This window comes from Gossypium hirsutum, chromosome D03 (genome assembly GCF_007990345.1).
Source record: "Gossypium hirsutum isolate 1008001.06 chromosome D03, Gossypium_hirsutum_v2.1, whole genome shotgun sequence".
Classification (NCBI taxonomy): domain Eukaryota; kingdom Viridiplantae; phylum Streptophyta; class Magnoliopsida; order Malvales; family Malvaceae; genus Gossypium; species Gossypium hirsutum.
Window position 1 is genome coordinate 5521776 of NC_053439.1, and position 72089 is coordinate 5593864.

A 72089-nucleotide genomic window follows, 5' to 3' on the forward strand; every position below is an offset into this window, starting at 1 on the left:
AATATTGATGACTTTAGCAGTCAGAGGAATAATGTTAAAATTGCAAAGATATCTGAATGCAGCTGTTATAGTTGGGCATCTTGCAGCGATCTCTTATGGGTATTGTAACACCCTTAACCCGTATCCGTCACCAGATTAGGGTTACGAGACATTACAGAATAAGACACAATTCAACACAAACATTTATTTTTTTTAGCCAAAGAATAAAGATACATTTATAACATTACTACAAATACATTATAATTACAGTAGCCGAAACTTGTGGCTATATAGAGTAAAACATTTGGTCATTTATGTAAACATCAATCATATGCCACTTCCATAAACACAACTTACATCAATACATCTATTAAATAAAACTTACTCACTTATCCATGTTTACACCACCACATCTCATGTCATTTTATATCACTAACTAATGTCAATATAAATTATTTATAAGCCTTATACAAGTACATATTAATTTAATTTGAATTATACCACATGTCAAATAGGCTAAATTATACAAATACATATATATATAATTACAATTTCTGCACATGGGTACATTAAAGCTAATAAATCGTATTACACTACTTAATATGTCTTTAAATATGCAACATTATATTGTTACAGTACAGCCTAACATCCCTTAAAAGTTATTCTATTATGCGCGCTTTACCCAACAAAAAAAAAGCCAATTCAATGCACAAACACCACATTAATACTGTCCTATTCCATTTACTAAGTACTAAATATACCATTCCCTGCTATCCACCATAGTATATTGACCTAAATCAAACTACCCACACGGCTTCAAAGGTAAAAATAATATAACATTAAACATGTTTTACCATATGACCGAATTTCAATAATATATATGACTAATTCATACATTACTTATTTGACTATCATTATTCATTTTCTCAATATCAATGCTGAATCAAACATAATAATTTCCATATCCTATGCGTCATACCGAATTTGTCATTTACAAAGGCAATTTAATTATCATCTATTCGACTAGTAAAATAATTATATAAGAAGAAATATATATTAATTTCATAGCCAAATAGTCATAGTAGCTAAACTCATTATACTTGACTATATATTCGACAATTCAACAATGAAACATGATCATTCTTGTCTCCAAAACCACACCAAAAAATTCAATTACACAAGTAAAGGTATATTTATAACTTAGCTCATCAACACATCCACAACCGAAAATACATTCATCAAATGCAACAACATTAACTCAACCGATTTATAAGTCTATAAATCACATAAAATAAACCATAGAACACACTTCCAAAATAAATTCAAAGCCAAACCAAATTCACAGAAGCATTAACATCATCTTAAGTCATTTTCGCATGGCTAAATATATACACACTTCATGACTCAACAAGACAAGTGTTAGTTTATACATGCCATATCGAGCTTTCAAAAAAATATTGAGATAATGATCGACAGTGTGACAGACTTCCTTGTCGATCTCTGAGCTCGTAACTAACCTCTAAAATCTATAAAACAATGAATGAACAAACACACAATAAGCTTAACTAGCTTAGTAAGTTGTAAGCAAATAGTTTTCAAAGAACACATATAAATTATACAAGTAGAACGAATTCTACTAAACTTGTACACATACATATATACTCGTATTTAAATGATTAAATCATCTTTTCATGTTATATATAATACTTACCTTTAATTTCGATTTCGTATAACTCAAACATACCTGAATTTCTTAATTCAAACTCACATTCGGTTTTGCCATACAATTTCCCGTTATACTATTCGAATTCAAAGAAAGGATACTCGAACGGCTCAAAAGTTCATACAATGCCAACGTCCCAGACATGGTCTTTCATGTAATCAAATAACGATGTCACTGTCCCAGATAGGGTCTTACACGTAATCATATACAACGCCAATGTCCTAGACATGGTCTTACATGTAAATCTCAAATCGATGCCAACGTCCCGGACATGGTCTTACACGATATCACATTTCAGCATTCCTGTGGTTCGTATGTCTTTCGGATGTCATAAAATTAATCGAATTAAACTAAAAGTTAATTGTCCTATGTTAAATACAATTCGACATTGTAGTATACATACATACATTTCGATTCAGCCATGTATAAAATAAATACATTAATTTTAACATCAATTATTCACTTACAAACTTACCTCGGACGAAGACGAACAGATGAAATCGACTACTCGACCACTTTAGACTTCCCTCAATTTAATTTCGGTTTCTTTTGTTTTTGATCTAAATAAATTCAAATGTAGCTATTTAATAACACATTTTATTCAATTCAAACCATAAACACATAATTAGGGTAATTTACACTTTAGCCCCTAAAATTCACAATTTTTACAATTTTAGCCCCTATTTCACAAAACACAAAATACACATAATTTAACAATATCCTAGATTGGCCGAATATTCCTTTAGCTCATATAAGCCCACAAATTTCATTTATTTCTCATTTTAGCCCCTCAATTTTTTTCATTTTCAATTCAACCTAAAATACTCAAATTCATCAAAAATCTCAATACAAAACATATTAATCCAACACCTACCTTTCATAATTCATCAATGGCTTAACTCATAATCTTCATCAAAATCAAAAATTGAGGCATGAGCTTAATAAAATGCTAAACAACAATCACAAAAATATAGAAATTATAAAAAATGGATCAAAACACATACCTTAATCACCAAAAATCAAAGCCGAACCCTAACTTAGTCTTTTTCTTTTCTTTTCTTGTTAATATCGGCCAAAGATGAACATAATGACCTATTTTCATACTTTTATTTTATTATTTCATTATTTATTTATCAATTTCCATTTTTAACCTTTATAATTTCATTTAAAATTCACTAACCTTAGGCTTTTATGTCCATCCATAATTTCAATGGAATAATTTCAACATAAGGCCCCACATAATGAAAGCCATAGCAATATAATACTTTAACAATTAGCAAGTCACTTTTTCATTTTATGCGATTACGTCTTTTTCACAAATTAAGCACACAAACAGATAAATTAAATCACGAAAATTTCACACATGTCAATTCACATACTATAAGCACGGAAAATATTAAAATATTTTTTTAACTCAAATATGTGGTCTTGAAACCACTGTCTGACTAGGGTCTAAACCGGGTTATTACAGGTATTCTATATTATTTTATATTTAGAGGTATATGCAATTGTTCATTCTCAGATGTGATTCTTATCATTGGAAAGGCTAGCTAATCATAACATTGGACAGAAGTATTGTTAGTCTCATTGATTTATGATTGGTATTGCTCTATCTTTCTTTGGCTTTTTATTATATTATATTTGGTAGAATATTTAATGATAAAACAAATATAATGTTATTTTATTTCTTCTACTGGTTGATGCTCTGAAATATATATTTGTAATTTATGGTGTCTCTGTCACAACTGATTTCAGTGCATATGAGCGATATTCTTCTTCTGGATTTTCTCTGGAATATCATCGATCTTTTTATTATTCAATGTGGTTTATATTCTCGAAAATTCAGTATAGCTTCACATTTGAGATTTTATTATCTCGGTTTTCTTATCATTCTTATGGTTTAATTTTATTTATTAAACATGGTTCATCTGTAAAAGATATTTATGGGCCAGAGATAATTACATATATTACTATTATAAATCCTGGTTTGAACATGGAAGCATATAAATACAGATCTCAGAGTATAAATATCGTATTATTATACTGATTATCATTGGGACTACTTTTGATTTTCCTTTTCTATTATGAAGTGCATTTTTGATATTGAGGTATTATTCTATCTATATGGTTGAAATGTTGGTCTTATTATAACATTGCGGTTTGTAATCTATCTGATGGTTGTGCTTTCGGTATAGTTCAAAGTTTCGATGTTAATAATTGAAATAGCCTTATAATATATAATCCCTCTCTAGTTTTCTTGACAAGGGTAGACATCGGCAAAAGTGTAGATGGTGGAAGATTGAGCTCAAAGTTGTACATTGGTTTTCATTCCTCAGGTAATCTTGAATTATGTCAACAAGTCAATAACAGGATGTCATAATTCGTTTGAGTTAATACAGTTTGTGGTAATTTTCGGTTGGTATTCCGAGACAATTATGATATATGGTATATTTGGATTGTCTTGACAACAAGAAGAAAGGATTTATATTCTAGTAGACATGATACAGAAATCTATCTATCAGATCAATTCTAATCAGGAAATGATATTATGGATTAAAGTCATTTCGATAGTTGAAACTATTGTGCTTGTTTTAAACAATACTACTTAACACTTTCCATATAAGAAGAAATAAATATAAGTTGAGAGTTACAAATGCAGACATGCTAGAAGCATTAGTCAGAGTTTGATAACTAGGGTTTCTTGGTTATGTTTCGTTAGACGATTATTGGGAGTTTCTCGATAATCGTGTTACTGATGATACAGATATGATAGGAGAAGATCATAGATGTTTAGTTAAGTTTTGACATAATTTTGATGTGATAAATTTCAAGGACAAAATTTGCTAAAGGGGGAGAGTTGTAACAACCCGATTTTCAATGATGTCGGAAACAGTGGTTCAAGGCCACCAAATCCGGCGAGTAATGTAATGGACTAAATTCAAGGTTATCGAAACAGTGGTTTCGTAACCACAAATCTAATTTAAAGAGAAGTTTATTTTAATATTTTTGCATGAATATTGATATGATAGGAAAATCGTATGAAAATATCGATAGAAAAATTTTACAGATTTAGTGGTTAGTTATAAAAAGAAATTATTGAATAAATTGTGTAAAAAAAAGGTATTGAGACCTCGATCTCGTAAAACTGAGTCAAAAATATTTTTATAAATATTTATGAAATGTTAGTAATGTGGTATTAAAATTTCGTTAGAAAATTTTAATGTTTGGGTAGTCAATTAAATAAAAAGGGCTAAATTGGAAAAGGTGTAAAAGTGGCTGGAATGATTAAATAGCTTAAGTGTCTAATGAGAAAGGATTTAAAAGGCAATTAAACCAAAAATTTATTTGGGCTGGACAACAAGGGCATGAAATCAACAAGAAAATAGATGATTTAAGGGCAAAATTGGAATATTGCATAATTAACTAAATAAAATTAGGACTAATGTGGAAATATCTAGATTTCTTGTGATTTCTCTTCATTCTCATCAGCCAAAACACCATAGGAGGGGTTCTTTAAGCTGGTATTTCATAATTTTTGCACCAAATCCAGAAAATTCAAATACGAAGCAAGATCGAGGAATGAAAAAAGTTCAGGATTAGTAGATTTTTGTATACAAACAGGTATCGAGGTAAGTTCGTATGAACTATATTCTGTATAATTTTAATTAAAGTGAATGTTATTTGGTGATGAATATTATATAAATATGTGTTTTATTGTTGGAATTGAATTATTATTGAAAATATATTATCGAATTTAATACTCAGTTTGGTTTGAACGCAAGATTGAGTACAATTGTTATGTGGCAAAGGATGAATTAACAGATATGACCATAACTGGTTTATGGCACTATGAATGTAAGACCATGGTTGGGCCATGGTAGTGTTTATATGTAAGACCATAGCTGGGCTATGGCATTCTGATGATAAGACCATAACTGGGTTATGGCACTATGAACGTAAGATCATGGTTGGACCATGGCAATATTTATATATAAGACCATAGTTGGGCTATGACATTCTGATGATAAGACCATAACTGGGTTATGGCACTATGAATGTAAAGGATGAATTGACGGAAAATGTAAAGGATGAATTGACGGCAAATTTCCCAAGTAAACCGAGGTTCAGCATTTGTTGCGGATTTTCGTGTTTACTATCTATTTAGCTCTCATGAGCTTTTGTTCAGCCTTTGAGGTTCTGAAAACGATGTACTAATATCCATTAGTCGTTCTTCGAAAGGTAAAATATCGGGAGTTGTCTTGAACGATATATATATATATGTATATGAAGAAGTGGTAAGAGAATGATATGTATTATGATATGTATTTATATCAATATCTTGATATGTTGATATATGGAAATTATGTAAGTGGAGACAAGTAACAAACTCAAGTGTAACATGTTGAGATAGTAAGATTATCGATGTTGAAATTATATGAAATATGTTTAAGTATGCTAACAAGTGTTGTTGTTTGATGCTTGGGCAAATGCCAATCTATTGGTTGAATTGTAATATGTTTAATTACAAGATGCATTGAAATGGTAAGTGCTCAAATGAAAATATGCTTGTGTTCATGAAAGAGAGGTAAGTTTAAGGTTATGTAATTTCTTAAGAAAAGACTTACTATATGATTAATTCAAAAAATGTTATGTTTAAATGCATTATCTTGTGGCTATGGTTGAATGATATGGTTATGACTGGTGAGTTATGCATACGGAATAAGTGTAGAGAGTAAAGAAATACAAATGAAAATAAAGAAATTCGGAAGAGTATAAAACTATTTAAAATCCTATATTGCTAGGGATAATATGTACAAGTGATGATGTGGATTTATTTACCTTGTGAGTTGATGAATATAGCCACATGAGCATTGTGGTATCAATATTAAATTATTCTTGATATTTATAAATTTCATATTTGAAATGAATGGACTTGATTAAAGTTTATACAAGCTTACTAAGCATTTATTGCTTACGTACTTGTTTTTCTTTACTTTTCAGATTATCAGAAGCTCGATTGGGTTGAAAGCTTGTCGGAGTTTTATCACACTATCCATTGGTTCTATCAGTAATTTTAAATAATTTGATTCTGGTTATAATGGCATGTATAAGTTAATTTGGCCAAAATTGTCCCATTAATGTTTTGATTTTGATTGGTTTCAAATATGAATGCTAGATGAAATGAAATGTTTGATAATTAATTTGTAAACTTCGGTAATGCTCCGTAACCCTGTTTCGACGACGGATTTGGGTTAGGGGCGTTACAAATGAAGAATACAAAATTCGAACTATCTTTTTATGGGCTATTTGGTACAATTGGAACAAAATTTATCATGAGGGGAAAAGGGACCGAGTGCATGAAATTGTGGGATTTATCAACGCATATTGTAGAGAAATACAGCATATGGGTGAGGTGCTAAAGACCAAAATTGAGACTAACATAATGTGTGGCAACCACCTAGGGAAAATGTTATAAAAATTAACTTTGATACGTCATTTAATCAGAACTATTACATATCAATTTCAAGAATTCAATGCGCGAAATAAAGAAGGATTACTGATGGCATCATGCACTTACCTATAGGAGAATACTTCAAATCCAACAATGGCCGAGGCGAGGGCGTGCTTACAGGCTATGGCAGAAGAAATGGGTTTCCAAGACATATGTGTTGAGGGAGATGCGTTGACTATTATTAGGAAACTAATCTCTGTAGTTGAAGATAGATCATGCATTAGAAGTTTGATCCAAGAAATCAATGGGAGAACCTCTAAATTTAGAAGTTTGCAGTTCACACACGTAACAAGGGAAGCCAATAAAGCGACACATGGATTGGCATTGGAATGACGGAAGTATGATGGACCACGATACTGGATAGAAGAGGTACCACGCGAGGTGGAAGAACTGGTAAACCATGACAGAAATCGCAATGGTGATGGAAGATAAATGATATTGACGAGTCTGGACTTGGTAACGATGGATTGGTCCGATGAACTAGCGAAAAATAACAGAAACTAGAGATTGAAAAGTCAGAAGCTATTTGTTTCATGGGTGGAAGGTCTCTGTAGCGGCTGATGCAAATGGGATTTTGTTTACAGCATTAAGGAATATGGGATTTCCGACCTAGGTTGTTCATTTCTATTAGTTTTAAGTTCTTTTGTTCCATTTTACAAGTTTTAATTTCCTGTTTTCTTTCATTATTTTTACCTTTCGTTTTCCAATGCACCTTTTTGGGTGCCAATTAGAGTAGGGCAGTTGCAGGTTCATTTGATTGTTGCGTCTGTATTTGGGTCAAGTTTCTCATAAAATAAAAGCATAAGTTGATATTAAAAAAACCTCTACTAGGAACTTTATAGTAATTATAGTTATAGATTATAAATTTATATGAAAAAAAATTATTTTTAAATAATTTACTTTAAGTAATTAATTTGCACGTAGATTTGTGGGTTGATTTAAGATTTGCATCTAAGTTATTAGTTTAAAATGTTAAAAATTATTTTAATTAATTTTATTTTTAAATGGTATGTTTAAATGATTTGGTTTGCCCTATCAACTTGAAGTGTATTTAAATTCATATTCGATTTTTTGTAAATTTTTAAATGATTTTATTTTTATTTAATTTTAAATAATATATATGAAAGAGTTTATTCATAAGTTTACTCACGTCCATTTACTTATCAAATATTCTTCTTCTTTTTTACTTTTAAAATAATAATTTATATCAAATAATTCCTATACATATTGACTTTTAAGTTAATTCAATATTCATATTATAAATTTAATTTTAACAATTAGCAAAATATAATATAATATACTAATACTAATATTCTTAGTTTAATTGTAATGATATATTTGATGTGTAACGAAACTAACTAAAAATACGATAAAGGTAAGTGCACCTATCGATAAATAGTATAGCTACGATGAGTAGAGATATCGTATCCACAAGGACTAAAAGTACTAGTGATTATCGTTTTCCTATTATTTAACCGAAAAATTGGAGTGATTGGTTTAAAGCTAAAATCTTCTAAATTAATTAACTAAAGAACTTAGTAGAGAATAAATCAGGAAAATAATTGAATAATAACCAAGAAGCTAAATAATACCTAGAAAAGAATCCGCCTAGACTTCATCTATCATTATGAATCTAAATTAAGCGATTTATTCACTTGTCATCTTGATCCGTAGAAATCTCTAAATTATGCTAATATCCCTTTCAAGACTAAGAGCAACTGACTCTAGGTTGATTAATTGAAATTTCTTTCTAATTAAAATCTCTATTATCGCATTAACTCGATCTATGGTTTCCTCTATTAGATTTGACTCTAATCTGGTAGATTTATGTCATCCTATTTCTAGGATTACATGCAACTCCACTCAATTATGCTAGACCTACTCTTAAACAAAGACTTTTCCTCCTCTGATTTAAGCATATTAAACATGAATTAATATCTCGGAAATATTAAAACAAGAGATAAGTATACATAGCTGAGAACAAGATTCAAGTTTTTATCGCATAAAACAGAAATCAAATAACAAAATTCATCATAAGGTTCATCTTCCAAAGGTATCTAGAGAATTAGTTCATAATTGTAAATAAAAACATCTCAAAGTCAGTATAACCACAAGGGATAAAGAAACTCATAAAAACTTCAAAGAAATTAAAAGGAGATATTCAACCTTGATAGAAATCTACTTCGAAGTCGGCTTCAATGGTGTTCTTCGAGTTGTTTCCTTCAATACTCTCTAATCGCTCCCTATTATCTTCTTCTATTTGGAATTTATAGGCTTTAGAATCCGTAGAAAGCCTACAAAATATGTTTTTCTACGTGTTTGGAATGCTACTTGTGAAATCGACACAGTCTAGCACATGGCCGTGTGCCAGCCCGTGTAGCTCACACGACCATGTGGGAAAACCCAGCTCGTGTGGCTCCTGAAACCTGCTCTATTTTTTCTGATTTTTGCTCGTTTTTCACTCATTTTCCTCCCAAATGCTCTCCTAAGTATAGAAACATGAATTTAAAATATTAGGAGCATAAAATTCACCAATTTGCATAAATAATCATCAAAAAATGCATTAAGAATGAGATTAAAATATGTTATTTTTATCACTTATCAATATTTAAAAATGTTTACTTGAATTAATTTAGATTTATGCTTGTAACACCTCATATTTTTCCCAATTTTCGGTACTGTAACAGCTCGTTTTTAGTGAAATCAGAACAGTGGTTTCGGGACCACAAATCTAAGGCCGAAAAAAAATTATTTTATTATTATTTTATGGTCTATAGTATGATAGAAATATCATATGAAAATTTCGTTAAGAAATTTTAACAATTACATGTTTAATTTGATGAAAAGGACAAAATTGCATAAAATGAAAAAGTTGAATTTTAGTAGCTAAAGGTACTAAATAGCTATGGAATTCAAAATTTGAGGTCTTTATATGGAAAATAGACCATTTAGTGGAGTTAGTGGATAAGAATGATTATTCATCATTGGAAATTAGTAAATTATTAAGGTTAATTTTGGAAAGATGATTAAATAAAATATGATAAATGAATTAAATAATAAAAATATCATCATTTTCATCATATTTCCTAAGATAATACATGGAAACCCTAGCCATGATAGTTGAGCTCAAGCAAGCTTATTTTGCTTAATTAGGTAAGTATTTTGGTCCTATTTTTTATGATTTTTATGTTCCCGATATCGTAATAACTTAATCTAGCTATTTCGGGGATTAATTTGAAAAAATATTAAAGTATTAGGGTTTTTCCATGGATGAATATAGTTGAATTATGAAGTTTTATGGTAGAAAATGAAAGATTGTTGATATATAAACAACTTTTGAAAAGAGAATTTTGATGAAATTATAATTTAGGGACTAAATTGAAAAGATGGAAAATTCATGGAAAAATTCTGAAGTTTATGAAATACATGGGCTGTAATTGTGATACATGAAAATTGGCTAAGCTTGGAATAATGATTAAATTGTATGAATTTCATTTTCCGAGCCTAAGGACAAAATCATAATTAATTAAAAGTATAGGGAAAATAGTAATTTTTCCAAAGATGTGTATTGGATTGAATTGAATAAGAATTGTATTAAATTGAGTTAAATTCATTCGTTTAGATTCAAATAGACACAGTAGAGAGTTATATCGAGGAAAAGAGAAAGTATTGGATTAGTAGCTTTTGTGTTTACGAACATTTGTCGAGGTAAGTTCGTGTAACTAAATTGTACATTTATATGTTTTAAAATTGAATATTATTGTGTTTGATTTGCATAATTTCCATGCATAAATATTGATCACATATCCGAATATATCTAACAAGTACTAAATCTCGTTTGAACCTAAGAAATTCTATAGATGCAAATGACATTGTCATTATGGGTTCCCGAATTGGTTGTGGTCCTTAATGTGTTGCGAACACACCATAGCTCGTAAGAGCATCCCGTTATTTAGCTCTTATGAGCATCCCGATATATGGCTCTCTTGAGCTTCCTGCTATTTGGCTTTCACGAGCTTCTCGATAATTGGTTCTCATGAGCTTCCCGATTAATGACTCTCTGAAGCTTCCCGATATTGGCTCGCATGAGCTTCCTAATTATGGCTTTTATGAGCTTTCCGTTACATGGCTCACATGAGCTTCCCATTTCATGGCTCGAAAAAGCTTCCCGATTATATGCTCGTATGGGCATACATGTATATGAATTGACGAATTACAGATTTGTACACTTCGTGTGTACTACTCGTGTATCCAACGATATTTAAATGGTTCAACGAGCAAAGTTATGATATAAGACAATTTGAATTCGAGATGAATTATTACAAAAATATTTTTGAAATACATGGATATGATTTGTACATGTTATATGGGCACATGATGTGGAAAGTATATGTATATAGAAATTTGATTATTGTTGAGCTCATACATAATTCTTGATATTCATATGAACTACATTACTAATATGGTTGATTAGGATATGTGTAAGGGCTTTTGACCAATTTGATTTGAATATACTTGGAATGCTTACCTTTAATGCAATTAAATGGTAAGTTAAATTTCATGTTATAGGAATTTAGTTAAATTTCATGTTATAGGAATTTACTAAGCATTAAATGCTTACTCTGTTTTATTTTCCCTGTTATGTAGTAACTCGGAAGCTTGTTAAGGTTGGAAGTTGGTTGGAGCCACATCACACTATCCATCATCCCATTTCGGTATATACATAGTAAATTATTTTGATTATAGTGGCATGTATAGCTAAATTGGCCAATGTTGGCATATAAATATTTTGTTAAGATTAGCCATTTGTTTGGCTTTTATATGGTATGTATATATATGGCCTTGTTATGGTTTATATGTGTTGATAAGGTTAAATGATGGTAAAATTATAGGTATGTGATGATATGTTATATTTAGGACACGATTATCGCTTGTTTTGATTGCTTTGTTGTGGCTTGTTGATGTGTTAAAGTGTTAATGTAGGTGAAAGACAAATTGGGTGAGAAATGTGGCTAGAAAAATGACCTATTTCGTTCACACGGGCAGAGACACAGGCGTGTGTCTCAACCGTATGTGACACACGGCTAGGTAACACAGCTATGTGTCCCCTCTATTTTAAAAATTTGTACAAGTTAGAATAATCAAATTGATCACACGGCCTAGCACATGGGCGTGTGGCTTGGCCGTGTGACCCCTGCACCATATTAATGCAAGTCAGTATGCTCACACGGCCTAGCATACGAGCGTGTGACTTGGCTGTGTGACCCAAGTTAGAGAGCTCCTAAGTTTGGACACGAGCTGGGACACGGCCGTGTGTCCCTATTTCAAATGCCCACACGGCCTGGCCACACAGGCATGTGTCCCCTGCACCTTTGAAAAATTTTAATATTTTTTGAAAAATTTTCTAAGTACCCGGTTTAGTCTCCACTTGTTTCTAACATGTATTTTGAGCTTCGAGGGCTCACATAAGGGACAATATGATGAATTTGGATTAAGATTTGATATGAATGCTAGATGATATGAAATGTTTGTTATTTGATCTGTAAATTCTGGTAATGCTCTGTAACCCTGTTCCGACGATGGATTTGGGTTAGGGGTGTTACAGGTACAGATAGGAGATGCTATTGGAAAATATTCATAAAGAAAAGCTCAAAAAAAATTAGAAATTTAAAACTTAAACAATTAAATAAAATCGTTAAAATATGTTCAAAGTCACTTAAAAATTTTGAAATATTGTTAAAATCATTTTGAATCATTCTAAGGAGTTTTGAACTTGCCCAAATCATAAATCCAGATCATAAGGACTCAAAACAGTAAAAAAATAAAGTTGAGCAGGTGTAAGGGCTACAAGTCTTGAGACTTGACTGCTTTAACGTAGCTTTTTCACTTCGATGTATGCAAGTCTTGAGACCTTGAACCCCTGGAGTGAAAACAGAATTCAAAAATATGCATGTCTCAAAACTTAAGGTAGGAAACCCTAAGAACAAGATGCAAATACACCAAATGTAACATCCCGAAATAGGGCCTAAACGGAACAGTGGTTGTGAAACCACGAATCCAAGATAGAAAAGTTTATTGTGATTAATTTTTATGATTTACCGATTGATTGGATGCATGTGCTAGAAAACCGATAAGAAATTTCAGCGATTGCATATCTGAATTGCATATTAGGGTTTAATTGCAAAAGTGGGTAAATATGAGCTTTAGATGATAAAGGATTTAATTGAAGTGCATAATTGAAGTAGAGGTCCTTAAATGGTAATTAGACCATTAGATTTTCATGGACAAAAATGGGCATGCATAGATAAAAATAACTAAAGTTTTAATGAAGGGCATGTTAGTCATTTGGTAATAAAAAGAATTAAAAGGGAAAAAGATGGCAAAATGTGCTCATCTTCTTCCATAAGGGCCAAAACTTCAAGGGGCTCCATAGCTAGGATTTCTTCACTTTCTCAAGCTCATAGTAAGTGCATCCAAGCCCCATTTTTAATGTTTTTTTACGTTTTTGGAGTCCTCGTAGCTCGGTTTAGCTTATTCTACCATTAATTCATGTTAGGGTTCATATTTGGAAAAAAACCCATAGGTGAAATGTATTTATTTTGATGTTTTATGGTAGAATATAAATTTTGAAATTATGTTAAATAACTTTTGCTAGGCGATTTTAAGTGAAAACGAGTAAAACGACACAATTGGCAAAAATACCTAATGTTCATAAGTAAATGTTAGAGTAGGAATTTGATGTTGCCATGGAAGGGAAAGATGTTCAGCATATCATAAAACATAAGAATAAGGGATGAAGTTTAATTTTCGAGCTTTGGGGCAAAAGTGTAAATATGCAAAAGTTTAGGCGCAAAATTGTAATTTTTCCAAAGTTTGAATCAAGGAATGTTTTGATGAATGTGAGTATAAAATAAGCTAAATTTTCTATTATAGATCAGGAGGAACAAAATTCAGAATTAGACTGGGGAAAGAAAAAGGTTGAGGACTAAGTTGCTAGATTTGATTGTATTTTGTACCGAGGTAAGTTTACGGTAAATAAATATAATATTTTAATAATTATTATTAATGTTGTTATTTTCCAGCAATAGTGTACTTATTTCATGAAATTATTTAATGTTGACTCAAATATGAGATGATAGAGAATCAATGTTAAAAAGTCCTGTTGAAACATTAGGAATGTATCAGATACAAATGTCATGACATTAGGGAGATGAGATCCCATGTAAGACCAGGTCTGGGGACATGGCATTGGCATTATTGAGGTTATGAGAGGTCCCACGTAAGACCATGTCTAGGACATGACGTTGGTACTGAGATGAGAGGTCCCCCGTAAGACCATGTCTGGGACATGGCATGGGCACCGATATGAGAACTCTCATGTAAGACCATATTTGGGATATGACATTTGTAGTACAGGAAACATCCCATGTAAGACAATGTCTGGGACATGGCTTTGGCATGTTATTATCAGACAGGAGACCTGAGTATCCTTAGTATTCCAAGTGGCTCAAAGGGATAGTAAATAGACTGTGTTACACGAAAGTTCAGGCAAAAGCATAATAAATAGATTCAGGTGACTTATAAGGGTTAAGAATATCTCAGTTATCAGTTGAGAAAAGAAATTCAGCAAGGGAGGAGTAAGTTATAATCATGTGTTGTTTAAGTAAGCAAGTAAGTAAACAAGTAAGAGAGTAAGTAAAGAAGAAAGTAAAGATCATGATAATTTATGAGTATAATTATTTATGATAAATGTTGTTATTTATTTGCTTGTAAACTTACTAAGCTTTATGCTTACCCTTCTATTTTTCTTCTTTTTTATAGTATCGCCAAGCCAATTCGGGGATCGTAAGGGCGTCGGAGATCGTTTCACACTATTAACAGACCATCTCGGTATTTTGTGATTCGAAACTATTGGAAATCATCCATATTTATAGAAAGTCAAAGATATGGGTATCAGAAAGATATGGGTATCAAAATCTGAGATTTAAGACTCCAAAATTGGGATTGAGATTTGGCATAAGATAATTGCAATTTTGATCCCTAAACCTCAACTATAAATAGGCCTAACCATTTCTCTTTTTAATCATCCCAAATTTGCCATTCTCTACTTAAGGCATTATTTTCTCTCTCTCTCTTTGTAAATTCTCGCTTGTTTTTTGGAGTGAAATATATTTTGTAGTGCCCGAGGACGTAGGCAAAATTTGCTGAACCTCGTTAAATTCTTGCGTTCTTTATTGTATTATTCTGCATGAATTGTGAGTGTGATTGTAGTGATTTATTGTGCTATTAAATTACGATTGAGGGATAATTTGGCTAGGAAAGACTTGGTACTTAAGCTATCCTTGTGATTCACCTCTCTTTCCTGGGAATTAAACTTAGTGTGATTTTTTAGTACAATAATTTTACTCTTTTACACGCTTCTGCACAACAATTAGTATCAGAGCTAGATTCATACTTGGGGAATACGATCGTTCACGATACTATTCACATACAGTAGTTGGGATTGAGGAGAAAAATGGAAAAAGCACCGTCATTAGCAAAGACTACTGTGACCAATGCAAAATTTGAAGTAGAGAAATTTGATGGTACCAATAATTTTGGTATATGGCAATGTGAGATCCTGGATGTCTTATGCCAGCAAGAGCTGGATATAGCCCTTGAAGAAAAACCTGACAAGATGGATGACAAGGAGTGGGCTAAGGTCAATAGACAGGCATGTGGAACAATTTGCCTATGTTTGGCCAAAGAGCAGAAGTACTCTGTCATGAGGGAGACATCAGCGAAGAAGTTGTGGGATACACTAGAAGAAAAGTTTCTAACAAAAAGTCTTGAAAATAGGCTTTATATGAAAAAAAACTTTATCGATTCACGTATGCACCCGGTATGTCGATGAATGACCATGTGAACTCATTCAATAAAATTTTAGCAGACTTGCTAAATTTGGATGATAAATTTGAATATGAAGACAATGCACTACTGTTGTTGAATTCTCTTCCTGATGAATATGATCATCTTACCACCACATTGCTTCATGGGAAGGATACGATCATATTTGATGCAGTCTGTAGTGCGTTGTATAGATCTGAGACTCGAAAGAAAGATAAAAAAGATCACAGAGATACAACTACAGAAGTCTTAACAGTAAGAGGTCGTTCGCACAGCAACAAATCTGGTAGAAGGAGTAAGTCCAAAAGGAGACCTGCCAAAGATGAATGTGCTTTTTGTCGTGAGAAAGGGCATTGGAAAAAGAATTATCCTAAGTTACAAAATGGCAAGGCTATTTCTGATGCATGTGTAGCGGAGCATAATGAGGAGTCAGACTTTAGCTTGGTTGGCATAGCAATGGCATGTCATATAGATGAGTGGATTTTGGATTCGGGATGTACTTACCATATGTGTCCTAATAAAGACTGGTTTTCTAGTCTTAAAGAACTAGAAGGTGGAGTTGTTTTTATGGGCAATGACAACACTTGTAAGACAATGGGAGTAGGTACAACCCAATTGAAGAATCACGACGGCTCAATTCAAGTCTTGACAGATGTTTGCTACATACCTAGCTTGAAGAGAAATCTTATCTCATTAGGGTCCTAGAATCTAAAGGGCTCACAATCACTTTGAGAGATGGATTACTAAATGTAGTAGCTGGTGTATTGATGGTGATGAAGGGCACAAGAATGAATAACCTGTACTATTTAAATGGAAGTGTAGTTATTGGATCAACATCAACAGCTTCTGCGAAAGATGCAGATTCAAAGGCTACTAGGTTGTGGCATATGCGATTAGGACATGCTGGTGAAAAAGATTTGCAGAGTTTGGTGAAGCAAGGCTTGTTGAAAGGTGAAAATTCTTGCAAATTGGAATTCTATGAACATTGTGTTCTGGGCAAGCAGACGAGGATAAAATTTGGTTCAGCAATTCACAATACAAAAAGAACTCTAGACTATGTTCAAAGTGATGTGTGGGGACCTACTAAAGTGGCTTCTTTGGGAGGTATGCACTATTTTTGTTACTTTTGTTGATGAGTATTCAAGAAAAGTGTGGGTGTATCTAATAAAAATAAAAAATGAAGTTTTCGATGCATTTCTGAAATGGAAAAAGATGGTGGAGACCCAGACTGGTCGAAAGGTCAAATGACTTTGATCAGACAATGGTACTGAGTACAAGAATGATCCATTTCTACAAGTATGTCAATATGAGGGCATTGTGCGACACTTCACTGTTCGAGATACACCACAACAGAATGGGGTGGCAAAACGTATGAATCGGACTATACTGGAGAAAGTTCAATGTATGTTGTCCAATGCTGGATTGGGCAAGGAATTTTGGGCTGAGGCAGTTACATATGCGTGCCATCTAATTAACCGGTTGCCATCAGCTGCAATAAATGGAAAAACTCCTATGGAGAGGTGGGCTGGTAAACTTGCTACTGATTATGATTTTTTACATGTTTTTGGTTCCACTGCATATTATCATGTAAAATAATCTAAGTTAGACCCAAGAGCAAAGAAATCATTATTCATGGGTATAACTAGTGGAGTAAAAGGATATCGTCTTTGGTGTCCTGATACAAGGAAGATTGTTGTCAGTAGAGATGTGACTTTTGATGAATCAACCATGATGAAGAACAATGATTCACAAAAGGATAACAAAACCAGTGGCACTTTGCAGCAGTTGGAGCTTGAAAAGGTTAATGATGATCCAGCTAATATTGAAGGAACAAATGATGAAGAAGTTTCAACCCAAGAACTTCTACAGCAACATGATTCAATTGCATATAGGAGGCCAAGAAGAGAGATTCGTATGCCTGCTCGCTTTGATGATATGGTGGCCTATGCACTTCTAATTGCAGATGATGATATTCCTTCTACTTACATAGAAGCAAGAAGTAACCCTGATGGTGTAAAGTGGAAGCAAGCTATGAATAAAGAAATGCAATCTCTTCATAAAAATAGGACTTGGGAGTTGGTGACACTACCCAAAGGAAAGAAGGCAATTGGATGCAAATGGGTATATGCAAAGAAGGAAGGATTTCCTGGTAAAAATGAAGTTCGATACAAGGCTAGATTGGTAGCAAAGGGTTACGCTCAGAAAGAAGGAATAGACTACAATGAAGTGTTTTCTCCAGTTGTGAAGCATTCGTCTATTCGGATTTTGCTAGCCTTGGTTGCACAATATGATCTTGAACTAGTTCAGCTTGATGTGAAGACCGCATTTTTACATGATGATTTGGAAGAGGAAATCTATATGACTCAGCCAGATGGATTCAATGTTGCTGATAAAGAAAATTAGGTTTGCAAACTGACAAAGTAACTTTATGGATTGAAACAATCCCCGAGGCAATGGTACAAGCAATTTGATCAGTTCATGAAAGGGCAAAGGTACACAAGAAGTAAATTTGATCATTGCGTGTATTTTCAGAAGCTATAAGAAGGTTTTTTCATATACTTGCTCTTATATGTTGATGATATGTTGATAGCATCTAAGAGTAAAGTTGAAATTGAGAGATTGAAGACTCAACTCAACCTTGAGTTTGAGATGAAAGACCTAGGTGAAGCTAAGAAGATTATTGGCATGGAAATATGTAGGGATAGAGCTCATGGCAGAGTTAGTTTGTCTCAGAAGCAATATTTGAAGAAGGTACTATAGAAGTTTGGCATGAACGAGTAGACAAAAGCTGTAAGTACCCCGTTGGCAACTATCCCTTTCGACGAATACGGAACAAGAATACATGTTACAAGTTTCATATTCTAATGCAGTAGGTAGCTTGATGTATGAAATGGTGTGTACAAGACCCGACATTTCACAGGCAGTTAGTATAGTGAGCAGGTATATGCATAATCCTGAAAAAAGACATTGACAAGCTGTGAAATGGATTCTACGGTATATTCAGAATACTATGGATATTGGATTACTGTTCAAGCAGGATACTACACTTGGTAAAGGTGTTATTGGGTACGTTGATTCTGATTATACCGGTGATTTGGATAAACGAAGATCAACCACTGGTTATGTGTTTACACTTGCTGAAGGACCAATAAGTTGGAAGTCTACACTGCAGTCTACAGTTGCGTTGTCAACCACAAAAGCTGAATAAATGGCTGTAACAGAGGCTGTAAAGGAAGCTATTTGGTTACAAGGTATGGTTAAAACCTTAGGATTGGTTCAGGAGCATATTAACGTGTATTGTGATAGTCAAAGTGCTATTCATTTAGCAACGAATCAAGTCTATCATGCACGTACAAAGCATATCGACGTACGTTTCCATTTTGTGTGGGAAATTATTGATGAGGGGAAAATTCACCTTCAGAAGATTAAGACTGCAGATAATCCCGCAGATATGATGACCAAGGTGGTAAAAACAATCAAGTTCGAACATTGTTTGAACTTGATCAATATTCTGCATGTTTAACAGTTGAAGAAGGCACTATCAAGTGTTGTTGACAAAGACAGAGAGAATTGTGTGAATATAAGATTATTCGAATCAAATCTTCAAGGTGGAGATTATTGGAAATCATCCATATTTATAGAAAGTCAAAGATATGGGTATCAGAAAGATATGGGTATCAGAAAGATATGAGAATCAAAATCTGAGATTTAAGGCACCAAAAGTGAGATTGAGATTTGGCATAAGATACTTGCAATTTTGATCCCTAAACCTCAACTATAAATAGGCCTAACCATTTCTCTTCTTAATCATCCCAAATTTGTCATTCTCTACTTAAGGCATTGTTTTCTCTCTCTCTCTTTGTAAATTCTCACTTGTATTTTAGAGTGAAATATATTTGGTAGTGCCCGAGGACGTAGGCAAAATTTGTTGAACCTCGTTAAATTATTGTGTTCTTTATTGTATTATTCTGCATGAATTGTGAGTGTGATTGTAGTGATTTATTGTGCTATTAAATTACGATTGACGAATGTTCTAGCCTGGAAAGACTTGGTACTTAATCGATCCTTGTGATCCACCTCTCTTTCCTGGGAATTGAACTTAGTGTGATTTTTTAGTACAATAATTTTACTCTTTTACACGCTTCCGCACAACAGAAACGTTTTAAGTTATGAAATGTATAGAGACTTAGTCATTTTGTGTGTGTGTCCTTATGATATGGCTAATGAATAGCATGTAAATACTCGATAATGAATAGCTATTGAAATGATTATTTAAGAATATGTTTTGGTGATATGTATGCCTAAATGATAGTTAATACAAAGAAATTATAAAAGAGCAAAAATTTGCAATGGTACAACTTTGGACAGTAGCATTGACATGATTTTGAAAATTCACCAAGGATAGTAGAAATGGAATTAGAGAGTGAATGAGATATAGAATTAAATCTTATCGAGTCTATTTTCACTTGAAAGAAACGGTGTAGACAAAAGAATTTTATATTCTGTAATATTTAAATTTTAGTGAGACAGGGTCAGAATGGTTTTGAAGTCCCCTATTCTGACTTTAAGAAATCATTAAAAATTGTACAAAAATAATTATGAGTCATAATTTATATTTCTAGATTCCTTAGTGATTCTATTTTCAATAGAAACAAGCGGAAGCACCATATGAAGACCTACAATGAGATAATTGATTTCTAGTGAATAGGGGTTAGAACCATCAGACAGTGAAATAGGAGAGATTTTAACGAATAAACTGTACTATTTGGCTCATCTAAAAATTTTGGAAATTTTATGATAAGAATATATATGAGTCTAGTTTCAGGGAAAATTTACGAATCTAAATTTTGAGTTTCGTAACTTGAGTTATAACTAAATTAGTGACTGTTACGCGAGTGGACAGTTTTATTGTGAATAGTAAAATAAATTATTTTGATTTGTTTAAGTATTCAGAAAATTTTTAATGTTCCCGGTTTGGACCCAAACCGTTTCCGTTGCATGTTTTAGGGTATCGAGGGTCTTTTTTAGGGACATATTGATTGAACGTGAGCTAATTAATTTTAAAAGCAAATTTTTATGCTCCAAACTAGTAAGTTAAGTCAGGTAACGCCTCGTGCTCGACTCCGGCAACGGTCTCGGGTAAGGAGTGTTACACCAAAGCCTTCTGAAAACATATCATAAACATGCAAGCACAAATTAAAACTCAAAGATACTTAGAGAATATTGGAAATCTATTCTTAACATTATTTAAACATAAAAATTTCTAAATGAACTCTTCAAAAGAATTCTTAATGACTTTAAAAACTATTTTAAGATATTTCAATTCATATCCATCCACATCAATAGAAAATTAGGCATGCATACCCACGAGTGAACAAACGTGGATAAAGTAGAGAAACATTAAGTAGAGTTTCCAACTCAAACATAATTGACATCCAACATAAGAGTAAAGTGACATGAAACTAATATATATATATATAGAGAGAGAGAATCATGACATGAAGGACTCTCAAAATACATGCCACATCTAGATATACCCTAGTTTCATACTCTTACAGTTTTAAAGATGGTTTAGTGATCAGGAGGTTGAGTGAGGTTTTACAAACCTTACAAACCAAACAAAATCTATGTGCAAAAACAACGTGTAAGCATAAAATACCTAATAAGTTCAATGGAAATCACTATACTTATTGAAGAGGCAAACTGTAATGACTTTATTTTCAACAATGTTAGAAAATTCGATTTCGATGTCGAATTTCTTTAATCGAATTAGCCAAAAATTAGAATAGAATAATTATGTGTCAAATATAGAATTTTGAGGTTGAATTATTAAATGTAAATTAAATTAGGTCGATTATTAAATATAGTACAAAGACTAAATTGTGAGATGATTAAATAGAAATATTTGATTAGAGGTTTACCAAGTCCTTAATGTGCTAATAAACCAAGACTCAAAAACAATTTATCCTTGATTAAAATCATGTTGGTGGAAAGGGATGATCATGATCATTAACTCCCACTAAGTATGTCTTAAATAAATGTTAACCATTGATTTAGTTTCTAATTAAGCTTAATTTAGTTTTATCCACTAAGTATGTCTTAAACAATTTATCCTTGATTAAAATCATGTTAGTGGAAAGGGATGATCATGATCATTAACTCCCACTAAGTATGTCTTAAATAAATGTTAACCATTGATTTAGTTTCTAATTAAGCTTAATTTAGTTTTATCCACATGTGTATATATTAAAAGTAAGTGGGAAAGAATGAGAATTATCAACATCTTCTTTACATTGCCGTGCATGCTAAACGGAAAAGAATGAAATTTTTACTAAGTGTTCATCAACCCTTAATTAGCAAAATGGTGAGCTTTTCTTTTAATATATTTGTATATTTTTCATGTATATATGTTAGTCCAGTCGACCTATTGATTTTTTTTTTTGTTATTATGTGAATTGGGTGAAGGTACCATTGTTGGATTCATAAAGAAATGAAAGCTTGAATATTATGGATTGTTGAGAACTAAGTTGGTTAGGTTAAGAAAAATGTTTGAAATATAGTGGGAATGGTTGCATTAAGCTTGAATCAAGTTTTGATTACATGGTTATTTTTGGAAAATGATTGTTAAGTGATGAATGATAAATTGATGCTCAAATAAAACAATTGTATCTCTTGGTTTAATATTGCATTTTTTTATTCATTGTCTCTATTCACTTATATCTATTATTTTTTTAATAGAACTCTTCATGAATTGGTCTAAATCGCTTCATTCATTTCCTCTCCTCTATATAAAGCCAATTTAGGAGATTTCAGAAACACATCATCAAAAACCATCAATATCAAAAATTCCTTCTAAATTCATTTCTCTTGGTGATAGAGAAAGACAAGATTGTGTTCGCTTGATCATTGTTGTTGTACTACTACTGTGATTGTTTATTGTTATATCCTGGGAGACAGGCATCCAACGTTACTCAAAGCACCGAGGACAGTTCAAATCTGTCTTAAGGAAACTGTTTATACAGGCCTCAACAAAATTCTTCTTCTAATTCTCAATTCTGTCCGATTACAGGTATTCTGTTGTGTTACTGCTATTGCATTGTATTACATTATCATTGTTACTGACATATTAATACTACATACGTTATTGTATTTTCTTATAGTTAACTATGTGTAATTAGGGACCTAAGTGTAAGGGATAAGAACTTTTGGGTGTGATAGTGAATAATGAAAGAATAAATCCCCTAGTAAATAAATATGAAGTCAGATTTAAATTCGATCGAGTAGATCAAGAGATACAAGCATTTTAGGTATTATAGTTTTGAGGAATTATATTGAATAGATTGCATTTCATGTTAATATGTATGTTTCCATGTGTAATATGTGAAACTTTTGAATTTTTGTAATTGAATTTATCAAACATAGTCAAAGATGACATTGAGATATCGAGGGATAAAAGAAAAGAGAAAGTTGTCGATAAATAGCTATTTTAGTTTGTGCTCTAATAATTCAACTTCAATTTATTCTTAAATAGATAGCTAAATATAATTGAATAATATTGATGTCAAACAGTACATATAAACTTGATCAATTGAGTCAATTGGGTTATGTTTGAAATATGTATATGTATATTTGTGACAATAAAATTGTATTGTTATAATGTTATGTTATCTTGGTTATGATGTGTTTTAATGATTGTTGATAATCAATCATGTCCTATTAATAGTATCAGATAGAGTTACGGGTATAGTTTATATGCAATAGGGTCCGTTTTGTAGGTGGAAGATATAACACTGAACGCATATTATTATATGATAGTTCTTTAATACCCTAGGGGTCAAGAATGTATCACTAGCCCAAATACCCTCGGTTGACAAGTGTATTCTGGTGTGGTTGGTGGGATTGGTACATTATACATGGTTAACACTTATGTGAGTATTTTGGTTTGTTGGTGGATCCATCTGTGTATCTATCCTTGAGTTTGAGTCAGTTAATAGAGACCGAAATAATAAAATGAATTTGAATTATAAATGATAATTTATTGTGTTTAAAGTATTGATATCCAGATTGATTTGTGTTATATGACATGAGACACTAATACCCTATGGGTTCGTCGATATTTTTTATAATCGATAGTGTAACGTGAATACCCTAAAGGTGTTTTAATAGTTGAATAATAGGGAAACTTATGTGATTTATGATGCTAATTTTAAGCTTGTTATTATGAAATACAATGTTTTTCCAACCATGCCACTTAATTTAATTCCATTATATGTATTGATTTCAAATTATGTTTACACCATTGAGTATACATTACTTTCCGTGCATATTTGTTTGTTTCCATGCGCAGGTCCTGAATAAAATCTCTAGTAGATCAAAGGTCTATCAAGTATCTAAGACTCACCACCTCGACTCAGATTAAGTTCATACTCTTTTGTGCCTAAGTTAAAATTTGGTAGCTATATGTTATTTTGGTGAAGTTGGGTTTGTTTGCCTAGTTATGGATTTTGAAGTTTTCTTTTTTTTTGGGGGGGGAATTTCAATGCTTGATAAATAAACTAGTATGCATGTTTATAAGTGTTAGATTACTAAATTAACTTTGTTAGGTTGAGATGCATTGATTGTTATGTTATAGGAGTATATGACCATATTTTATTTGATAAATTGTTGCATTTGAGAATGGTATAATCTTTGTTATGTTTGTATGTTAAAGGATGTTTAGGACATGAAATTTTAGTGCTAAAAGCCATAGATATGAATTGGAAATTCCTAGGGTCAAGATAGGTGCATTTTGGATGTTTTGAGTCAAACAGTAAGTTTCTCTACGACGTTCTCTGTCTCAACGCCGCGGCTTTCTTGCCCAACGTCCCGACTAGGCCTTTTCACATCTTGGCTTCGCCAAGCACATAGAGATGTCCCGATGTCCTCTGTTTCAGCATTGCAACTTCGCTTATTGTTTCGGCACTAAGTCCCTAATCACTTCTAAAGATTCATGAATGCATTTGTAGGCATAAACTGAACCAGGACGTGTCCAATCAATGTATTCTAAATATCGATATTGTGTTAATTCATGATTTTAGTTATTTTGGTGGTCTTGATGTTTGAATAAGTTAAGGTACTTAGCATAATGGTTGAAAATGATTTGATTTGCTCTGGCAATGTAATGTGACGTCATGTACACTCAGATCCGACAACCGGATCAGATGTGGGATGTTAAACAAACCAACCACAAATCTCAACAAGATTATCACACATTTATCATAATAACATGGCAAGATAAAAGTATATAATTTAACTAAACATAGAGCCACATACATATGAAATGCGTATACCCATTAAGCATTCCCATAACTACTTCGTTCACATCTCCAAAATTTATAAGTGAAGTACATTCAACATTAGTGTAAAAGGAAAATTTATCAAAGTCATTTAGGTCATATATTTTATATCCATACCTTTATTTTGATATTATATTTTTTATTAAATTTGATGTTAACACTAATTGTTCTGTCAGTAAAACAAGAGTTAAACACTTTGAGAAATCCATATACACTAAATGAGCACCAAAATGTCATGCTCGAAGGCAACAAAACTCCAAATATATCATGAAGACCTCCAAAGAGATAGTGTATGCTCAATGGTCAGCATAATATGTTTCACCAAGGGGTAACACATCAGAATTTCATGTAAAATCACATAACTCCAAAACACATGCCAGATATATCCTAGCATTTCTACTAAATTTACATGGACTTAACATTAATTTAAGTAAGAGTTTATAATGTTCCATGTTGATATCGATTTAAAGAAAAACATATAAAGAAGAGGTCATTAAACCCATATGACCAAATAATTCCTTTTAATGAAGTCTTTGTCATATTTATCATTTTCATATCTTAGCATAACAAAGTTCATGCTTTTTGCTAATGTCCTATGCATAGCTCATCATACCCATAATAGATATACCATGTAGATGCCCTCTCGCATCAGCTTGTCAAGTAGGAAATTGTGACCGTCAATGTAAAGGATAAACAAATAAGGAGATAAATAGATGTATAACTGCTCTTATCTTTTCTGATAACATATCCAAAATAAATGATGTTAGATTTGATGTTGGAATATCTTCTAATACTTTCATTTATTTTCTCTTATAAATTATCTAATAAAATTTTTAATTTTTAATTTCAAATTTTATCATTATTATTAATTTTTACTGTCACTCGATCACTAATTTCGTTTCTTATATTCAATAATCCGTATTCATGTTTTAGTTCCTTAATTTCATAATTTATCAATTTACAATCCATTTCATCATATTCAATTATTTTCACTACATCAAATTTCATTATAATTTGATAATAATCATCTAATCCTTTGTGATTGATGTAATTATAGCATTTCTCTGTGTACACTATGAATTATTAGTTGTCTACTGGGTGATTATGGCCACCAATAAGCTATCTTTTAAGACTTCAATGCTTCGTTGCTATGTTTCTACGGACTGATCTCTCACTCCCTAAACGTACGTTATAGTTTTTTTTAGTCACCTGTACCACTTCTGTTCTACCATTTTTACTTAACCAACTAGCAACTCACATGACATGACATGCATAAGGTGCACCGTTGCAAGCCGGTTATATATAATTTATTAGATTTTTATTTACATAATTTAGTTGCATATAAAAGGAAAGAAATATCATGTAATTATTAGCTTTTATTTTATGTCCCACTACCTAGGTGGCTTGAAAAAATAATTTTTTAATTTAAAAGTAGCACATCACATGACATGCATAAGGTGCACCGTTGCAAGCCGGTTACTTGTGGTGCTTGTCAAAAAAAAAAAAACGATGATTTGCAAATCATTTTTCCATAACATCTATGAAATTAATTTAGTTGCTTTACTTTAGTATCTTCCTTATGGAAGCTTTCTTGACTTTGACCATTGAGAGAGAATTACAACTACATGAAGGGTACCAAAAGACTTGCAAAAACTTCAATGGAATGCTGCCCACTCTCCCTCGAGGGAAAGGCTAGTGGTTTGACCAGCTTCTCCAATGCAATTGCTTCTGGCTATCAAGCTATTCCCTCCGAGGATGCCTATTGATCAATGACCATTTCAAGCCTCAACCCACAGACATCATCGTCTCGACATCCCCTAAGTGCGGCATGACCTGGCTAACGGCCCTCGTTTTCGCCATTATCAACAGGAATTCCTATCATTTCACCAACCATCCTTTGCACAAAGCAAACCCTCAAGACTTGGCTCTGTGCCTCGAATGACCGATGATGGGTCAACTTCCTTCATCGAAGGGCTATCTTCACTTCGGCTTCTTTCAACTCACCTTCCTTACTCTTTGCTCCCAAAAAGCATGACCGATGATGGCTCGGCTTGCCGTTTCATTTACATCTGCCGAAACCCCATAGATGTATTTGTTTCACAAACAGGTTGGGATCTAGAGTACAACCACCACTTACACTAGAGGAAGCCTTTGAGTTGTTTTGCAAAGGGGTTTCGCACTATGGGCCGTTCTGGGATCACGTTTTGGGTATTAGAAAGTTAGTGTGGAGTCACCTAAGAAAGTGTTGCTCTTGAAATATGAAGATGTGAAGAAAAAGCCTTTGGAGTGTGTGAGGAAAGTTGCAGAGTTCTTGGAGATACCCTTTACACCAGACGAAGAAAACAATAAGATTGTGAAAGAAATAGTGGAATTGTGTAGTTTTGAGAATTTGAGCAATCAGGATGTGAATAAAAGTGACGTCCTATTAGCAACTCTGATCTCTTCAGGAAAGGTGAAGTTGGCAATTGGGTTAATCATTTATCACCTCAAATGACTAAAATATTGGATCAGATTACAGAACAAAAGTTTCAAGCTACCGTATTCAACTTCCATTGCTTCACAGCATTTCATGCTATTACTTCCATAAATATGATTTATATTTTGATAAGGTAGTCTCAGTATCATGTTTTTATGTTGTAATAATCACATCAATCATGTAATTTTATGAACACAAATACAACGAATATAACGTGTAATAAATCTATTTTTGTGTTTATTAAAAATTATGATATTTATATAGATGTTAAATTAAAGGCTGTGGAAAAATAATATATGCTAGTGTTTTAATTTACTGCTTTACTTCTATTAGACTTTAATTAGAATATGGTTTTACAAACTTATAAATAGACATAGTCTATACTCCTCTTGTATCATTCGAATTCGACATAGTGAATTTTTCTTCTCCTCTATCCGTGATATTTTTTCGAAAGGGTTTCCACGTAAAATTCTATGTGTTCTATTTTTCTCTTTCTTTGCGATTCATTGTCATTATTGACGTTCAATTTTCACGATCTTTAAACTAAGTTGGTTTCATTAAATTTGTTGATCGAAATAATATTACTTTTGATTCTTAATAAAAAAATATATAATTTTTTTTAATTTAAAAATGTTTTTTTAAGAAAAAACCATATGTATTCAAAATCCAAGAAAATAAAAGAACTGTAGGATGACTAACGGGGAGGATCACTAAACCTAAGTCAGCAGGCTCACTCCACACACCCATAACCTATTTTTCTACATCCTCGTCAAACGAGCTCATCAGATCATTAACATTCAAAGGTTCTAAGAAATAAACAGGTAAAACAATTCATTCATTGTGGTTTACATGTAATAAGGCTATCTGAAAGAGAAAATGAGCTACCTATTAACCAAATGAACCCAACAAAGAGATAGTGCTGAAACAATGAACATAGCACCAAGCAATCAGAAATTAAACAACCGAATTTAGAATCATCCACTATGGTCGAGTCAACACATGCACAACTGACATACAATCCAACATGATGATGACATGGCCTAGATGCCAAGATTTTAGCCACGACAAAGCCTCCCTGACAGCAAAAGACTCTATTATCCTAGGACTGAACGACGCCCTTTCAAACCCCGTAAGGCCTTTTACTAGGTGACCATGATTGTCGTGAATAACCACCTGTAACACCCCTTACCCGAGACTGTTTCCGGATTCGAGCATGAGACGTTACTTGACTTAACTTAAAAGTTCGGGGCATAAAAATTTACTTTTAAAAGTTATTTCACTGTTCATAATAAGGTTGTCCACCTGCGTAGCAGTCACTAAATCAATTATAACTCGAGCTACGAAACTCTAAATTTAGATACGTAAATTTTACCTGAAACTAGACTCATATATCGTTTTACCATAATTTTTTTAGAATTTTTCGTTTGTCCAATTAGTACAGTTTATTAGTTAAAGTCTCCCCTATTCCACTGATCAATTGTCCTGACCTCTCGTCACTAAAATTCAATTATCTCATTGTACAGACTTCATATGGTGTTCTTACTTGTTTTTACAGAAAATAGACTCAATAAGGAATCTAGACATATAAATTAAAACTCATAACTATTTTTTTACAAGTTTTAATGATTTTCCAAAGTTAGAACAGGGGATTCCGGAAACCACTTTGACCTTTTCTAACTAAAATGCAAATATCTCAGAATACATAATTCCTTTGTCTACACCGTTATTTTTCTCTGAAAATAGACTCAATAAGCTTTAATTCTATATCTCATCTACCCTCTAATTCATTTTCTACTATCCTTGGTGATTTTTCAAATTCACGTCACTACTGTTGTCTCAAAACTGATTCACTACCAATTTTTACTTCTTCATGATTTCTATGCATAATTTATCACCTAGACATTTATAACAACAAACACCTTCATACTTAGCCATTTTAATAACTATTCATCATCAAATATTTACATATCATTTTTTGGTCATATCTTAAGAATATGCAATCGAAATAACCAAGTCCCTATACATGCCATAGCTCAAAACATTTATCGTCTTAAAATACCGAGTTGTGATGGTTGATAGTGTGAACGCTCTCTGACGTCTTCAAGATCCCGACTATGCTTGATAATACTATATGAAAGAAAAAGAAATAAAAGAAATAAGCATAAAGCTTAGTAAGTTTACAAGTAAATAAATAACAACATTTATCATAAACAATTATATTCATAAATTTTTATTAAGCATTAAGATCTTTACTTTCTTTTTTACTTACTCTCTTACTCGTTTACTTACTTGCTTGCTTAACTTACTCCTTCGTTGCTGAAATTTATTTTCTCAACTGATAACTGAGATACTCTTAATCTTATTTACTCACCTGAACTTGTCTATTAGGCTTTTACCTGAACTTTCATGTAACATCGTCTATTTATTAGTCCGTTGAATCACTTGGAATACTAAGGATACTCAGGTCTCCTGTCTGAATATAACATGCCAAAGCTATGTCCCAGACATAGTCTTACATGGGATGTTTCTTGTACTGCCAATGTCATATCCTAGATATGGTCTTACATTGGAGTTCTCATATAGGTGCCTATGCCATGTCCCAGACATGGTCTTACGGGGGACCTCTCATCTCGGTGCCCACACCATGTCCCAGACATGGTCTTACATGGGACCTCTCATCTCGGTGCCAACGCCATGTCCCAAACATGGTCTTACATGGGACCTCTCATAATCTCAATGATGCCAATGCCATGTCCCAGACATGGTCTTACATGGTTCCTCTTTACCCAAATGTCATGACATTTGTATCCAATACATTCTTCATGTTTCAACGGGGCCTTTTAACACTGATTCTCTGTCATCTCATACTTGAGTTAACATTAGATATTTTCATGAAATAAATACATAATTGTTGAAAAATAACAGCATTAATAATAATTATCAAAATATTGTATTTATTTACCGTAAACTTACCTCGGTACAAAATATGATCAAATCTAGCACTTTAGTCCTCAACCTTTTTCTTTCCCCGGTCTAACTCCGGATTTTGTTCTTCTTGATCTATAATAGGAAATTTAGCTTATTTAATCTCACATTCATCAAAAAGTCTTTAACTCGAACTTTAACAAAATTATGTTTTTGCCCCTAAACTTTTGTATATTTACACTTTTGTCCCAAAGCTCAAAAATTAAATTTCATCCCTTATTCTTATGTTTCATGACATGCTGAACATTTTTCCCTTCTATGGAAACATCAAATTCTCACTCTAACACTTACTTATGAACATTAGGTATTTTTACCGATTATGTCGTTTGACTTGTTTTCACTTAAAATCTCTTAGCAAAAGTTGTTTAACATAATTTCAAGCTTCATATTCTACCATAAAACATCAAAATGAACACATTTCACCAATGGGTATTTTTCCAAATATGAACCCTAGGTTAAATTATTGCTAGAATAAGCTAAATCAAGTTACCAAGACTCCAAAAACGTAAAGAACATTAAAAACGGGGCTAGAACAGACTTACAATCGAGCTTGGAAGCTTGAAAAACTCTAGCCATGGTTTCCCCTTGTGAAATTCGGCCATGGGGTTGAAGATGGACAAAAATTGGCTTTTAATTTTTTTAAATTCATTTTAATAACTAAATGACCAAAATTCTCTTAATGAAAAACTTTGGAAACATGCCTAACCATGTCCATTTTTGTCTACCAACTTAACCAATGGTCTAATTACCATATAAGGACCTCCAATTTAAAATTTCATAACAATTAGACACCTCTAACTTGTAGAACTCAACTTTTGTACTTTTTACAATTTAGTCCTTTTGACTAAATTGAGTGCCCAAACGTCGAAATTTTCGAACGAAATTTTCACGAAATCATTTTGTGAAATCGCAGACCATAAAAATATAATAAAATATTTTTTTCCTCATTAGATTTGTGGTCCCGAAACCACTGTTCCGACTAGGCCCAAAATCAGGATGTTACACCACCCCCAACCTCGATAGCATGTTTGTCTTCAAAATTAAGGCATCAACAGGGGCGAATCTAATGGGGCTAGCAGAGGGCTCGACTCAATTTTTTATTTTGACCAATTTAAAATTTTTAGTAAAGGTAGAATTGTACTTTGGCCCCCTAAAAATGATAAAAATTTAATTTAATCCTTTAAAAATTATGGTAGTAAAAATTATAATTTAATTTCGGTCTTCCCTAAAAAAATTTTCTAACTTCGCCCCTGGGCATCAACGTTGAATTTGATAAAACCATGAGGAGGTGACTGCCAACATATTGTCCCATACGAACAAGGAACGAGTATCACCACCTAAGCCATCTCCCTCCTGCACACCGACGTAACCCACACCCACCATACCCGAGGCTGACGGATCACTGGCAGAAGTATAAACCATGTTGGCTACCATCCAATCTTGCACTAAACAGTCAGCATTTCAGATAACCCAAGACGGAGAAAGCTCACAATGCTGCCATTGAATGAGATTCTAGGCTAACCTAATTTACCGTAGAAGCACAAGCCCTCGGCGCATGGCCACATCGTTTGACAAAGCCAACAGTCCCAACAAAAAATCATTCCATGTAACATTATCGGTAGGGACATTTGCAGGCCATCGAACTGCCTGCGCTTTACAACAATGCAACAGAACATGTTCAACATCCTCATCCCCATGGCCCTGGTAACATTTGGCTGACACCGCAATACACGTCTCAAGTAGCCGCATTTTAACAGGAAGAAAATGGTGCAGGCAACGCCATATGAATTCCTTCACTCGAGGGGAACTTGCACTTGCCAAACTTGTTGCCAAGGTCCATCCCTAGCCAATCCATTCACGTTTGGGTACATGTTCATCGCTGTTATATAGGCTGACTTAACACTATACTAACCAACAACAGTAAAATGCCATATAAGCTTGTCAAGATGAGGACTTAAGCTGAAGAGGACTCACTATATATATTTTTTATTCCTAACATAAATTCGGTAACAAATTTAAATAATAACTTAATAATAAAACTTAAAACTTTGAGAGCCTCAAATAAACATTAAAAGATTCTAATAAAATAACAAACAAATAAAATAAAATAAAAATACACAAATATCTAAGTTATTCCTATATATATATATAGGAATGATGGAACACCTCTAAAATTGAACTTTTATTGACATTTAAAAGAAACAACTTCAAAGTCGACACCTAGAAATTTGCTATAAAAATAAAGAAATATATATTTAAAATATTTGAAATTTGAATTACAATATTTATATTATTAAAAATAGTTTTCGAAAAATGATTTTAATAAAATGGAAAAATATTTTACTTTCAAAAAATCAATTTAGCTTTTAAAATTTATTTTTTTGTGAGTTGCAACAAAAAATTGGCGAAATTATAAACAAACAGATAGTACAGAAACTAATATAATAATATAACCAAATATCTAACTTAAGAACAAAATTGAAAGATAAAATAGATTCCTGGATGAAATTAGATCTATTAATTGGATTTTAGGACAAAGTTGGTGGAGCCCCTAACACTTGAAGCTTTCAATAACAGTCTCTCCTGCTCAACTTCTAGCAAACGATCCCTCACGCCACTTTACGCAGGGCCTGCTTTTCCTCGAACATTCTAGAGCAATGGAACAAGCGAAGACGGAAACGCAACCCAACTCCAGCTCAGCTCCGATCCGAGAACCGAACCTGAAAGACTCGGATCCCGCAATGGATGCGGAGGGCTTTGTTGTGGTTCCAACATCAGAGCCACAGGAAAAGGAAGAGAAAGAGACTCAGAATCCGAAAGTGAGTCAGATTCAAAGCGAGCAATCACCGGTTCAGTCACCATCCGGATCGAGGAAATCAGTTCATTGGAGTCCGGAATTGATCAGCGAATCGCGTGCTGTGGATCACAGTTCCACCATGTCAGCTCCTGACGGATCCAATCCTTACGTTACTCATGCTCCGCCTACGGAATCTTCTTCTGCTTCCTTCAAAGGCAAGCCATTACACATTTTATTTCTATTTTGATTCTTTTTAAAAAAATTAATTATTAAATTATTTGTTTTCTGAACTTGGAAACAGAGAAGATGGACACAGTGAAGGATGTCTTAGGGAGATGGGGGAGGAAGGTGGCAGAAGCGACGAGGAAAGCGGAGGATCTGGCCGGGAACACGTGGCAGCACTGTATTTTTTCTGTTTTCTTTTAGAATTTCAATTGCTTTCTAGTTTATTTTTAATATTTGGTGCTTCCCCTCTTGGTTGGATTTGTAGATGGTATGAATTCGATTGCGATTGCGCTTTTAGGGTTAGAATTGATATTGAGTGCTTGGTCATTTCGGCTGGTTGATATTACTGAAAACTGAAATCTCAGATACTGAATTAGGGTTTAATATCTGGGTACACTATTTGGTGGGGTTCGTGTTTTGTATAGCTGGCTAGTTCTAAGAGTACTATAGGATATTAGGGAAGCATCATTTGGGCAATGGTTGGACAACTTTAGATATTGTGATTAAGGAAAGGGAGAGAATGTAATAAACTTCATTCTTTTTTCTTGTTTTTAACATGCTTTTAGGAAATGTAGTATTGATTTGTCAAGTGTTGGCTGGAGTTAGCATTTGTCTTAAATATTTACTTGGGAAAGAATAGAATTTGATGTAAGATTTAAGGTCAGGGTACTGCAGTTTCCTCAATTGGCATGTTCACTTCTTATAAAGCAGGCTTAAGATTTGAGTTATAGACTTGCATTTAATCAAACAGAAGACTTGAGCTGATAAAATATTTGACAAAGCAAAATGCGACTTATTTACACCCTAGCCAAGGGAGGTAATCAGGGGTGAGAAAACCTGGTGGACCTTCTGTACAAACATCTACCCAAACATAGAGTTAGTGTTATGAATGGCTCAGTAAAAGGGGGGGCATGACATAGCATTAGTTTCCAGAGATTTAGTGGTTATTGCTCCCATATCTCTCAATGGTTAGTAAGAGCTTTCTAGTCTCATGTGGTTGACCTTGGATCAGAAGCAAGCTAGTTGTTCCTCTATTCTGCATTTAGTCATATAGCTAGTTATTTAAAGTTTAACCATTTTAGTTTTCTTAAGTCATGGGTATCATCTGATTTATCCTTAGGGATGCTCAAAACTTACCCATATATTAAATATAACTGAAAGTATATTCTTGTTTCTTCTAATCAATAGAATTGTTATTATCCAAACCATGTTTGCTATTTCTTTGTTGAGATGTCTCGTGGACATTTGTTGATGACAACTCTTGCACTATAAATGTCTCCTAAACTTTGTCCAACTTTGGGGTCTCTTTTTTTTTTTTTTTTCTCCTTATACTTCTCACCTTCTGTCTCTAACATTAGAACTCTATTCATCCTCCTAATTGCTTTCTTTAAGTGCATGCTACAATCATGTAAATTGTGCATCACTTTCTTAATGCTTACATTGTTTCTTGAGCAGTCTATAACACAATTGCACATCCCTTTTGTACTGAAGGCCATCTCTAACTCCTTATTTGCTACATTGTCGCCACTTTTTTGGTCATTATTCATTACATTGCCTCAACTTTGGCATACACAGAATGATCACAAAGTAATGATCTTATGCATCCTTCATCATGCCTGGATTCTTTTCTATTGGTCTTGTATGGCACCTTTTAGAATCATACTGTTGCTTCTGTTTGGGCATGGGACATTGTCAAAGATTCAATTTTATAAAAGACAGAAACATGGAAAATTTTGTGGGCACTTTCAAATTAAAATAATATGCTATTTCTGATTTTTCCCCTTTTGCTCTCACCCCGTGTCTTCTGTCTTGCTTATGAAGTAGTATGACATACATAAAATTACTTAAAATATGTTTTTCGCTTTTCTTTATCAGTAAAAACAAGTCCTAGTTTTGCTGAGGCTGCCATGGGAAGAATTGCTCAAGGAACAAAGGTTTTAGCGGAAGGTGGCTATGAGAAAATTTTTAGACAAACTTTTGAGACGGTACCTGAAGAGCAACTTCAAAATTCTTTTGCATGTTACTTGTCCACATCGGCTGGTCCTGTCATGGGAGTTTTATATGTATCTACAGCAAAGCTTGCGTATTGCAGTGACAGTCCTCTTTCCTATCAAAATGGTAGCAAGACTGAATGGAGCTACTACAAGGTTTGTTTCCATTAGCCTTAACATGCTTCCATTTTAAAAGGACTGGTCACAATGAGATCCTATTTCCTCCACTTTATTCTGTTGAAGACACATCGCATCAGTAACTTTTTTGCATCAAAACATTTGGGTACAGGTTTACAGTATAGGGACTTACTGACTTACGATTCTTGATGTTTCTTTTGTCTGCTTAAACAGGTAGTTATCCCATTACATCAACTTAAAGCAATTAATCCTTCAACAAGCAGAGTCAATCCTTCTGAAAAGTACATCCAAGTTAGCTCTGTTGATAGTCATGAATTTTGGTTCATGGGCTTCTTAAATTACGAGAGTGCTGTTAAATGCCTACAGGAAGCTTTGCAACAGCATAGCTTACAATCTGTGTGATAATGATTTGACCAGTATATCGGTTGCAACATGTTGTCATGCAAGCATTTGGTCTGCTGCTTCGAGGCATTTGATAGTAAATGCTCCTTCGGAAGCTCTTCAATATTCTGTGGCAATGAAAAAATAGGTGAAAACATAGAGTGATATCTGGATATTATATGGCAATGAGAAGAAAAGAATACAATGATATCTGTTCTGTTTTAAACTCATCTGGTTGTAGTTTACTATAATCCTTCCAATAACTTATAGCATACTGAAGGTTTCCGGTGAAACTAGTTGCTGCGTTTCCTTCTCCTTCTCCCATTGATTTTTGTTGCCCCATTTCCATTACCCGTCTGGGTAGTTTCAACATCTTTTACTATATCAAAACTGCTTTGTCAAATAGGTTTCGATTAACAGGGTGAGGACTGAATCCTTGAAATCTGATTGGATTCATAGTGTAGTTGAATATCTGCATATTGCTTTGTAATGACGTAGATTCAGGTACAGTTCTGGGAACAACTTTGGAAGCTTATTAATTTCCCATAGTAGCAATGTCCAGAATCATTGGTATAATTTAATTTGTGATTAGCTTTATGAATAATAAATGCTAATGATAAGTGATTGGTTGCACCAAGGAGCAGTTGGTTAGATTTGGTTATTCGTGTTGTGTTTATATTAATTATGATAGGTTAGTAATATTAACTTTTATATTGTGGTGTTGTTATTTTTATTATGTTCATGTGCAACCCTTTTTGTACTCTTGTTCCCATATTTTATATTAGAAGTCCCTCATTTTTGCCACCATTAGATGCCATATTTGAACCACAGCTGATCCATAGAAATCTTGAGCTTAAACTATGAGATTTAAATTCAACATTGTAGACTATTTATGTTAAAATATATTGGATGTGCACAACATCCGAGTAGTAGCTTAAGAAAAACAAATAAATTTATAGTTTTAAATTAGATAATTCTCTCAACTGATTGAACGGAAATCGAATTAATTTAATTTAACTGCTTCTATTAGTTCAGTAGTAGGCGGGGGTGTAAACGTGTAAGCAAATTCAGGGTTTTTGAAGTCCTGAATTAGACCTTGTCTAAATAAGAGTAAAGATGTTTATGGAATTTTGAAAAACTCATACTTTTAGTATTATCTTAGTCGTCAAAGAATTTGATAATCAATAAAAATAAAGAAGGTGGACTGCTTGATTCACAAAAACATGGTTACTTTTTGGTGGGGATGATGATGATGATGGGTTATCCCATGAAATATCAATCAATGGCTATATTAGACTAAACTAATGCCTTTACATTAGTAAGTGGATTGCTATTATGCCCCTAATCACAAAGGCATTGATTGAGGTGGTGACTATGGAAAATGGGTCACTTTCTCTAATGCCTTCCTATACTTGGTATTTTATACACATTGATCACGGATTATTTCTCTCAATCTATACATTTTCTTTAATCTTTAAAAAATATGTGCATTTCCTATATATCACCTCAACCAACTTTTATTGTCACCCATTACCATTTTTCTTAATTTATTTGCTCCTCCTCCCTCGTTGGCCTATAAATATTAATTAGGGTTCCTCAAATAAACACTCCAAGGCAGAGCCCTTCTACCTCCATTAATTAGTAAAATTGTTTTTTATAACTTTTTTAGAGTTTCTTTTTTCATTTAAGTTCCTTTTAACCCTTTGTTTTTGACTCTTAAAACGTTATAATTTTATTCCTACACCAATTCGCAATCACTGTTTGTAAACCAAAAACACATCAAAATTTATTTGATAAAAAATTTTATATAGGTAAAGAATAAGTTAATCTACGAGGACTTGGCTTTGGTTTGTTCGGATTTTTTTTTCTATTTGTTCATAATAATTTTATTTAATTCTTTCCCTTTATATTAATATTGAGTTTTAAAATTTTGAATTTGTTGTTGGACTTTTTTTTATATATATTTTTCAATCATTATTCTGTAAAAGTTTGAAATTCTTGTAATAAATATTTATAAAAAAACATTTTTCAAGTAATATAAAAATCAATAATTGAAAATATTTTTTATATAAACTATTTTAAATTTTTTTTCTCTATTTTAAATATAAAATATTTATTTTTATATCATAAAAATAAAAAATAAAAAAAAATTCTATTTGATTGAAGTAACCATAGTTTATTAATTTGTATTCCCAAAATCATCCAAAAACTTGGGTTCAAATCGTTTTTCAGATTCTCTTTTTTTTTTTTTTGCGTTTTTGCTCGTCCAAAGTTGGAGGACAACACCACAAGGGGCAGGCAAGTATGTTAGCCTCCAAAATGGTAAAATTAAAGTTTAATCCTTCCAAAAATTATAAATTTACAAGTTAATACAAAAGCAAAATTGTATTTTAATTCTTAAAACTTTATAATTCAATTTTGACTTTTCCAAAAATGTTGAATCATCAGTTTTTTCAATCCATAAAATAATATAATAATAAATTTTCATTTTAATCCTTCTTCAAATTTATAATTTAGTTCTACCAAGAAAAAAGTTTTCACTTCGTCCTTGAATAAGTTGCAAGTATTAAGATATGAACTTAATTAGAAAATGGTAAAACTTATCATTTGAATGGTTGTCTCATATTGTTGCAGGGATCAAAGACGAAGAATTTCTTTTACAGATAGGCCGGTGATTGTTACCCTAAATTTCGTAGTCTAAAATATTAGGAAGTGGGGATCAAAGTTGGGGTAATGGAAAATAAGGGCAAAATTGGGCCCTCTCATATTATTTTTCTTTAATTAAAATAATATATTTTCATTGTCGGCGTATAAAACATTAAACAGTGTGGTTAATCTGTTAATTATGAGCCTATAATAATGTCAAAATCAAAGAGTTTTGTATGAGAAAAACTTAAAAAAAGGTAGATTAATTAGGTGACCCATCGACTATCAAGAATATAGAATTTTTTTTTTATTTCGTTAGCTTGGATGTCATTTCACTAAGATATCATTCTATTCTATGCTGTATTTGAGAATAAAATAACACTTCAATTTTTAAGACGTTAAGAGATGAACATCAAAATTTAGTTACGCGGTTTGAAACTTTCTACGTATGCGAGCTTTGCCAAAGAGTAACCTACTATATGTCAACAAGTTCATGACATGATTTAAATCCAACTCACTCACCAATTTACAACTTTACTCCTATATTCAATTTAGATCGCTCTCCCCACTAAAACCTTTTATTTGAAAATTTAGTTGTAAACTAGTCAATATGGGCATTTTACTTACAATGAATTTGCACTAAAAAGAAGTTTCTAACAGAAAAAGAGTAAGTGCTCTTAACTATAATAAACCTTTTGTTAAATAGGTGTTTAATGGCTTGCAAAAGTACAACCAGCAATGGATCTCCACCACCTCAATAATAGCATTCGATAATGTCTTCAATATGGGATAAAGTCATCAAGATAATCTCACGATCATCTTCATGGCAAATCAAATCTTTTCATATAAGAAAATTTTAATCACATTGAAAGTTTTTATAGCATCGGTTTGACTTGATTTTCACATTAGAGTGTTGGTTAGAATATGTCAATTACATATGACAAGTTATATTGACCTACCAAATGCAAACTAAGTTACAATTACAGTCACATTTAACACTAATATTATGTACATAATGCAATAAATCTCAAAATAATATATATTTTAATTTCGTACAATTATATACATAAAAATTTAATTTTGACTTAATTTTACGTATTTAGAAAATTAAATAAATCCAATTATTCTCATAAATTGGGAGGGGGCAAGAAGGAAAGCAAATTCAGAGCAACCAGGGGACTCACCACGGGTCCAAAGCCGTGGGTTGAATGAATGCCACCATGGAATAGCAGCACAAAAGGAAGCGGTCCAGATCTCGTCTCTGGGGATCCTGCTAGGGAAAAAACGATGCTTTTTGGGGTTGGGTTGGCCCCCCTTGTTCCAGGTCCCAGTAAAGATAATTGCTTGTATACACACAAAAAAAAAAAAACAAGCTTTAAATACCATGTTAGTTATAGTGTTAATGGTTTGTGAAAATTGAACTAAAATAAAATTTCATGTAAGTAATTACATAAAATTAAAGTTCATATATCACATTACACATATAATCGAAGTTCATGTATAATTTTAAGATTTATCTATTTTATTATTTAGTTTGACGTTCCAATCAAAACAAAGCCAAATCTTATATTATATGTTAGTTTATAAAAAAAATAAAATATTTATACTCGATGCACTAACAACATAAAATTCTATATACAATTAGAGAATCAAATGATGATATATCACTCAAAACTTTTAAAAAAGAATTCACTTATCTTCATTTTAAATGACGTATCATTATTTAATTTCTTGACAGTTTATAAAATTATACATTTTCAATACATTAAATATTAACCCGAAAAATAATAAATTATTTACTTTGCTGTGATATTATTTAACCAAACAACAACTATTAAAATTTATTTTTTTTAATAATCCAAATAAAAGATTTCTGCATTATTTCCTTTTCTTTTTTCTTTTGTTAAAGTCTATCCAAATATAACACTAATGCTAATCATATTGGGTCAAGCATATTTCAACTTTAAACATTACATTAAAAATGATGCATACTTTTTAGAGTGGATAGCTGCTCTTAATCTTTAGTTTACTTCTCAATCAATCCAACAACATCAATTTTCAGCAATGTCGGTTACCTTCTAAGAATATTTTTTTAAAGCTTAGGCCATCATTGTCTCTTACATTAAGATTTCACATTCTCTGGTTACCTATTCCAATATCTTCTCATTTCTTTGGCCCCATCTTACTAAGTTCATTAAAGTAAAAAAACAAAAAATTACTGAAATTTAAAAGAATTCAAATAGTTTATAAATTTATAGAAAATGCTTTTAAAAAATATATATTTAATGTTTACAATTTAAAGTTAGTTTATTAACCTAGAAGCTATGAGGAAGACAGGTCAATAAATGAGGGTAATTTTTCCCAATCCTAGCAGGTTATAGTAGCCAAGTTCTTAGTTTGGCTTCAAATGCACGTTTAGAAAGAAAAAAAAATTGTTTACCATTGCGCCAATATGGCCTTGGTTCAATTGGTAAAGGCGTAAACTTTAGCTCTTAACTATCCAAGTTTGAGACCTGCTATTTGTAATTATATGTGTAAGTCTTTGAATCTCATCATGTGTAATTAGACAGTTCATTTGTAATAATTCGATACTTGTGATTACTTGGATAAACATTTCTTTAAACTTCAAAAGTACTTTTAACATCCAAAAGCTCATTCTCATGTTACACTTCAACTCTATTATTTATGTTTGAGCTCAAATCTAAGTTGAGATTTATGAATACTAAAAAAAACTAAAATATTGAGAGTTTAAAGGCGAAATCTAATCAACACAAAATTAAACATAGTCAAAAGAGACCATGTTTAACATGGTTGAACCATTGTTGTCCTATGTAACGTTACAATGACAATTTGATGATCTCTAAATGTTGCTATAAGTTCAATATTTGAGATGACACTGGAAACTTATATCATCAGAACGAAATATCACTATACCTATACCGACGCACAAGACCATTGGTATTGGTAGCAAATCAAATCAAATTTTGTTTACGATAATTTTACTGATAGTTTTACTTTGGTGATGCCTAAACCATCGATATAAGCTCTTTGACCTATTTTGACGACTTTTATTTTCATTAATAAAAGTCTATACCGACGATATATGTACCCATGGTGATTTCTGCATTGGAATAATCATTTTAACCATTGGTATATGATTTTTAGACCTATAATGGAATTTTTATTTTTAGCGGTGTTTTTCAAACTGTCATTATATGACAATTTGTTTGTAGTAAAGTTTTGCACATACAAGTTATAGACCTTCACAAATATTGGACTTAACAACTTCTAACTTTGGAACAATTTCCATCAACATTTACCTTCAATCTTCAACCACGCCAATTCTCTTTTATTATCTCAAAATTTGTCGAAGCACCACTTGCTAGTTGAGATCTCCACCAGCAATTGGCATCTCATTGCAGCAAATCTCCTCTTACATTTTTCTGAACTTGCAAACACAATTTGCATCATGATGAGTCTTGAATCATTGCTTTGATACTATTTACTGAAAATTTGTATGGAAAACATGAGATCGACTGTACTTAAAAGAGATAATATTTTAACTTGGTTCAGCCCTTCTAACCTATGTATATTATCCAAAAAGGATAGAAGTCACTCTACTAATAAAAATCTTACTACTGTTTTTTCTTGGGTAAAACTATTAACCTGTTTTGAAAGATATCATGACTCACTGGTTAATTAAGCAAAATTAGAAACTCTCATTAAAAAAAAAAAGAAAGGATGGTATGAAATAAGGATTCATATTAGTAATTTTATCCTGAATTTCAAAATTTTCATTTTCATTTGATTTTTTTTTCGGGATGAAAATATTAATGTGGCATTAAACTATTGAAAAATGAATACAGATGACGTGGCGTCCCTGTTTCATACAACTATTTCCCCTTAAGAAAACCGTAAGAATACATCCCTCGTCTTCATACTTCTAAAGGCTTCTTATCCTCTATATAAGGGTATATTACTTGATCACCAAATCTACCTCTTAAGTGATAAACTTAATTTAATGTTCAGCCAATAAAAAAATATCAAAACCCAAACTTTATATTTTCAATTACAATTTGGTTGATATATACGTAATAAAACTTAATTAATTTAGCAAGTTACTTGACTCAAGTATTAGGATACTTGAGTTATTCATAGCTCGGTTTATTTCTAACTCAACAATGTCTTTGTCTTATTCAGATTTAAGGTTTTCTCGAATTAAACTTGAGCAGCTTCTAAATAAAAATATCTAGTTTAGACTATACTTACAAAATCCTTCCTAAATTCGATATGGATTTAAAAAAAAAAGGTTATAATTAAAGATTTGAAATTAATAGTAATGGGTCACTAATTAGCATTTTTTTTCTCCTCAATTGATTTCTTTTTCAAAGCAACTAATCATTTCCAAATTCCACCTACCTAATAATCAAAATGTTTGCTTTATAGTTTCTTTCTTCTTGGTTCAAAGGTACTTGGTTAATTAAGTTGCAAACACAAGCATAATAATAACACCTAAAAGCAAGATAAATCATGTCAAATGTTTCACTCTTCTAGTCACCATTGTTCTTCCCTTTTTACTGTTCCAAGGTCAAATATTTTCCTTTATTTGCAAGGTGAAACAGAGTATGTTTTTGCCTATATGAAATAGGAAAATCCCATGTCTTTCTAGCTTAGGTGAAACAGGAACAAGCGTGCAAATTAAAACTATAGTCTATAGTATGATCAGAAGTGTGAATTTCAAGATACATTTAGGAAATCAAAACAAATTAAATGTTACATTTAACATGTTGAATTTATAGAATTTGAATAAAGTCTATAATATCATCAAATAATTATATTAATTTTAACAAATAATTGAGATAGTGTTAATTGAAAGTTGAAATCACCTTTGGTTTTTGCTAATTTTTTCCATTTCATGTTGTCTAGATTTAACACCAATTCACAATCACTTTAAAAGTTTTATTAATCATAAAGTAAAAATTACAATCCCACACATATATTACATTAATATTTCATTTTAAGCAACACAATCAATAATTACAAGCATCAAACTAAATAAATAACTCATTTCAAATTACCATACAATAATGAATCTGAATCAAACCCTCGTATTATGGGATAGCTCAAAATTTCCAAGGTACCATTAAATTAAGGTTGTATTAGCAACATTTCTATGTTTTCTTTCTAGAGTTTACAAGTATAAATAAAATACAAGTAGAAACGAACAAATACCTGACATATTATTAGACAAAATCCAAACATAACAACATCATATAGTGAGTTTGGAGATCACATAATAATATCGCGTGGTAAGAAGCGAACTCGGATACTCAAAAATTCAAAATTTCAACATTTGCCAACAATACGAGTACGTTATTGATAGCAACATTACTACTGAATACACACCATGTAGAGGGACTTTTTGATAATGGAAACTAACAACCAAAACCAAGTATTTACACTACAAATCAATAAAAAGTTGAACCAAGAACAAAAAAAAAAAATCAGATATAACCATGAATATGAGGCCTAAATAATTTAAGAACTCTTGATTGTGATTGGGATAATATAAGAGCTGGTTGAACACCAAAACTTTTGCAGAAATGGATGCACTTGGGATTGAAACAAATTGTACAAGAGTAGAAGGGCAGGTGATGCAATTGTCATAAATTAATTAGATATCCCTCCTATCATTGTTGCAAAGAGGGGATGGGGGTACGCAAGAATTTATGTACAATCTCAACTCTCGACTCTCAAAAGAGAATATCTTCCATTTAGGTGAAGGCAGGGACGGTAGTGGAGAGAACCCATTTGTGTTTGTCAGCACAATTTTAGAAATTTCTTACCCTACCTTTTTTACTTTCCTCTAACTCCCCCCTCCCCCATATGTTCATTATTGAATACCAACCACAACTTGTCTTCCCTCACACCATTTGAAACAAATTCCAACAATTTGTTTTTGATAGAAACAATTAATTTCATGTCTTTACATTTATTCTCTTTTATCCAAGTATTGCTTAGTATTTATCTAATTATATACCTAAGCTTAGTTATCTAGAAATCTATTTAGTACAAAGAAAGTTTAAGTTGAAGGATAAAAAAAATTACAAATGTTAAGATTTGAATCACAGCTTTATAAATGTCATCTTTTAATAATTATTGCATTAATTGTTGATTTTTTTTATTAAAGAGTAGAGATTAGGAGTTGTACGAAATTAAAGTCGATTAAATTTGAACACAAATTCTTTTCCACTATGATTGTTATTAATTTAGAGATAATAAGAAATCATTTGAAACCAAAATAAAATTGTTGAGAAGAACTTTAGTTTGTATTTTTGAAAGACGAAGGTAAACATTTATGGTTATATGGCACTACAAAATACCCAACATGGTTGGAAAAAAAACCATAAAATATCCAATAAAATTCAGACATATAAAACTTGACCCAAACGTTGTATCAACCATATTCATGTGAGTGTATATATCCATCCAACGCAAGACAAATACATTTAATTCAAATATTGACTTGACATAGATCCTGTTGGGAGTAGATATCTAAAAATTAAACTTGAGACACAGGCAGACATGAAGTTAGAATGTTTAACTTGTCCATATATATAGGCTTAGTTTCAATGTTCACTATTCACACGTTTATGGAAGATATTCAAGTGGCAATTTTGTTGTTCCAAACTTTAAAAGTAAAAATCCCAATGAGTGGGTGCAGTAGTAAGTTAAATTACATTCTAAGGTTCGAATTTGAGTTCTCTCCCTCAAAATGATATTGTTGAGGGAAACAGCTACGAACTTCGAAAAAATTAATTTTTATAATCAGTAAAACAAATACATTAATCAGATTCTAAGGGTCAGATCAAGAGACTATCTACTAACAGTTAGCTATCCAAAATTGTTGAGGTTTCTCAACATTAACGGCTGGTGTTGTTGTATATGGTTGGTTGAATCTCCTAAGTCTTAATTTCTAAATTTCAAATCCTAAACATGATAGGGTTTATATTAATGCCTTTTTGGAGACATTTAAGGTTTGAAATTAAATGTTTGTTACTAAGTATAGGAAAATAGAAAAGAAATACAAAATGAGAAATGATTGAATATTCTATTATTGATTGCTTGATTGAATCTGTAGAGAAACAATACTTATATACATGAGTAAGTGTCAACTGCTGCTAACCAATTCTACTAACAATATACCATATTGTATAACAGACTGCTAACAACCTAACTTACCTTATACACTAACATACACTAACATTCACCCAACCTCTCAATAGGAAAAACTCGAAGCAAATTTTGAAATCGAGTAAACAAAGAGACAGACAGAGGTTTTGTGAAAATGTCAGCAACCTGGTCACATGCTGGTACCTCTCCGACAACAAGTGAACCTTGAGCGACCTTTTCTCAGACAAAAAATAGATCAAGTTCAACATGTTTGAACTTGGAGTGTAAGACCGAATTTGCAGCAACTGCTACTGCACTAGAATGATCACACCAAATAGTAGGCTAATCGACAGACGATATTTATAGCTCCGTTAGGAGAGAGGTTAACCACGTAACATCACTGGTAGCCGCAGCTAGACTACGATACTCAGCCTCTGCTGTTGACTGAGAAACAACTTGTTGCTTTTTCGAACACCACGATATAGATGTATCTCTAAAATACACACAATATCCTGTCGTAGATCTGCGATCATCAAAATCCAACCCCCAGTTGGCATCAGCATAACCAATGAGAGATAGTCGGACGGATGGACAAAAAATCAACCTATAATCTATGGTTCCACGTAAATACTGTAAAATTCATTTTAAAGCCATCAAATGTACTGAAATGGGTGCATGCATGAACTGACACACACATTTTACTGCATAAGCAATATCAAGTCGGGTTAGAACCACATATTGAAGTGCACCGGCAAGACTTCGATATTCTATAGAATCAACAAGACGATCGCCTTCATCTTTAGACAAAGCTGATGACCTAATCATTGGTGTCGCCCTCATCTTTAGACAAAGCTGATGACCTAATCATTGGTGTGTGGACACTTTTTGCATTAGTCAAAGAACTTCTATCAAGCAAATCTCTGATGTACTTGCGCTGGCAAATGAAGACTTCTAGTGGAGGATCAAGTGACTTCAACACCTAAGAAGTAATGAAGGTCCCCCATATCCTCAAGTGAAAATTCTTTATCTAATAGCTGAATAAAACTAGTTATACTGTCAGCCACACTTCCCGTAATAATAATATTATCCACATAGACCAGAACATAGATGACAAACTCTGTCGTTACACGAATAAACAGAGATGCATCAGATTCGGATACAAGAAACCCAGTAGAAATAAGAAACCTCTTCAATTTATCAAACCAGGCGCAATGAGATTAACGTAGCCCGTATAATGCCTTTGTTAGACGACACAACAATTGCTCACCATTTGGACCAAATTGAACATAGCCTGGTAGTTGTTGCATGAACACTTCATCAGTGAAATCACCATTTAAGAAGGCATCATTGACATCGACTTGACGGATCTGCCAACCATGAGAGACAGCAATTGAGAGCACGATTCGAATAGTAGCAGTCTTGACCATTGGACTGAACGTTTCCTTGAAATCATATCCAGGAACTTGCGAACACCCTTTTGCTACCAACCTAGCCTTACGCCGAGTAATAGTCCCATCAGGATTTTTTTTTACTTTGAAAAACCACTTACACCCTATTGCCTTACATCCATAAGGAAGAGAAACAAGTTCCCAAGTGGAGTTGGCCATGAGAGCATCAAATTTAGCTTGGACTACTGGTTTCAATGTTGGATTAGCAAGAGCTTCTTCCACTGTGCGTGGCTCATAATCAACAGCTTCAACAGACAGCCTTGAGTTTAAAAATCTCAGCCTTGGACCGAGTAATCATAGTATGAGTATTTTCCAACAGAGTAGAAGTCAAAGGAACCAAGTCTGGAGCAGACGAACTACTTTCATTTATCGAGGTTAAGGGCTGGAACTCTTCATGAGTAGCCCCCAGCTCAGCCAACGAATCTTCTGTTGTGGACAACATAGGACTATAATGAGGAGTAGAGAAGGAAATACCAATAGGACTCTCGATTGTGGCAAAATGGTGAGAGGTAGTAGATCGAACAAGAGGAACATATGTGGAGACACACAAACTAGAGTTCACATTATCTACGGTAAATGAAAAAAAACAAGAAGCGTCGTTCATCAAAAACAACATGACGAGAAACAATTACTTTACCATCTGGTGTGAGCCAGTAATAACCTTTATATTGGGAATTATACCCCAAAATATACACGACTGAGAATGGAACCCCAACTTATGGCTCGTGAACGGTTATAGATACAAAAAAATAGCAGCCAAACACCCATAATTGATCATAGGTAGGCTCACGACTATAAAGAACCTGATAGGGAAACTGACCTTTTAGAATGGGAGTAGGTAAACGATTTATGATATGAACGGCACTACAAAAGGCATAACTCCAGTAGTCCATGGACAGACTGGCGTAGGCTAAGAGAGTGAGACCAGTCTCAATAATGTGTCTATATTTTTGCTCAATAACTCTGTTCTGCTCAGATGTATGTGGGTAGGATAACCGATGTAGAATCCCAAGATTAGCCAGAACAGATGTGAATGCATGATACTCACCTCCCCAATCGCTTTGAAAGCTCTTAATATCTTTCTCAAATTGAGTCTTGACCATCTTTTGAAACTAAAGGAAATAGTCGATTGCCTGAGACTTACGCTGAATTAGATACACCCACGCAAAACGACTACGCATGTCAATAAACGAAACATAATACAGATTAGTACCACATACAACCGATGCCGGTCCCCATAAGTTGAAGGCAACCAAATTAAAAATATCCTTATATTCAGTAGAAGAGTTTGAAAAATGTAGTTTATGAGATTTCCCCTTTTGACATGTAATACAAATATTATCAATACATAGTTTATTTAAGACAACTTTACACTTATCAAGAACAATTTTAATAGTCGAGGCAGACGGATGACCAAGTCTTTGGTGCCATAAGGTGAAAACATCATCATTATCATTACCAGCCTATAGGCTAGTGTTGTGGACAGATGGAACAGCAACAAAAAGATTAGGCAAGACTAGTGAAAAATAATAGAGCTCGTCACGAGTGTAGCCCCGCAGTAAAATTTCCTGAGTCAGGATGTCCATAACAATACAATAAGATGGATGAAATTCAAAGAATACGTTATTGTCACTTGCAAACTGAGAAACTGATAACAGATTCTTCCATATATTTGAAATGTATAGAACATTAGACAAATGAATGATCTTACTCTTGTAGGTAAAATAGAATTCCCAACACACGATATTTTTGTAAGGGTTTCATCACCCATGAGAAGAGGAGATGTACCTGAATATGGCATGGATTCATGCAAAGCAGTGGCCTTCAGGCATACATGATACGTAGCCCCTGAATCAGGACACCAAGAGGAGGTCCCGACAGGTATAGGAATATAAGATTTTCATTATCAAAATTATACCCATATTGAGTCGTATTGACATTGGACCCCGAAGTGGTCAAAAAATTAAAGGTATGAAAGTCTGAAAGACGAGGTAACCCAATGCATGGAAAGGCATTAGCATCATGAACACGGGCCATCGATTTAGTTCTCCACTGTACACCGGTCCCAGTATTTTGAAAGGAGAAATTTCTATATGTCTAAAGCCCAACAAAGTTAGCAGTGGGCCCAACATTCTAGCCCACATTAGAGGCTAAAAGAATCGGCCTATTATATGGTCCAAACTCACGGCCTTGAGCAATCAGCCTATTATATGGCACATTAGGACCAACATTCGGCCCATATTGGAGGCCTAAATCACGCGGCAAATCACGTTGAAATTGGCTACCCAAATCACACTGCAAGTGGGCACCATATTGAGGGGCAGCATGATTATTATGCGAGCCCATACCATCACCAAATATCCCATCCATTTGATCGGCCTCACATTGATAAGTAAAAAAGGGTTTTGCAACTCTAGCAGCTGATGGATTTGAGAAAGAAAAATCATGAGACTGCCCTCCTCACGCAGCTCCATAAAGAGATTCCATTGGGGCCGCCACTGTGGTTCCAATGTATTGCCCAAATCCAGCGAAGACAGTCGGACCACCACGCACTGACAAGCACCAGCCAGACTCACCAACGCCACCATCGCATGATCCTTGACCCACGCGACCAAAAAACATCGGGGCCATCATCGGAGCTAGAGTAGAAGGGCCACCATAGTCACGACCAAATCGATAGTAACACATCTTTGCCAAATGTCCATAGCGGTCGCATATTTGGCACTAAAGCCAAGTGTGAAACCCACACCCATGAGCTGGAAAAGAAGAAAGGTCATCGCATACTGAGTCCGTCACCAGTGCCGTTGGAGCAGCCGACACCAAATTCGTGTAAAATGGAGTTTCATGTACCGCACGGGCTTGCCGGTTCTCAAACTTTAAGAGCACATCAATGAGCTTTTAAAAAGAAAGCAGTTCAATCGAGAATGAGGATAACATGAGAACGACATTGTAGCCCGACGAGAGGCCAACAAGGATGATCTCCACATTCTCTGCCTCTAGTACCGCAGATCCAGACACCTCAAGCAAAGAATAGGTGTTTTGTATTTTCGCAACATATTCATTCACTGACATCATCCCTTTCTTGATCAAGTGGAGGCTGTGCTTTATGCGGGACAACTTCGCTCTAGTGGCAGCGGTGAATAGGCGATTCGCAGTACTCCATACCTCACAAGTCAATTTTGGAGTTGTAAAATAGGACAACAGAGAAGAACTAATCGTTAATAATAACCAAAAAGCAAGAAGCTTATCTTGATGAATATACAATGAGGTATCGAGATTCAGAGTCAAAACACCATCCAGAGAGGAGACAAAACGGGGTAGCACAAGTAAGGTCCCTTCAAGAAATCCAAGCAACTCATAACCTTCTATTATGAGCAGTATATGCTGTTGCCATTGCACAAAATTTCCATCGTCTAACTTTACTGTATCAGGATAAGGGAACGTCTGAACCAAGCGCGATCCGAAGAAGGAGGGACTGCCACAATCAGCAACGGTAGAATCACCGGAATTAGCCATGAGTTAGTAGTGGGAAAGAGCACCAAGAGCTCAGGCGACTGATACCATATTAGTAAGTATAGGAAAATAGAAAAGAAATACAAAATGAGAAATGACTAAATATTCTATTATTGATTGCTTGATTGAATCTGTACAGAAACAAGACTTATATACATGAGTAAATGTCAACTGCTGCTAACCATTTCTACTAACAATATACCAGATTGTATAATAGACTGCTAACAACTTACCTTATACACCAACATACATTACCAATGTTTAACCTTCTATCAACAGATGAGATGATTGTTAAAAACTAAAAGGATATATATTCATACTATATACTCTTTCACTTCTTTTTAATGTATCTAAGTTCGAGATTATTATTCAGCCATTGAATCTTGAATTAAATTAATGTAAAAAAATTTGAAAACATTACATGCTTCAAATTTGAAACATGTAATTTAGGTTTGACGAAAAATTAATTATAAAATTGTATTACTAGTTTCATATTGTCCCAATAAAAATTAATATTAATTTCTATCTTTTCAAGGAAAATAAAGAGAAAATGAATCCCAGGTGCCAATTAAAAACCCTTCTTGACGGACCGAAAGGAAATAAAAATAAATCTCGGAAGAAGAGGAGAAAATAATGATTTAAAAAGAAAGCAATGATGTATATATATTTGGTGTAAGATATTTTGATATTCAAAAATTATATTAGATTTTAATAAATTTTATAAAAAAATAAATTAAATTTTTAAATAGAGATAATTTTTAATGATGTTTCTTTCAATCACAAGACTCGAAATTGAATCTTATTTAGAAGATATCGAATTTTTTTCTACTCGATTTAACATGCATTATATATATACATATGTGGAGGAAGTTAGAAAATAAAAGGGAGTTACCTTTATATAGCTATACCAAATGTTGTAACCTTTTTATCGTATCAAAAGAAGTGGTCTTCATTATGACTAGCTCTGAACTAGACATTGATATGCTCCTTAAATCATTTCAAAGTATATAGTTACATTGATGTTCTCTTTTTTTTTTTTTCAAAACCAAGCATATTTCAACCTCAAAAATATATTTGAATGACAAAGAAAAAGAAGAGAAGAAAGTACTGAAAAATACTGATCATGAAGCACATTGAAGGAATATATAAAATTATGGGGAAAATGAGAGATGTTGTTATAAGAAGCAAAAGAAAACAAATGAGATGGGGTTTTGTTTCTTTGTTTGTTTCTTCATTTTTATTTTTGCTTTTTGGTAGGGAAATAGTTGTGCCATAAGAACCAAAGCTGGGGGCCACTGTCTTATTTATTTTATTCTTCTTTGTTTTGGAGAAGAAAATAAAAGAGGAGGGAAAAAGGAACGAAAGGCTGCCAAAGAATATGGAAAATGGAAATCAAGGTCCTCCCACTCTTTTCTCGTCCTGTCACTATCCACTCTCCTTTTCCCCGCAATTCCCTCCTTCCTCTCTCTCTCTCTAAAACTATGGTCAATTTTTATGTAACCTCCCGATACTATGCACCTTTAGTGTATTTAGTCCCTCTTGGTTTCTTCTTATCATTACATTCCAGGGGGAAGGGATGATAGGGTTTGAACCAGCATCATCTAGATGTCAAATGGGAACTCTAACTACTCCTCCAAGCATGTTTGGGTAGTCCCTTTTGATTTTTTTTTATCATCCATGTATGTTTTAGTGTCTATATTTAAGGTTCATGGTTATCTCTCTCGATAATGTTGTTTCTAAGTTTTAAACTTTTATTCTCTTTCTAAGCTATCGTTTGGTGCTTTTTCATATTATAATTCCAATGGAATGTGATTGCTAAGAATATGATCAATAGTCAAGTTACTTTACAACGTTTGATATACATTGGAAGCTATCAATTAGAATATCAGGAAAGTTATATTATCACGTTTGGTTAACTAAGTACTTTTCAAAAAATGTAATGATATTTTTCCAATTTACCATTCTTAAATAAAAGATGATATTCATGTATTTAATTTTTATAAATAAATTTTATTCTTAACAAATATTTTAATTAAATATTTAATAATAAATTTTAATTGATAATTCTTAAATTATTATTTTTAATTTATAATTTTGATTGGTACAAGAAAATTATAATTTTCATTGAAATAAATTAAAAAAATCATGTTGTTTCCAAGTATATACAAAATCATAATTAAAATATTATAATATATATACAAAATCATGGATATATAAAATTTGTTTTGGGATAAATTTAAAAAACACTTGAAATCACACTTTATTTAGCTAAAGGCTAATTCATAGGTATTTAAAAAAATTAGTTAAATCATAGGAATGTAAAATCATAGGCGTTCTAACCCACAATTCCTACACAATTTAATGGAATATTTCTACTCATTTACTACCAAAAAAAAAGTATTTCATATGAATACAAGTGGTAAATCAAATTTGTAGATGAAAAAAAAATTATTTGTAGGAATCCGTTGAATAGAAAAAACCAAATAGTAGGATAAAGGAACGAGGCAACAGTTTTCTTCTCTTTTTTTTACATTTATTAATATACTAATACCCTAAATCAATATAAAATAGGATTAATTCGTCTTAATATTTTTTTAATTTTCTCACCTTTTATCATGTGAATCACGTTGTCATGTTTATGATAAAGTTAGATTCTAAAAAAAGTAAATAAAACTTGATATACCAAATGTTCAAATAACTTTTCAACTAATTAAATTATCAAGAAAGTGACTATTTTTCATCACACCAAACGTTATCTAAGAGTGTAATGTGTCTTACCAATGCACTCGATACTTCTCAAAATGTGTGTTTTCAATTCTTATACAAACTTATTTTAAAATATATATTTTAAATAATTTGATGTATCTTATTTTTAAATATATATATGACATAATTGAAAATATGCATTTCAAAAGGTAGAAGATTAGAAATGATAAAATTATAATAGAGGGACCATATCCACTAAAAATGCATAGTACAAGGATATAATAAAGAATTTGACAAAAAAAAAACTTTCTTTTCCCTTCAATCTTTTGCCTTGCTAGGGAACTCACCGTCCCGTTATTGCTCATCCCTGGAATCCCCGTTTCCCGTTTCAAAATGCAGGTAGTAGATAGGGCAGAGTAACATTTTATGCATTAACTTACAAAAAAAAAACTGCATTTTCTTTTAATTTTTTATTTGGGTTTTGGTTCTGTGTTTGGTTGGTGGGAAAGAGACAGAGTGGAAACGTGTGAGAGCAAGAAAGTGGGATAGCAAATGACTATAATATTATATATAATATATAATCTGTCTGTATTGGCTTTAGCGGTTTCCCTCCAGCTGACAAATCCCCACAACATCAAAACATTTATATACTTACTAGCATATAATATATATACTTACTTACACTCCCCATAGTACATACATTTTGTATATCTTTTCATAGATTTACTGTTTACTTGAAACAAGTATAGTTTGTGACTGGGTTTTGGGGTTCGGGGTTTTTTATTTTTACTTTCATTTTCATTTTTGTTTTTGTTTTGTTTTTCTGGGGAGTACTGTCTCTGTCCCTTGTCTCTGCATTTGTCAGTATGTCCCATCAGATGTCTTTCCTTGCCCTGTTGGTTGTTTTGGGGATCACATGGAAACCCCAAAGAGAACACACACCCAGACTCCACCCTCTTCTCTTTGCTACACAAACATGAACCCTAATCGATATATATAATATATATATTCTTTTTGTTGCTAACTTATTATTTAGTCTTATGAAATGTGTTTATCAGTTTCCTTATTGCTGTGTATTCATATATATTAATGTGAGTGGAGAAAATACAGAAGAAGTTACTCATTTTTGAAACGTCAGAGTTGTGCAGAGTTTTCTGAACTTCCATTGTGTAATTCAGAAGTAAAAATATTCTCATTCAAACAGGTTTGGGATATATCCAATATCTCCATTCAGTAATTATTTTCCTTAAAGAAAAATGGAAAAAGAATGAAGTCTTAAAATTGGCAGTCGCAATTAAGAGGAAGAGGGAGTGGGGTGGTGCAACATAAAATTTTGGGTTTAGTAAGTATGAAACGACACCTGACAGTTTATGAAGTGACGATTATTTTAACGCTGTCCCCTCCTCTCAAAATCAATGCTCCAACCCCCATCCTATCTATTTTTTTTAACAGGTGAGTTTAGATTAACGGTGCGTTTATCTGTGATTAGTATAAAAATAGTGGTGACAGTAACATTAGATACTATAGCGTGAGATAAAAAATAAACTAAACATACCGCACCTAATCGCCCATCCAAACCTACCATTAATCTTCTCCAACTATTTTTAAATATTAAGTATTTAATTATCAATTAAATTAGGTATTGTTGTTAATACAGAAAGACGTGAATTTAAATACGTTAAAATATATTATCCTCTTATTTATAAATAAAAAAAAATATATTTCAGCATTGTTAACTCGACTACAAGAATTACTAATACATTCGAAATAATTTATATTTGAGTACTAATATTTCTTGGGAAACAGACAGATTGGTAAGAAGAAAAAACAGTAACCGTTGATATGAATACGGGCAGTACATCGTAGGGTAAGGGAGTCAATGATTGTCACTTCATGTGTCCATTAGAATAGTGGGATTCTTTCACAATATATAATACTAAAATTATGAGGACATTTTATTTTGGTATGATTAGACTGCCCATCACTATTATGATAAGTATAAGGATGAGAATTATGGAGTTATGAGAGAATTTCTCTTCTCTTTCTTAATTCACAGCTCATAAAAATTTAATGTTTTTGAAATAGTTTATTCTTTTCCTCACAATTTAAGTGTTGTACATTTTTCTTTGTTTTGGTAATTTTGAAGCTTTAATCTTTCAAGTCTCAATTCTTGAGTACGTCAAAAGGGAATTGTGAATCAATAAATCTTTCTATTTTTTAATAAAAAATTTATCACTTTAATTCAGAGTCCTTTTGGATAGACGATGCGTTTATCTGCAATTAATATAAAAATAACGGTGGTGATGAAATTAGATATTGTAAAAATACTGTAACATAAAACAAAAAAACCCTAAACGGGCCATACTAAAAGTAAACACCCATCTAAAAGGATTTTAACTAAGGATTTTTTTTTTAATTTTCTTTTTAAGATAAACAAATGCATGAATGGAAACCTATTTCATTTTTACACAATTTTCTTTCAATTTTGAGATTTCTTATAAAAGATAATATAATCTTAAATAAAATAGAATAGAATTAAAAAAAGTTGAATTCATTCTCTATTAAGTGATAAGTAGGTCCCTACTTATTTATCATTTTTCACACTTTTTTGTACAAAAAAAATGTTTTTTAGTAGTTTTCATTTTAGACTATCAAACATGTTTAAAAATTTAAGTTGTTGAAAATATTAATTTTTGAACGCACCGAGCCTTAGTTAAAATATATATAATTTAAATAATACAATAAAGAAGAAATACTTATAATGTTACATAAGTAATTTAACTTTTAAAGAGAAAAACAATATCACTTATTAACCCACTATTCCTAGTTTTACTCTTCTAAATAAATACTACTTTCCTATTACTTTAATTTTTCCACTATAATTAAAAAATATTTCCACTAATTTTTTATTCTAATTATCTTTATAAATATAATTTTTTGAAAAAAATTATTTTATAAATATTATTAGTTTAAATTAAAATCACAATAAAAAATAAAGGGAGGGGTATTTAAGCCTTTTAATTTTGAATAAATAAGAATATAAATTTATGCTTTTTTTTCTCATGTACTTTCTATTAATTAAAAATTCTTTCTATATTCTTTTTTCTTTTCACCTGCATAGTGAGTCTCTCATATGATTAGTCTATACTATCATTTAAGTCATTAATTAAGATAATATCATAAATGAATCGAGCTTCAATTCGATTAAAAAATTATTAAATAATCAAAATTTTAAAACAAAAATCAGAAAGGTTATATAAGTAATTTAATTTATTTAATAAATAAAATAAAAATTGCCTTTTTAATGATTTGAACTTAGGTGCCTAAAGTTGTAAGATCACAACCTTTCCAACACAAATAAAATCTAATTAACAAAATAAATCTTTATATTATGTTTTTTTTTGTTATATATTATAATAGTCCTTTGTTGAGTTTGGTTTTACGAGATAACTTGACGCAAACTCAATTAGAGAAATTATTTATAAATCATGTTCTAAGAAAATAATAATATTATAATTGTGTTTTTCTTTTAATAATTTTATATGAATTGTTTAAATTAAAAAAAAATCACAACTTAAAAAAACAACAAATGTCTAAAGATTTATTCATAATTACTTTACCACCTTACCTATGATTCAATCGTTTTTTTATACAATTCTAGATTCTACCAATAAGAGCCTCCAACCCTTAAATTAAAAAAAAAAATGCTTAATCATGCTCAAACTCATCCTCTCATTGTTGTAATAACAACAATGCCAACTGAGCTAAGGCTCAATCAGTTTATGATTCAATTGTTGAATAAATCATTTATAAATATATTCTTAATATAAAGTTTTTATTTTGCCCATAGGTGTGAATAATCTAGTTATTATTAAAGTCTCTGATTGAATTGGTGTCACGATTAATTTAATACCAACATCATTATGTAAATTATCAAAACACAAAAGAAAAATCTAATTATTTTAATAAATGTAAATTGAGCCCTTTTTTTTATTATCTCATTTTCGCTTAATGGATTAAGTATTTTTAGTTTTTGTTTGAAGTTGTCATTATTAAAAAAAGTTGTACCTAAATACTACCCAACCAACAAAATCAAACTCAAACCGTATAATTATATATAAAAAAAAAATTGATTGCACACAACCAAATTCAATCAACGAGGAATCATATTTCACATGGCTATAGCATTTTGGTTTGAACTCCATATATTAAAAACCACACAATCAGTTACAATATTTTAAAAAACAAATTTATTAGTAGATGGGTTCAATATAGGGGTGGTTTTGTATTGCTTTTAAAAGGTTTAATAGATTAAATGGTGTTTAAATAATAATTTTTTTCCATATTTTTATATCTAATTTTTTTTATCAAAAATATACATAAGTTATACTTTCATCTCCCTAATCACTTCAAAGGTTAAATATGTTAAATATAGGCATAATAATTTATTTTGCCTCCAACTTTACAAAATAAAAAAAAATCAAATTAGCCCTTCATTTAGAATTTCACTTCTTTTAACTTTTAAACTTGCATTACTCATCAAATCACCTAAAAAATGAATAGAAAAATTAATGTATGTTAACTTTATTAATATGGCATACACTTGGGTTGCCACGTGGATACCACAAACGACGAAAATCCCTTTTTTTCCTATCTCTATCCCAATGAGCCGAAAACAAAGCTCTTATTTTTTGTTGAGTAATAGTTCAAGTAAGTCTTGAATGAGCCCCCTGAAAGCTTGATGCAAATAAACTAATTTTTTTTCGACGTCTACGAGCTATATATCCCCGTTTAATTCTGGTCATTGAGTAAAAGAAATTTTGATGAATAACTAATTTTTTCTTTCAGTTATTTTTTTTTCTAGTCTATTAATAACAAAACGGATTATTCCAATGTATAAAATAAAAATTCCAATGGCTTTTGCTACTCTAACCATCCCGACCATGATTTCTTCTTTTTTCTAGGCATTTCATTTCGCCTTGAAATAAGAAATTGTATTGATACTAGGTATCAAAAAAAGCATGTTAAATAAAATAAAGGAGTAAATAGAAATGGATAAATAAATAGTGGGTTCCATCGTTTCTATGGTTACTTCTTAAACAATGAAGTCCTCTCTATACACCGGAGCTCATTCCTTCATTTAATTGGTAACTTGTATAGTTCACACTCTTTAGCTCTACTCATAAATTTTTCAGTAATAGATCTTTCACAACGAGATCTATCTTATACAGTAACGGTATGTAAGGATGAGGATTAATTGGGCATCTGGCCCTATTAGTCCATTCTTTGCAAGAGTCGAAGCATAATCTTTTTGCTTTTTAAATAGGATTTTCCCCGCTTAATGGATAAGCTTTTGCTACCAATGAGGAATTTTTTTCTCATCTTAAATTCCAAGATTGGATTTGCACTAATGGAAACCATAAGTTTCATACACAATAGAAGGATATGGTCGATCTATCTTTTTAAGATAGTGAACAGACGAACCTCATTCTATTAACTAGTATAGATCGTTGATACTGAAAAGGTTATTTCTTTTTTCTTAGTCCATGATCTGAACAAGTCGCACATGCACCCTAGTACATATTCCTCGGCGCTGAGGACATCCCCCAAGAGTAGGGGATTTCGTGACATTTTTAATTGGCTGTCTTGCATTTCTAATAAGTTGTTTAATAGTTGGCATACTAAATCATATACATAATAGAATGGTTTAGATTGATCCTAACCAAATGACTCTAAATTACTTCTTTTTCTATTTAATAGATTAATAAAATAATAACCCCTTAGGCTTAAGTTAAGAGGGAAAGGAAGAAGAGTGATTAAATCAATCTTAATTAAATTGTGGATTGGTGTTAAATCGTTGCTATTGCTATTTGTTATTTAACTTATTTAACTGCTACAAGATCAACAATTCCATGAGCTTGGGCTTCTATTGCTGACATAAAAATATCTCTTTCTATACCTTCGGATATAACCCATAGGGGTTGCTCGTTCTTTGTACATAAACCCTTGTGAGGTTTTCGTGAAGTTTTAGTAGTTCTTTCGCTTCAAGGATAAATTCTCCTATTTGTGCCTCATAAAAAGAATTAGCAGGTTGATGGATCATTACCCTGAAGATGTACCATAATAAAAGGTTCTTCTAACTCACATAATCAGGCGAGAAGAATAACTAAAGAATAATAAGAAAAAAAAGATAGAATTGAACAACCATACATGCATTTTTTGTGCATTGCATACGGCTTTACAATGGAATTCTCTTTTTTCTTTAATCGAAAAAAGAAAAAGAGAATATATAGAGAGCGTCTATTAGACCCAGATCACTAAATAATCCAATTACCACCCTTCTTTTTTTTTTCAAAAAAGTTCAAAAATACCATGATGGCTCCGTTGTTTTATATATTTATTTCGTCTATGATTCAGCAATCCCAAAGTTTCCTTTTTAAAAAAAAGAAAGAAAAAAACAGTCTTTTTTTCGTACTCTTTTATTTTATAACATAAATATTGTTATAATTATTGTTAATAGCCTCTGGTGTGAAAAGAAAAAAAGTTTGTGACGCTGAGATGGGCCTATGACAGCTAAGATAAAACTGGAAATGTCCTTTCTCTCATGCTACTCTTTCGATACATAATCTAATATTTTGAAAAAAAAAAGAAATAAAAAAAATTTCATATCGAATTCGAAGTGCCATGCTATTATTACTTTCTAATTCATATTTCATATGGCGAAGGCATAGTCTTCTTTTTTCTTTCTATCATATAAAAAAAACTCATTGGCGCCGAGCGTGAGGGAATGCTAGACATTTGGTAATTTCTCCTCGGACTAGGAGAAAAGATCCCATTGAAGCAGCCAATCCCATGCATATTGTATGCACATCTGGTTGCACAAATTGCATAGTATCATAAATAGCTACTCCGGATATTACCCATCCGTTAGGAGAGTTTATAAACAAATATAGATCATTGGTATCATTCTATATAATAAGAACATGAATGAAAGATCCCACTAATTGAATTGGGTCCATGAATCTAAGAAATAGTGAGAATTCTTGATCTTTCTCAATTTTAAAATCCAGGATTTGAATTGATGTCCTTTCATTGATTCCTCCTAAATTGCATTAATTTATCCTAAAGATTTCATTTCAATTAGAATTTAGTTATTCACCATGTACGAAGATCTTCGCTAAGCATCCATGGCTAAATGGTTAAAGCGCCCAACTCATAATTGGTGAATTCGTAGGTTTAATTCCTACTAGATACATGCCAATGGGACCCTCCAATAAGTCTATTGGAATTGGCTCTGTAGCAATGGAATCTCATCATCTATACATAACTAATTAGTGAGGTATATTCATATTATAACATATGAACAGTAAGAACTAACATTCTTATTGAGACTCGAACTCATAGGGAAGAAAATGGATTTATGGATGGAATCAAATATGTAGTAGTTACAGACAAAAGTATTCACTTATTGGTGAAAAATCAATTACTACGTTAGCAATTAATTTTTAAAAAATTAAAGTTTTAAAAAATATTATAAAAATTATTTAAAAAGTATTAAAATTATAAAAAAATATATTTTTAATATTTATAATTTTAAAAATAATTAATTTCTAGCATGACATACATGTGACTGCCATGTGGATAACATGTCAACAAAGTTAGCAGACGTTTACTTTTCCATCCATTTTGGGGTAATTTGACAAACAATACAAGTTCAATGGTTAAAAGAGACAAAATTAAATGAAGGGATAAAATGACTTTTTTGTCAATTTGGGGGCCAAACAAGTCATTATGCCAAAAAAATACTAACCAATTTAAAGTTACCACATCGATAAAAACACATAAGCATTACCATGTATTTATTTATATAATAATTCTAAAAAAAGAGAGCAAAATTTATAAAAATTAAAATAAAATATTTAAAATGTATAAACAAGAAATTTTTTTATCTTCAGGTTACTTATCGTACGTTTGAAGAAAAGATAAAATTGCTCCAAGACAAAATTTTTTTAAATTCTCTCATGTTTAAGACGTGCTTCTCAGAAAATCACTAAATCGTCAGTAAGAAGCATGTGAGAAATAGGAGGTCTCTTTTTTGACAAACGAATAGGTTGCCACCTTTAAGCTTCAACTATAACATTAATATAGTGTCTCAGTCTTCCTACATCCAACCCAAAAAGATAAAGAGAGCATATCTCCTTGTTTAATACCTCTAGATGAACAAAATTCATTTGTGAGAGCACCATTCTATAATTGTTGCCAAAATTGCAAATTTTGACATTCCTTGTGTGTTCCTGGAAATCTCTCATTTTTTATTGTTTCCTTTTCTTACCATTAGTTTAACAATTTCGTTATTGGGCCACCATCCAAGGACCATAAATGCCCATTTTAGCTTTCTTTGTCATAATCGATTTTAGTTATTTCTCCTCACCCGAATCAACAAGCACCTCACTTTCTCTTGTATGTACCCTTAAGTAAGATCTTTTAACATAGTCATAATGACCTAGTCAACAATGCTTCATACTCCACATGCTAAATTTGATCTTCAATCCAAATTTTTTATACTAATGATACTTATAGATCAATAGTAACTGCCAAATGTGTAAATTTTCCACGTGTATTGTTATCAGTCTAGTAACTTATTGGAACAATTGCATCAATAACTTCACTGATCGCCTTAAGAAGACTTCTCTTGTAAAACGCTCCTAATAAACTAGGTAGGTGTATTTATGTTATAACAATGTGCAGATACAATGTGTGAGAACCACGGTTTGCTATCTTTCTAGTTGGTTGTTTAGACAAAATGTTTAGATAAGCGATATTCAAACAAAGAATAGATTTGTTAACATAATTAAAAAATGATCCTACTCTGCAGAGCTTCACTCAGTGAATGATTCTTCTTAAACAGTTATCTGGATCACCTATTGGCTAAAGCCCAATCTACACTTACACAAAGAAATAGTTGCAACCCCAAAAATGACCCTAATTATTACAAATTACTCACCTAAAAACCTCACTTACAATTAATAATATCTCTTCAATAAAAAGCCTAACACAAGAGTGTAAAAATATCAAGTAAAATATACATAAATAACAAACCAAAAGCACTCCAAAGGCATCCACTATGTGTGTGGCACAACAACCTATTTATAGGCTAAATTCAACATCTTCTCCAAGTAGTCTTGATAAAGTAAAACTCTTAATTATAATCTGAATATATCTTCTTGAATTATCCCAAAATAAAGCATTTTAAACCATGTAAAACTAGTAAATACATCACAAAATAAATAGCTTAAATGATAAGGATAAGCCTTAATAAAGAAGGCATGTCAATCTCATAATTCATTCAATCATCCAAATTTGACCCCCATTGTTTGGGATGAAATAAAACATGTTCTGATACTCATTTTCTTATGGAGAAAACACTTATGAAGACCTAAGTAAAAAATGTCAACATCTAATAAAACTTAGGTTGTCCCAAATATTATGTCTAAACAGATGTTTAAACAACTATTTAAATAGACTTTGTTGAAACAGGTGTTTGAAGAATAGTCGAATCAATCTTGGACTGCCTAGGTCCTAACACAATGCATTAGTCCTAAAGGACAACAGCCAAGGTTGCACAGTAAGGTATTGTCCATAGATGGCCTAGGGACCCTTCATTAGAGCTTTAGCATAGCTCTCAAGTGAATGAAACTTAACTATGTAGTACTCATTCTCCAAATACCTTAACTAGATGGAGTGCAATGCTTTCCACAATGCTTGGATTTTGTTGTACAGGACATACTTCTCCCTAGCAATTCAACAATATGAGTTTGAGCCATACTCTTCTCTAAAATAATCTCAAAGTCAAAATTCCATCAATAGTGTATTTCATCACATCACCAAGTATTCAATTTCATCCTCCTTCTCAGGAATCTCATTAGTTTTGTTCAAGCCAAATGAATTCAACAGTTTATCTCTAAATGAGATTGCCTTATAGCCTTTAGAATCAACGACCGTACCCTTAACAATAGAGACTCAAATCTTATTTCCAATACTTGAGGGGTCATCTTTTCTTTATCTAACCTTCTTTATAGAATGACTGGGTTTCTCTCAAATTGACTCCTCACTATGCTCATTGCCACTGCAACAACCTGAATTTCAATAGTACTGAAAAATGTGATTTCAGAACTTTATTTTTGTAAATTGAGCCTATAAATATTAAATCTGATTATTTGAGGAGATAATATAAAAACATATTTAAGATTGGTCGAGTAATTTTGTCGAATTAATAGTTAATTAAGGCCTAAGGACTAAATTATAAAAATCCAATTGCTATAGAGTTTTAATTGACAAAATGGTTGAAAACTTAAATAGCAATTAGCCAAAGGTCCAAAATGGTAATAAATCACTTCTAAATAGGAGTTGGTGGATGATGATGGCATAATCCATTACATGTGATTAAATGATAACTTATACTAATGAAACCATGATTAAACTAATTAATTTAGGTTAACTAAAAGTTAATTAAAGTATAAAAGTTAAAGATATTGAAAAATTCGCCATCTTTCTTCATCCTACAACTGTCCACCATTGTTAAAGCCTAAGAAAAACTCTTCAACCTTTGAAAAACATTCAGTTACAAATTAGGTTGTAGTTCAAGTCTTTTTCTTATATATATTTTCTAGAGATTTGAGGTTATTGGAGTTTGATTTAGCTAGCCCATGTAACAATTTGTGAAATTGTTAAAGTTTTAGAAAGTTGTCATTATTGATTTCTTGAAGAATTAAGCTTAAAGTTGATAGATTTTAAGCTTAGATTGTGAAAAGGACTAGATTATAAAGTTAATTTTGCTAATTGTTAATTTTGTTACATTAGGGACCAAATTGAATAATGTCATGAAATTATGTTAGAAATAGAAAGTATAAGTTACCTAATGAGAATATTTGAAATTGAATTTAAATCTGAAGCTAGGAATCAAAAGTTATGTTTATCTCGAGTTCAGGAACTAAATTGAATAAAATATAAAATATGGGGAAATTTGAAAAATTGAATTATATAGGATCATGCTTATCATGTCATAGTATGAAAATGTTTGGTATTGATTGGTTATACAAAAAAATTGCATAGATCAAGATTTAGATCGAAGTAGAGTTAATTGGGGAAAAGCTAAAATTGTTGATTAGTCCTTGAAGAATCAACTCGTTTTGGTGTTTAAAATAGGTAAGTTCACATGAAACTTACTAAATCATCTTGTGTGGTGTGTATGCTTGTATTTATTTTGATATATAAATGTATATGTATGTTTGAGTATATAGTAATATATATAATAGTAGTTTGGCACATATGGTTAGAAATGATTGAATTAAAACATATGAATAACTACAACGTATAAATGTATGAATATGATTGATTACAGGTATGATATTGAATTATATGTAATTGATTCCCATGCGAACATAGTAAAAGCTTAGGATACGATTAGCATGCCAATAGGGTTATATGCACACTTGATCAGTGATTTCACAGTTTATAAAGAGAGCTAGCATTTGTTGCAGACTCACGGGTTACCTAATGAGATCTAGCCTTGTTGCAAATTCTCTGGTGATTTAACGAGATCTAGCATTATTGCAGATTTTCAGGTTATATGTAACATAGGTTTAGTCTGAACGAGTAGCCTGATGTAATTTCAGCTCGGACAAGTAATTTAGTTCGCCTAGGTATCCAAGTTTGTTTTACTAGAGTTCCATCGGGCAGTATTTATCTTAATATTGGAAAGTTTGAATATGAATGGTATATGTTTATAAGTTGATATGTGGTATGAAATTGCTAGCATTAGGTGATGTTATTCATGATATGTAAGTATGTTTAACCTATTTGGGTGTTAATGTTGGCAAGTGACTAGTTATGACATATTGTACCAAGGATAGCCAAAATGTTTGATAGTTGTCATACTTATAAGTGATCAAGGTAAGCATAGTATTTCCTATTTGAACTTACTAAGCATACTAAATGCTTACTCTAGTTGTTTTCTTCCCTTGTGGATCATTACATTGAGGAACTTGCCTAGCCAGATCAACGTGAAGCATACACTATCAACAAGAAAGTAGAATTATGTCCATTTTGATTCTAAATGTTGTGGCATGTATATTAGGGCACCTTAGTGTGCAAATGGTCATTTTGGAGTTGATAGTTATATGGTAAATGTGGTGATGGTTGATTTTGAATGCTTAACATGGCATATAACCTATTGACGCATGATTTGGTCAAATTTGGTACCATTAAGAATTATGATCTTTAACTTGTATTGATTAATATGTTAGAGGTTGCAGGTGAGCTAGTTGAAATAGTTAGGTTGATGGATGATTAGAAATGATACAATTTAATGTTAAGTTCCTTGAATTTAAATAGTTAAGCATGATTCATAGCTTAGTGTATACTTGGTTAGTTCATGTCAAGTTTCTTGAATTGCTTAGTTTCCATATTGCATAATGAATCATGCTTGAATTGGTAATTGAAGTGTTTTGGATATGGATAGTTAAAATGTAAATGAATATGCCTAAATGATCAAAAGTTTGAATTGCATGTTTTTGAATGGTTGATTTTGATGATTATATGCTTGAATTGGTTTAGATTGGCATGGTATAATAGTACTACACTTGTGTAAAGTTGAATGAATACATCTAGGTGTTGGTTTGAGAATAAGGTACCAAATGAGATTTTTACCAAAATAGGGGCAATGTCGCAATGTCGATACACCCGTAGTCGGATCGAGTAAAGGGTATTATAGCCGCCGCCAGAGACAATTTTAGTTGTTTAAAATTGAACGATTTTATGGATCAAATAGCTCATTAATAAATGTGGTTTTAGTTGAAATAGTGAAAACTATAATGCTTTAGATTCAAAACTTATAATTTCCATCCTATGAATTTTAAAAAAAATAGATGACCGTAATATTTAAATAACAAATACTTAAGAATTAACTTTTTTTTGATATCATTTATATCTGTTTTATAATTCATATTCGAGATTCATGATTATTTCTCATAATGTTTCCTCCAAATTTCAAACCTACTATCTCTTTAAACACAATATCTCATACCATTGAATTTTTAAGATTATGCAAAAACAAAATTTGTGAAGTGCTTTGCTTGGCGCGTGAAGGATTGGAATCCATTTTCATGTCTTCTATGCAGACTGTAGCCAATAATGGCCAAACCCCAAACCCAATCCCTGCTATCATCACTGTAGCCACACTCTTGTTCGCTCCCACAGTAGAAAAAAAAGAGTTAAAGTTATATATTTACAGCGCAGTAAAACCCAATTAGAGAAGCAGCTATCAAGTGATTTGATTTCAGAGGAACGGGGAAGTCTTATATCAAGACGGTCTCAACGCCCCCCTTTGAAACCAAAACACACACACACACACACACACACACACACACACACACACACAAAGAAACAGCTTTCTTTTTGCAGATAGAAAGGGAAGAAATTACCCAAAAAACAAAATTTATGGCTACACTCTCTTATTCCTCCTATCTCCGTCTTCTTCTTCTCTATTAATTAGAAAAATAACTGTTGAAATTTTTTTATTAAAAGTACATAATTGCTGTTGAAGGGAGGGGAAATGGAGTTTGAGGATCAGGAAGAGCAGGAAGAAGAGATGGGTTTGACACCGAGTTATGACTCGCTGGGAAACTCGTCTAGACTCAAAATGTCAGGTGTTGAACCTGGTTCAGTAACTCCAATGGGTCAGCAGCAGCAGAGGAAGCCTAGGTATAGGGAGTGTTTGAAGAACCATGCGGTGGGGATCGGCGGTCACGCTCTCGACGGTTGCGGTGAGTTCATGCCGGCTGGAACTGAAGGCACCCTCGACGCTCTCAAATGCGCGGCTTGTAACTGCCACCGTAACTTCCACCGCAAGGAATCTGAGCTTGGCTCCCCAAACTCCATCCACACCACGGACCTCTACTTCCATCACCACCACCACCACCAGCCACCGCAATTTGCGCCTTACTTCAGAGCACCAACAGGGTACCTCCACGTTGCCGGACAACAAAGGCCATTAGCTTTACCATCAACCTCAGGAGGAGGAGGACACAGCAGAGAAGATCAAGAGGATGCTTCGAATCAAGGAAGCTCAAGGAAAAGGTTTAGAACAAAGTTTACGCAGGAACAAAAGGAGAAGATGCTGAGTTTGGCTGAGAGACTAGGGTGGCGGATTCAGAAACATGATGAAGAGATTGTTCAACAGTTCTGCAACGAAACTGGGGTCAAAAGGCATGTTTTGAAAGTTTGGATGCATAATAACAAGCACACTCTTGGTAAGAAACCCTAGAAACAGATTATGAGGGAACTTTAGATGTGTGCATTTTTTAGGGTTGACCATCTGGGGAGGGAAGGGTACTTTGATAGTGATTATGATGTTGGGCATGGACTACTTAACAGTGTTATTATGCTGGGTATAAATTAGGTTATCACGTAATGTTAATGGGAACTTAAGTTATTTTAGTTCTAATCTATTTCTCTTCTTGTTGCATTTCCAAAAAAGCACTATTTTAATTTCAAAATGGGTTTACATAATGAAGCATTGAAGCAAAGTGGAGACATGCAATGCAATGCAATGCAAGAGGCATGATGAAAATGGAAGAGCATTGAGACAAAAGAAGGAAGAACCGGTGAAGCATGATCTCCCTTTGGAGACCGGGATTTTATATATATATAAACATAAGATTACTTAGTTTCCTCTACGTGTGTGTCTCTGCATTTTTTTCAAGTTAATGTTCTTTTTCTATCAGTCTTTATTTCATCAAATCCTGAATGGGAGCGGTGGAGCTTGTTGTTTGAGGTATCATGGATGGCGTCATGGCATTTAATGTATGCGGTTCTTTTCTTGCTTGCTTTTTTCAACATTGATTCTCCTTCTTCCATTCAATGTAGATACCCTCTAAGCCTTTTTTTTTTCTTTTCTTTTTCTTCACAGCACTTTGCCTTCGTTGTTGCACTTCTTCTTCTTCTTCTTCTTCTTCTTCTTCTTCAGTCTTCACTTTCTTTTTCTGCAGTTTCTTTTTTCCCTAAGGCATGGGTACAGTTTGCCTTTAATGTTGAAGCAAACAATGGTTTATAATCATGGGGCCTCCTTTTGTTTTTCCTGGTAACGCATTTACTTTTTCAGTCTTTGAGTACTGAAGTTGATCTTTGTTTTTTCTTCTTATATATATATATATGTATATATACACATATTAAAACATCTGCTCATTCTTTCAGCAATACTAATTATTGTGGTAGTGTAAAATAATAAAATTCTCAAACTTGTTCATATAATAAATATATAATATTTATAGAGGGAATGAGGTCCTTTTTGCAACAATATTTCATGTTGTTGTGTAATAAGGGAACGATAGATCCAAAGCTTGGGCCTTTCTAACTTCATTTCCTTGTTTCTTCTTCCTTCAAACCCTTCTAATGGAAACATGTGGGCTCTCCTAGCAGCAAGGAGCAGAAAAAAAGTAGAAGAAAAAACACTCACAAGATTCATGTTTTTTTCTTTGCAACTCTCAGGTCTTAAAGCTGAATTAAATCCATGTAATCCCAACCTTTAGGATTCAACTAACTAGAAACACTTGTGTCTTCAAAGGCGACCACACAGATGTTTGTAATAAAACAAACTTTTCACGTCTTAACGGTGATTAATTAAAAGATTATTTATTGTTGGGAAGGTAATTAATACTACCACAAATGAGTGAAGTCAGAATACAACTACATTGCAGGTAAAAGAGGGACCTGTTTCTCTCTATAAGGTAAGGTTTTCAGATGGCTCATATGCTGATTTTTTGACCCTTTTGCTACCATATACATACATACATACATATGGGATAATTTGCTTGCTCTAGTGTCCAAAGTAGTAGCTGCAAGATATAAATATGCACTTGTTGTTGAGGATAGTTTGCTTGATTGGGGAAATTAAACCACAGTAGTAGAGCAGGTAAAGGTGCATAGGGAAATGCATGGTGTGTTGTGGTCCTGTTGGGGAATCCTGTTCCAAAGTTAATTTCATCAGATAGTGATTGATCATCTTCTTCCTTACCTGTATTACTTAATATGGCACCATTGTCTTTATTAGTCTTGCTTTGGCTTAATTATATATATGAGAGGGTAGAGTTTATAAGTAAACTAAAAACAGCAATTACCCATTTTTCTTTAAGGGTTAAAACTGCTTATTTCCATAATAGTGAATCTGAGGTCTTAGTTTCCTTATTTCCCATATATAAATCCCCTCTACTTGAATTCGTCAGAGCCTTTTTCCTTTTATGTGTATGTCACTTTGATCCTCAATCAAATATATCTTCCAATTCCATGTACCCATAATGCATAGTTTTATACATCATTAAAAAATTATAATAAAACTAAACTCACTTAACTTCCTTTTTAATAATACAATAACATCTAGTTCATTAAAGATGTAATGTATAGATAAATAAAAGTACATGACATTATTGTAAAATATGGTGCAATGGAAATATTTTTCATTATATTATGTCAATAATACAATAGATTGTAGATATATACAAAGGGAATATTAGGGATTTTACAATCAAACTAAGTGATAGCGTTGGATATGATATAATCATTAATATCCTTAAAACACCCCCACAAAATCGTGCTTCCATCGGAGATACTGATCTTGGACCTGTAGAGATGTAAGCGTTGTTTGGATCGTGGTTTAGTAATTATATCAGCGAACTGATCTTTGCTACAAACATGATTAACAGGCAAATGGTCATCTTATATTTGTTGTTGCACAAAGTGATAGTCCAATGCCAAATGTTTCATTCAGGAATGAAAAATCGGATTCTTGCAATAGTATATAGAACCAATGTTGTCACAATATAATACCTGTTGTAGCTTAGCAAATGGGTCTAACTCTCCAAGCAAGAAACAACCCAATTAACTTCGACGGTCGTGGTTGCAATGGCTCGATACACAGCCTCGGTAGAGGACTGAGTCATAGTTCTTTGGTGTTTCGAAGCCTACGAAATCAGAGTGCCACCAAGATAAACAATAAAGGCACTAGTAGAGAGAAATTGATCTTTGTCACCAACCCAGTTGGAATCCAAAAGAGTAGTGACCTTCAAGGACTCAAAAGGTCAAATGAACAAGTCAAAAGAAATAGTGTTTTTCAAAACTGAAGAAGTCGTTTGACTTCATTCAATGTTCTTGAGATGTACTGAGACAACTTATTCACTACAAAAGATACGTCAGGTCAAGTGAAAGACAAATGTTGCAAGTCACCAATAGTGCTACGATATCGTCTATCATCTGTGAAGGGGCTACCATCATTAAGTAGAAGAGATAAAAAAGTGGACAAAGGAGACTCAATAGGCTTGGCGTCAACCATATTCATTTGTTGAAGATGATTCAAGATATACTTGTTTTGAGATAGAAATAGGCCATTAAATATTGGAGTTGTTGTGACTTCAATGAAGTGATCCTTTTACCAAAAATTGTTGAGGGGCTTAGAATGAAATTGGTAAAAATTGTTGAGGGGCTTACAAGTAAATTATCAACATACACACAAAAAAGAATACATTATAGAACCATTATGATCATGATAAATAAAAAGAGATGCATTTAGTTTAGGCCAACAAAACCAAAGGAAAGAGAAACTTTTTAAGTGTAATATTCCACATACATGAAGCTTGTTTGAGTTCATGCAAAGACTTATTTAAACACCTTGAGTACAAAAAGTTTATGTTAACAAAGCATGAAGGCTAGACAATGTAAACATTCTCATGTAATGGACAATGTACAAAGGCATTATTGACAATTCATAAGAATTGTGTTCTAATCTGTAATGGATGGATACAAAATCTCTATTTTATCAAACCTAAGATGTACTCACTGCTTGAAACTAAATGCGTGAATAAGAAACTTAAAACTTCTCACTCTAGTGGGGTGTACTTATGACATTTAAGATTTGCTTATATTAACTAAGAAATAATCACTAGACTTGTGAAAGATGAAACTTTAAGCTCACTTAAAGAGGTGTGTCTTCCACAATGTGAATCTTGCTTGGAAGGTAAAATGGCCAAGCGACCTTTTAATGCAAAAGGTACAAGGGTCGTTCAACCCTCAGAACTCGTGCACCCTAACACATGTGGTTCCATTAACATCAGTGTGAGAGGTGGTT

General features: G+C 32.4%; 3 protein-coding genes across 4 annotated transcripts; 2 read left to right on the forward strand and 1 right to left on the reverse strand.

Moving 5' to 3' along the window:
- Nucleotides 1-33417: 33417 nt before the first annotated feature.
- LOC107950415 (GLABRA2 expression modulator) lies at nucleotides 33418-36721 on the forward strand. Its single transcript, XM_016885258.2, has 4 exons — nucleotides 33418-33908; nucleotides 33995-34096; nucleotides 35794-36065; nucleotides 36261-36721. Exons 1-4 carry the CDS (start codon nucleotides 33554-33556, stop codon nucleotides 36447-36449), a joined length of 918 nt encoding a protein of 305 aa, XP_016740747.1. The 5' UTR covers nucleotides 33418-33553; the 3' UTR covers nucleotides 36450-36721.
- A 9886-nt stretch (nucleotides 36722-46607) lies between these two features.
- On the reverse strand, nucleotides 46608-47087 carry LOC107949995 (uncharacterized mitochondrial protein AtMg00810-like). The gene is made up of 2 exons (XM_016884748.1): nucleotides 46950-47087; nucleotides 46608-46877 (listed from the first exon to the last, which is right to left on the reverse strand). The coding sequence occupies exons 1-2, from the start codon at nucleotides 47085-47087 to the stop codon at nucleotides 46608-46610; spliced, it is 408 nt and encodes a 135-aa protein (XP_016740237.1).
- A 20151-nt stretch (nucleotides 47088-67238) lies between these two features.
- Nucleotides 67239-69026, forward strand: LOC107950414 (zinc-finger homeodomain protein 2). Of its 2 annotated transcripts, none has more exons than XM_041089667.1 (2): nucleotides 67239-68223; nucleotides 68488-69026. In XM_041089667.1, exons 1-2 carry the CDS (start codon nucleotides 67527-67529, stop codon nucleotides 68535-68537), a joined length of 747 nt encoding a protein of 248 aa, XP_040945601.1. In that variant the 5' UTR covers nucleotides 67239-67526; the 3' UTR covers nucleotides 68538-69026. The 2 variants fall into 2 exon arrangements, with proteins under 2 accessions (XP_040945601.1, XP_040945602.1); XM_041089668.1 differs by having other exon boundaries at nucleotides 67292-68223; nucleotides 68451-68593.
- Nucleotides 69027-72089: the final 3063 nt, after the last annotated feature.

Bases quoted from the DNA above. Each gene is read 5' to 3' on its own strand.
- LOC107950414 (XM_041089667.1), top strand. From the start codon at position 67,527: ATGGAGTTTGAGGATCAGGAAGAGCAGGAAGAAGAGATGGGTTTGACA. The intron at 68,224-68,487 runs GTAAGAAACCCT...TACATAATGAAG, and splicing joins TAATAACAAGCACACTCTTG to CATTGAAGCAAAGTGGAGAC.
- LOC107949995 (XM_016884748.1), bottom strand. From the start codon at position 47,087: ATGAGGGCGACACCAATGATTAGGTCATCAGCTTTGTCTAAAGATGAA. The intron at 46,878-46,949 runs GTAAAATGTGTG...TGAATTTTACAG, and splicing joins GACTTGATATTGCTTATGCA to TATTTACGTGGAACCATAGA.
- LOC107950415 (XM_016885258.2), top strand. From the start codon at position 33,554: ATGGAACAAGCGAAGACGGAAACGCAACCCAACTCCAGCTCAGCTCCG. The intron at 34,097-35,793 runs GTATTTTTTCTG...TTTCTTTATCAG, and splicing joins CGGGAACACGTGGCAGCACT to TAAAAACAAGTCCTAGTTTT. The intron at 36,066-36,260 runs GTTTGTTTCCAT...CTGCTTAAACAG, and splicing joins CTGAATGGAGCTACTACAAG to GTAGTTATCCCATTACATCA.